Source organism: Lepisma saccharinum, chromosome 13 (genome assembly GCF_977018435.1).
Source record: "Lepisma saccharinum chromosome 13, izLepSacc3.1, whole genome shotgun sequence".
Lineage (NCBI taxonomy): Eukaryota > Metazoa > Arthropoda > Insecta > Zygentoma > Lepismatidae > Lepisma > Lepisma saccharinum.
Window position 1 is genome coordinate 71,302,843 of NC_139241.1, and position 72,089 is coordinate 71,374,931.

The following is a 72,089-nucleotide window of genomic DNA, read 5'->3' on the forward strand; positions in this document are numbered from 1 at the left end:
AAATTTTCCGCGGGTAAGAGTTTGTGTTATAACAACAAAGATAAGCAATTAGTTTGGACTTCAAACATACTTTACTAAGAATAACATCATAAATACATACAAACAATAACAAAGAATGATGTCAGCCTGTGTGTGAATGTTGCATACATCTCGTTCTCTCTCTCTCTCTCTCTCTCTCTCTCTTTAGGGCTGGTAACATCATGGGGTAAAAACGCACTTCTACAGTCATAGATAAGATTTTAAAATTATATCAAATTGGACTAGTAAGAAATGAAGCCGTAGCTGCGAAGGGTCATTGCCACCCCAGGCCCCTGGAACATAGAAATTAGACCGACCTGTCATTTCTCCTCCATTTCTCACCTCCTTTCGTCGGGAATAAAACATAGCGCTTACATGTTAATTTAATAGAAAACTAATGACTTCTTAAAATTTCTCATTTTCTGTCCCTCCACCTAGTTAACATTTGCAATCGATTTTGCAGATGTAAACAATAACACACACTGCTTCTATGAAGATGGTGTGGGATGCACAACCGACTGTCCATTTAGGTATCAGCCACATTTCTTGAATGCTAAGTTTTCATTTCATAGGATTCAACAGAAAAGAGTAGGTACATAACATTTCTACAATGTCTAAGTATGCCAGATACATCTAGGTAAGGGGGGGGGGGTTACAAATTTGGTGCAGGGGGTGCGAAAATCATTCTCGTCCTGTGTGCTGAAATCTCTAGCTACAACTCTGATAAGGAAATGTTTCCTTTCAAGAGACCATTATAAAAACATAACACAATAAAAGTATGAAAATTTAATTATCATTTTTAATAAAAAGCAATAATTAAATAATATGTAACACTTATTAAAAACATTTCACCTATCTTCTAATTTCTTGACATTTTGAACCAGTCGTTGAAGGAATTAATTTGCTAGTTTATAAATGTAGCAAATTAATTTTATATAAATATATTAAATAAATAAATAATTTAATAATTAACATACAGGTACATCATACATTTCATGACAATTATATATATATATATATATATTTATATATATATAAAAACCAAGGTTTTGGGCTTGGCCCCCCTCAAAAAAATCCTGGCCATGGGCCTGATGTTGCAATGTATTTTCTTATTTTATGTCGCTTCATGTTGCTTATTATGTGTAAAACATATCTTGTACATGATAGTTATACATGATATAGTATGTACAAAAAGAATTATCTTCGGAATGCATTTATCATGGCGTATAGGGGATGTGGGGTTAGGGCCCCACACTTTCTTGATCTCGGCCAACTTGAGGGTGATGTGATCAGCACCACCTCCCTCCTGGCCACTTTTACCCTCCAGTGTTTCCTCTGTTAAACTGGCCCACTGCAGGCAAATTATAGTGACGTGTGAAACCCAAAGCTGATGGTTTCGTAAAGGTGCATGTCTGAAGTACTTATGACATTTCCCACTATATTAAGCTAAGAATGCCTGCGGGGTAAAATTATGGAGGTTTTATTACAATAAAATAAGGATTCTATCACTGGCTGCGAAATCAGTGTACTCAAAAAAACCAACATTTTGCACTTCAAAATTGCATTGGGTTATATTATGACCCCCCCCAAATCCCATTTTTATTAAAAAAAAAAAAAAAAAGTCAAATACTGCAAAATATAGGATTGGCTATCCCTTTATACTCATATTCACCTTTCGAAAATACTGGGCAACTACAAGGGTCGTTCAAGTTTGACCAAGACTTTCGTGCATAAAATATTAATGAATCAATCTAGCGCTGCATTACTTCAGTAGAACAGACCATGATTCCTTGCGAGAAACCATTATCCCTTGCGATGCATTTGGCACATGCACAGTAGTGTAAACAAAGATGGCATCAAGTAGTGTATCTGTTGCTGTGGAACAGCGGTGTATAATGAAATTTCTCGTGAAGGAGAAGGTGAAATGTGCTGAAATTTGGCGTAGACTGCAAGCACAGTATGGTGAACAAACACTGTCTCGGGCACGAGTGTACGAATGATGTCAATAGTTCAGTGAATGGCAGCAAATGAACTGCACAGACACGTTCGCCCAACTGCAGTCACTCCAGTGAATATTGCGCGTGTTGAGCAAGTTATCCTTGAAGATCGGCGAGTAATAGTGCGTGACATAGAACATACAGTCAATATCAGTGTTGTTTGTGGGGCCGTTCAGAAGAAAATACCTGGAATTTTGTCGAAACATGTCATTCTTCTCCATGACAATGCCAGGCCACACACGGCCCATTTGACTCAAACAACACTGGCCAACTTGCACTGGGAAGTTTTACCACACACTCAGAGAGGATTATAGAGAGTGATACCGAAGCGTCGGTTCCTTTGATCTACGTGTCCCTCGCGTGGAGGGCAACGAGATTGGTGGACGGATTCCGAGCGCAGCGTGCCTATGCCGCTGCAGGTTTCCCCAATGTTTGGAGCGTGCACTGTTCACAGTGGCTGCAGTAAAAGCATGAGGTAAAAGTGTTGTTTGAAGCAGCACAATGCGGAGAAGAGGGTTGACTTGGTGTTCTGCAATAATTTGCAAGAACAATGGAGGAAGAAAAGATGAACAAGGAAAACATATAAGTTTCTTCCGATTCCCAAAAGAACCAGAAAGGTGTTTTCTTTGTATATTCATGCACAGAACTGAATGTCTTGATAGTCGCACAACGCTTAATTTTGATCGTCAATAACATGGAAACTGTTAGAAATATCCTCACCTTTCTTTTTATATTATTGAGATCCGTCCACTGGAGTGTTTTTAAAATATTTCCGTTACTTGTTTGTCACTGTCATATAATGTCGTCAAGAAATTAATGAATATCACATCCAGAAGTGTATATTGTTATTTTATATTTTACAAGTCGAGGAATCGAGATCTACCAAACAGTTGCCGTGATGTGATTTATTGCTGGATATAATTAGGCAAATATCATGTCCACCTTCCAGAAGGAACAACTTTTTAAACTTTTTGTACGAATGAGGATATATAATTCTATGAAAAGAAGGAATAAAGAAACTTTTCGAAGACAGCTCGACACAAGATGAAAGTTTCGTAAAAAATATTGAAGGTTGTACATTCATAACATATCCATTTCAGGTGATTATAAAGTTCTATTGTTACAGAATTGTAATCTTCTGTATGAATATAGTGTTTTCCATAATAGACATCATATTTGACAACCATGAGCTGATTTAACGAGGTGTACATTTGTAACTATCTCATTTTTTTAAAATCCAATGATAAATTTGTGGCCAAAATCGCTTGTGAAAACTAATGTAAGTAAAGGTCTAGTCAGTGGGGTGTCGGACTGCCACGCGGAAGATGCGGGTTCGATTTCCAGGATGGGTGATCTAAAGTTGGAATTTTTCCTGCCTTATACCCCTATAACGTAACTCCAGGGCTCACCCAGCCTCAAATCAATGGGTATCTGGGGGCAGCCATGGTGGATAAAGTCGGTAGAGAGTGGTGTTGTTCACACCACCTCCAAAATGGCCGAGAACGAGAATGTGTGGGAACTCAAGTTCCCTAAATGTGCTTCTGCGGCTTGGTGCATATGCACATACATTATTATTTGCGTTGCAATTACTATTATTATTAACATTGTTATTAGTCTTTTTATTACCATTATTAGAGAAAACTAGTTCACGAAAGCATCTGCATTGCGAGAGGAGCAAGTAAGGAAATTTTAAAATCTATTTAAATGGTAAAGATTATTTTAATAAGGAACAATATTTTCATTGTAACATGGAGAAATTCTGTTGTAGTCAAAATGAGCTACAAAACTGTTACTATATATATTTTTTGATTTTTTCAAATCTAAAACAATACCAATATAACAGGTCTTGAACACTTCCAAAATATTATTAACTTTTAACATTGTGCAAATACTAGTGGTTCATACAAATATAAAAGGCATGAGCGTAGCGAGCAAAAACAAATTACCAAATTTTAGATAAAAATTGATAATTTAGACCAACTTTTTAGCGTAAATTCTTAATTTGACGGGTGAATTTGCCCTATTTTGCCCTCACTGTGGATGCCTTTGGGAGGACGAGTGCCAGTATCTGCGGATAAAAAGCAGTAAGCATTCATACACAATTATATTTAAAGACAAAAAATTGTAATGAAAAATCACGAATTGCCTACCAGAAAATATATAAAAACTACCACACACACGTAGAAATTATATAAGAAATAGTAGATATCATATATAATTTAAAAAAGAAGAGAAAGATCAAAATGCTTGTATGAAATACGAAGCTTGTTCCTGTACGAGTTTGCCTTCATTCAGTGACTGGTGCAAATCAAGTTTCACTTAGTCCTATGAACGAGACAGTCCTATGATTTCCAAGACGACAGTCGATATTCGGCATCAGTTTTCCATAAAACTAATTCCATCTTGAATATAGTCTTTCGTGAGGCTACTCTTAGATTATTTGTTAGTCCTACTTCTTACTTACACCTTGCCTGTTCTCCAAATAATTTATTTCAATCCAAGGGTAAGGGGAAAATGCCCACTGACCACACTGTGGTTGCGCCACTCATGCAATCATACTTTGCAATAAGCTGTAGATTTTATTCCGCCGAATATCATACTTTTATTATTATTATTATTATTCTTTCACTAAAAAATAATTTGTAGGAAATAGGTAGGACAGAATTTGCAAATGCAAATAATTACATTCGAGAATATTACTCATTATCATGGTCACGATATTTGCACACATTTTGAAAAGCATATCAGGCAACTCAGTGAACGAAAAAGGTAAAAAAAGTTCTGTAAATCACAACGCAAAGTATTACGCGTATGCTTTAACATTATAGGCAACTGGGATGCACGCACCCTTCTTTGCGGGTGCTGTCGGATCTAGGGTTGCCAGACGTTACTCTTTTAACCCATTAGTGCCCAGTGCCCACATTTGTTGGCGCCTGTTGGCAGTTATTGATCATGCCCACAAACTATGTAAATAAAAATTGATCGTGAAATTGTTGGTATTATCAGTTACGAGTTGGCAACAGTGATCTGCAGTAGCGTTATCAAATTGAACGTTGCATTCGTTTTGGCGCGAGCTATTGTTGAAGTACGTTGTAGTTGATAAGTCTACGAGCATGGCGAGTTCCAGAAGGTAAGTTATTTTCTCATTGTTTTTAAACAGGTCAACCTATTATTTGTTAGGGTCATTTTAAACTACTATGATCTATGTTTATTATTATAAAGTAAAAGGTTTTTTGAACTTCATAGCATAGTAACAGTAAGGGTTTAATTTTTACTGCCCACTTTTGTTGGCACTGGGCACAAGAGGGTGGGTGAACTTCTACAGCAGTTTTCGTAGCTATTTTTTTTTAACATTGAGCCGTAGACCTATATTTCACATGAATTGTAGTTTACACAAAAAACATTGGTTGCAAAAGGAACATAGAATATTTACTACATCGCATTTATAAATTATATACCAAAACGATTGAAGTTTATGAGTTTTATTCATTGCGGAAACGGATTTCCTTTGTATATGTTTTGTTATATAGCCATCGGATTTTTTCTAAATGGAAGGGCATAAAAGGTAGGCTTGGAAATACTGTCATTTAATGCCTCCTTGCCGTTCGTTCTTTTCAAGTTGAATGAAATTTTGTTTATATCTAATGGTATCAAATAAATACAAGCATTTATTTTTCTTTCCAGGCTAAATGTTGAAGAAATCGCAGCTCTTCTTGAAGAGGATGACGTACTTCATGCAGATGTGTACGTATATTCAACCACCTGAAAATGCATTGGCCAGCGATGAGGATAGCGCTTATGAAGAAGATTTTGATATCACATATTTATCTGGTAATCAGCTTCGAGGTGGAACCATACCAGGGGGCCTCAACAGGTAATACTATTCCTGAACTTGGAGTAGGTGGTTCTCTTGTTACGGAACTGGTCAACAAAATGCCACCTGAAACTACATATTGCCTGTACATGGACAATTTCTTTACGTCCCTCAGATTGTTTGACTCCTTACTTCAAAAAGGGCATGATGCAGTTGGTACAATCGAGTAAATCGAGTTGAAAAGGCGCCTCTCATTAATTCCAAAGTGTTCAAGAAGGAAATCCATGGTTCGTATAACCAGGTCACGGGCACAAAATCTGCAATAACTTTGGTGCAATACAATGACAACAACGTTGTAACTGTAGCATCGACGAGCTGTGGTGTGCATCCATTGGCGAAAAGTAAAAGATGGCGTCGAGCAGAAAAGAAGCACATTTTTATAGATCAGCCAGCTTGCATTGCGAGGTAAAACACTTACATGGGTGGAATAGACCAAATGGATCAGAACATATCTACTTACCGCATCACAATTCGAAACCGAAAATGGTACTGGCAACTCATTGCTTATTTTTTAAATGTTACAATGAATAATGCTTGGCACCTGTACAGATTAAAAACACCCATTGGACACCAGCAGGGTCTAGATCTTCTCGCATTCAGCCGCTTTGTAGTTCAGAATTATTTGTCTAGGTACACACAAGAGCGTCCAAGGCAGTCACGAGTATCCACAACTGGGAAGATACGAGTTGACGATAATATTCGACTAGATGGTGCTCTTCACATCTTAGAAACCAACATAACACAAATACGATGTGGAGAGTGCAAGAAGAATACTTGGAAAAAGTGCAGAAAGTGCAACGTGGGATGTCGCATCAAATGTTTGGAACGGTTTCACAGTCACAAATAAACTTTTGAAAAATCGAAAAGATACTTTTCTAAATCCAGAAATTTGTATTATAAATTTATTTGAAGCTCATGTAGACGAAATATTTTGGGAGTAATTTACTAAGAAAAAAATCTACCATTATATTTACAAGGAGATATTTTGTAAATTCTAGTATACTTCAGTGCATAAAATGTTGAACAGACCAACTGTACTTTCATAAATTTAGAACCTTTGCATTATAAATTACTTTAAAGCTCTTGTAGAACAGTGACTTATTATAATTGCTCTATCATAATATATATCAGGAGATCCATTAGTGTCCAGTGCCCACATTTGTGGGCAAGTAAACACCCCACCCATTAGTGCCCAGTGCCCACATTTGTGGGCCCCCCTCCACTCTTTAACAAGTAAAGATATCATATCAAAACTGAAGTTAAGCATAATATCTGACCCTCAATAGCCTTATATTAAAGTATAAAACAGATATCTGAAAAAAATATTCTGGGCACTAATGGGTTAAATCTTTAACTTCGCTGCTTCTAATTGAAGTAATCTCCAACATTAAACCTGTTTTATTACACCTTCCGTCAAGCATTGTTGGAGCAACCATGGGAGTAGATTTTCTTGTTTCTCTTCAGACTGCAGCAAACAAAGTGTCAGATGCAGCATAAGGTCCTCCTGCCTGGGGACAGAAATTCTCCCGAGTTAGCACCCACTGGCACAGTCCTTACAGTCCAGATTTAGCCCCCAGTGATTTCCACTTGTTTGGGACTCTTAAAGAGCATTTGACTGGGACGCACTTCCAGACAGATGAGGAACTCAAGAACGCTTTCCTGCAGTGGTTACGACACCAACATACTTCTTTCTACGCCTAAGGCATCAAGGAACTTCCACAACGATGGCAACGGTGTCTGGATGTTCAGGAAGAATACTTTGAAAAACTGACATAGTTTGATGCTTCTATGTATGTATATTTCCTGTCTAGAAATAAAAGTCTTGGTCAACCTTGAACGACCCTTGTATTTGTGTGCCTACTTTTAGCAAGTATCATGCCACCAGTCAAAATTCGCCGACAAGCAACAGTGGCACATTTTTTTCATTTGCGACTCCATCTTTCTGTGGATTTCCTGTCATAATATCTGGTGAGAGATAGTATAGACATGACATGATTCTTTATTTGAAATGTAGAGTGTGTCTTCCACACTCATGGATCTTACAATGTAGAGAATTTGTAGAAAGGTTAAAGGTCGTAGTACGGAAACTTTGATCGTGGTCTGCATATACTCTTTTGTTGGAAAGTTTTCTGTTTTTCAAAAAGTCATTACAAATATGTTATTTAAAAAAAAAATCTGAAATCTGTAACACTTCCTTTTTCCACAGATATACAAGGTGGGGCAAAAGCCATCACCTGATTTTCATAGCCTATAGCTTGGGTTTTATATTAAACAAAGTACTTTTTCTTGTTTTACTTTTATTGATACTTGTAAGTTTTATGTCCTCAATTTTTGAAGACAGCATCCAATAAATGACCACCACTCGAATTGATGCAAATTTGGGCTCTTCTTATTGCATTTTAGTGTTGGAAATATGCAGGGAAATGTTTTCAATCTCATGCTGAATATTGTCCTTTAGTTGCTGTAACGTCTCTGGCTTATTCATATAAACCAATGATTTGAAATATCCCCAAAGGAAAAAATCTGGAGTGTTCAAATCGGGGAACCTGGCTGGCCATGGCAAATCACCAAAATGGGATATTACTCTGCCCGGAAAAGTGTCACGCAAAATTTTTCCAAGTTCTTGTGAGGTATACTTATTCATTCTTGCACACAATAAATTTCATGAGTATCTTCTATTTAACTGACAAAACACTACTGATATAAACAACAAGATGTTAAAATAAAGGTCAGTTCAAATAGGATGATGACTTTTGCGTCATCCTTTATATATAATGTGTTTGTTACATTTTATCTAAATTCTCTCACAATTATGATTTTTTTCTGTAGTATTTTTGTTAAGTTAAAAAAATTATAACTGCATAAAGCTACAGAAAATTAGTTTGATTACGTAATATAGAATTAATTCATGAAAATAACCTACAAACTTCCGATTAGGATCGAAATCATCGTTAACCCTTCGTGGGTCATGTGAGAAAAGTTATGTCTATGGTCACGCACGGTGCCAGAGACTGGGTTTTAAAGTGGTAGTGATTGTTGCTATTTCTATTTTAAGCATTGCCATTAACTGGTAGCTTTATGGGGGTCTCACTTATCGCACACAACTTAAACACCCATGGCGGTTAGGTTTGGCTTGTTGGGTTTGGTTCTATTAGAAGATGATGATGACAAAAAATGGTTGTAGCAGCAATAACGACCCTTTAAAATATGCGGAATTAATGGTCTAAAATGCCATTACGATTAGATCTTTTCTTTCAACAATTGAGATTCTATAAAACTATAAATATGACAGTAGCAAACTTCTAATGGAATCGAAAGCTTCGAAGAACACCTAAAGTGTTTATTATGGTGTTGTTTGTGTTATTTTTAATGTTTTTAACAAAACTATAAATATTGAAAATCTATAAAATTATAAAAAGGAACTTTTCGTTAGTTGGGCACGGAACGGCAGACCGGATTTTCAGTAAACAGTAGGTACTTCTATAGTTGCGCATGGACTCGGCCAGCAAGGGCCTTCAACGAACACCCCCCAGGGGTTGGAAGATCTTACTAACACTGAAAACAAAATCGTGGTGTAAAAGAGGAAGGTTTGAAACTTAGCTAGACAGAGGGAGGGTGTTAACATAAACATTCAATGGTAAGTAACAACATTAAAACGACACACCTGGAACTAGAGACCGTGCACAAGCAATGAAGGGTTAACTGTGAAATCTGAAGTGGAAGCATGGTAAAAAAAAATCCAAAATGAGGAAATATATTATTAAACAAAAGCGCAACTTAATTCGACACAAGTACAAGTAAAATTCAGCAACAAAGAAACATGACATCCAGAAGTTGAAATTGAAACAGGTGGTTACTATACATGTGCACCCGATTACAGCCCATCGTTCATGCACAACAAAATTCTCTAGTGAACGATGGCTATTTGTTGCTCGTCTGGAAAGGGTTGGAAGTCCAAAAATTCTACTTCTAAAGTAGGATTACCATTTTTGATACTGAGCCACCTAACCTATCATAGTAGATTGTACTGCAATCATAAATCACTGTGACCTGTTCACTGACTGTTCATCATACATTTGAAAAATAATGTGGCTTCTTGTAATTCAGATCAGACCGAATAGCATAATCACACAAGTTAAAGGGGGGAATGAAAAGAGCACAGCTATAAGTTAAATATTTATTTATATTTTCAGTTTTCAAATTAAAATAATTAAAGTCTGTTAAGTATATTCAGTCTTATCAGAAAATGTGTGTTGTTAACATTACAAAAAACAATGAAAAAAGTCACACAATCTGTACAACGAACACGTAGCAAATTCTTTGGTATAACATAGGAAATATCTTTCTGCCTTGTACAATGCTGCAGAATGATAGGGAAATATATATTATATATTACAGCCTTTTGTCAAAATGTCAACACCATTTGTACGTAGTTCATTTTTACATTCAACATAATTTTATGCACATATAAATTACTATCAGGATTGCAACAGTATCCTCTAAATGAAAATTTCATTTCATTACAGCGAAAAATTTGAGGAAAACTGTTTTGTTGAAGTTCAACTCATTTGATCTACAGTAATAAACAAATAATAACAACATATTTTTAAAAAAATCTACACTGTAAAACCATGTCCCTTCAAAGCACAGCAAAAACAACATAAATAGAATAAAAAATGTATGGCGTCAAAGATACTGTCATGTTATGTATTCTCCCTGTATTACTTGAAAGTAAGGCCGTATCTCTGTGTGACCTGAGGGGTGTGAGTGGAAGCGACTGCTAAGAGGAGGGGAACGTCATTCACTTCGAGGCTTAAGGCAGAAGTCACTTGTTCCATATCACAGAATTCGGTCGTCAGCAGAAACTCAGCGAGCGCCCTGCTGCGGAGACACACTTCCCTCAGCTTCGATTCGAGATGCAGCAAGCACTGAAATAGGAACAGATAGTCATCGTCTATTTCTATTTTAGCTATATTACGTTGCTTTTCTACATCTTGGGTTTATCACAATGATGAAGATGAATGATTGGATAAACACAACAATACATCCTTGTATCAAAGTCTGCCTCCCTGATGGGGTAGTGATAACGTTGTTGCTTTGTAATCAAAAGGTCCCGGTTTCGAGTCTTGGTGGAGGCACATACTGGTTCGGATCCTACTTTGAACTGTAAGTCCAGTACCAATTAGCCTTTCTGTGCATGAAGTAGATTAAAAAAAAACAAGTATGTACGTTGAAGTGCACGATGTTAGTATCACTAGTCTTACCCACATTATACGTTAGTGGACAGATTATACACATCGCTGGCTAAATACTATGTTGTCGTATGTCCATCTGCACTAACTTCTCAAGAGAGCTGGGACTCCTTGACGGCGTAGTGGTAGTGTCGTCGCCTTGTACTCAAGGGCTCCTGGGTTTGATACCCGGTGGAGACACATAGTGATTCGGATCTACTCTAAACTGTAGGTTTAGTCCCAATTAGGCTTGCTGTGCATAAAGTGGACATAAAACACCAACTTCATCAATCAATTCTCAAGAGAGCTGATTGAAGATTGACATACGTGGATTTTGAATGCACTGTGATTTGCGCAAACATTTTATTATCTTAGAAAATTCACACCATTTGACAGACAGATATGTCACCCCGGAACGTGACACATTAATATGTACAGAAAACATTGTCATCAACTCATTTGCGACGAAAAGTGAAAATACAACAAAACTGTATGCATCTGGCAATATTTTGGAACTTCTGATGGACTGGCTGGTCTCTTTTGTGGAGTGGTCTGTGTAAAGTGCTATGAATCCAGAGGTTACAGGCACAAACCCAGGTCAATGCATGGATGTATCATTGTGCTTGTCCCATGAACCATTCATCAGTCCATTATTCATCCTTATTATCGCGATTAATCAAAGAGGAAGAAAAGCAATGTAAAATAACAAATGTAGTAAGATATAAGTCGTCATCAAGTTGAAATAAGAAAGAATAGGGCAACAACATAAAAAATTAATGATATTTTGTGTTATTGTAAGTAAACTAACACAAAAATCAAATATTTTCAATACTATCACAAAACTTCTTCGATTATTATTATTATTTGCACTGATGCATAGAAAACAAATTCACATAACTAAAACAAGTGATTGAATGAATAAGTATATGAGGAGGAAATAAAGTTAAGATTAACTTTTCAGGTTGGCTGGGTTCACTATGTGACAGCAATTAACACATTATTTTTCGAAAACTACAGGAGATATTTCAGTTCTGTCTTTATCGCTCAATTGTATATACAGCGTGTTTATAAATGAATGGTGCGGTTATAAAAATTAATAATAAATCTATTTATTACCTTACACGGGTAAAACCTACACCGTAAGCAGTTGCAACTGTCCAAGTTTTTGATGCGCTACCTGCTGTTTGCTTGTCATGCTTGCTGCGGGGCCGCATCGTCAATTCCGAGTCAGTCAGTTTCCGCAGCGAGCGTTAGTTCCGAGATGGCGTCGCAACAGGAAAAGGCTTTCTGTGTGCTCCGTTTTGAGGTGTCCATATCTGTGGTAACAGTGCAACGTGAGTTTCGTGCACGGTTTAGGAAAGACCCACCACACAAGAATAACATAAATCGGTGGTACCGACAGTTCGTGGAAACTGGATGCTTGTGTAAAGGGAAGAGTTCTGGTCGACCTCGTGTGTCCGATGAAAACGTTGAAAGAGTGCGCCAGGCGTTTCAGCGAAGTCCTCGGAAGTCACTTAATAAAGCAAGCAGGGAATTGGACTTGCCAAAGAATACGGTGTGGAAGGTGTTGCGTAAGCGACTATGTTTTAAACCGTACAAACTGCGAATAGTGCAGGCCCTTAAACCAACAGACAAAGTTAAAAGGCGTGAATTCTGTGAAGAGATGCAGTTGAAAATGGAAGAAGAAGATGGTTTTGTAGAAAGACTCATCTTCAGTGATGAGGCCACTTTCCATGTAAGTGGCAAGGTGAACAACACAATGTCCGTATCTGGGGAAGCGAGAAACCACATACCCAGATAGAGCATCAGCGTGACTCTCCAAAAGTGAACGTTTTCTATGCAGTTTCCCGGGAGCAAGTGCACGGCCCATTTTTCTTCGAAGAAGCAACAGACACCGGTGAATCATTTCTAGACATGTTGGAAACCTGGTTGTTACCCCAGCTTAACACCAATTAGGAAGATTACATTTTGCAACTTGACGGTGCTCCGCCCCATTTTCGCAGGAATGTGAGAGAGGTTCTTAATCGTGTTCTTCACCATCGCTGGATTGGACGTGCTGCAAAAGAAGACACCAACCTTCTACCCTGGCCACCCCGTTCGCCAGATTTAACACCATGCGATTTCTTTCTTTAGGGGTTTGTTAAAGACAAAGTTTATGTACCGCCAATGCCCGTGTCCCTGGAGGACGTTTGTGAACGGATAACTAATGCACTGCAAACCATCACGGTGGACGATCTACAGCGAGTATGGAATGAATTTGATTACCGCGTCGATGTGTGTCGTGTGACCAATGGTGTGCATATTGAAGGATTGTGAATAATGGATCAGAAACTTGGACAGTTGCCACTGCTTACGGTGTAGGTTTTACCCATGTAAGGTAATAAATAGATTTATTATTAATTTTTATAACCGCACCATTCATTTATAAACATGCTGTATACTATCAAGATATGACATACTAGGAATAAGAAAACAATATATTTATTGCTACTAATATTAACAAACACATTTTAAAAATGTTAAATATTTCCAAAGGATAATTATGCAATGTTATTTAAAACATAGGAGCGGAAAATTACTGTTTCATGATGATATGTTTCGCTTTTACATGTGAGCGAAAATGAAAATAAAGTTCACAACATTCTTATTGCTTTTATGCAAATACAATTTTATATATAATTGCAGGTTTTGTTGCAGCACTTGTAATATTTTATGTGGATAGAGTCTTTTCTAGCGCCAACAATAGAACAAACTTTCTGGAAATCTATTTCATAAGATGGCTAACACTGCTTATCTTATACATTATTATTATTATTACTATTTGTTTCCCCAAGAAGCCACCCATTTTCAACATGGTTTGGCACAGTAAGATAGCACTAATTCACAGTACATTTTTCATTCTCTTTGGTCTACTGTGGTGGCCATAGGGGGTGCCGAATACAAATTTTTGTGTAAAAATGTTGATTTTCTTCTTTCATTTTTTGTAAAAACAAGAAACTTTCATTACTGGGAGGAAACATGTATAAATTTCCCTCTCCTAAAAGCCTTGTAATTCCAGAAAAAAAGGTTACCTTCACACGACATACCTTGGTAAGATTTTTATACACTGTGGATTTCATTGATGGAATTTACTTAGCTTTTCTGTGACTATTGGCTAATTGCGAAGATGAGGATGAGTGATGATATGACTAAATTGATGAAGGAACACTCACAAAGAACACACATGTTGGGACTTAAACGCAGGGTCCCTGGCATTGTAATGTGCTATGCTAACCACTCCGTCATGAAGATCAGCATTGTAGGTTGTGGCAACTTTAAAACAATGCACGTGAAATTTCCAATCCCGAGAGGTAAAAAGGCAGGAGAGGTTGTTGTCGGCCAGCTACTTATAATGATATCACGTGTACAATTTTTAAAAAAATAATTCAAACATTAGATTTATACTAGCAGAGTTATTACAATAATTCAAAATTATGGAAAGGATGATCGCCTATACTCACAAGCTAAATTAACAATTTTATTTGTTTCTTCTTGGTGGTGGTTTCATAATACTTAAAATTGAAGATAAATACTCTTATCCATGCTCTGCTCAAACCTGACACCCCAACAACACCACAAAACGTAAGACACTACCAGGGAATGCACTTACATATTCCGGAGGTGTTCGCAATTTCCAAAGATGAAGGAACGATTCAAGCATGTTGGCCACCAGCTGCGACATCCCGATTCTAACACCCAGGGTCCCTGGCTTGTCCGTTATGTACGTTTGGCTGGATATTAGCTGAACTTCCCTAGAGAAAATAAACAAATACAAAATTAGTAAATGAATAAGTATACACTTTTAGCATATAGCATATAATGGTACCTTGGTTTTTGCCTATTTTCAGGAGACCAAGGAGAAAAAATCTTAAAATGAAGCAAAACTTAAAAACTAGGAACATTTCATAATGTTTTGCTCTACTGACACCATGAGGATGGACGGTAAAATACAAGAATGTAAGATACAAGAATGCAAAATCAGGGTTGCACTGTATCAGGGTGGCCTCTCCAGGACCATATTCAAGTAAATTCCTGTTTTTCAAGACAAACATTCCAACAATTCACGGGTACAAGCAGATGCTTTCCCTATTTCAACATTACATATTACCTCTTACCACCCATACACACAAATATATTAACAATATAAAGGATCTGTGTGATTCCAATGTTTCCAGCAATTCAAATTCAATTCAATTAAACAGTATGTATCTATATATATTAGGGATGGGACCAATTAATCGGTACTCTATCGGTATCGGCCGAAATAGGCATATTGGTTTATCAGTAAAATTACAGATTATTTTACCAATCCGATATATCGATAAATATCTGATAATTTAGTGCAAAATTCTGCCATTTTGTTGTAATTTTTATAGATAATCTCCATGCCCTACTTTCTAAAAAAAGTAAATGTCTAAATATGCAATTTCTTTTACACTGCAGTCACCTTGAAACACACATATATTAAGGAGGTCAATGAACCTTTCAGGTTCTTCAAGAAAAATTTCTAATTTTATATCGGATCGGTAGAATATCAGTAATCGGTATCGGTAAATTTTATATCGGTACTTTATCAGTATCGGCCAAAATTTCATATCGGCCCATCCCTGATATATATTAAAAATATTTAATTTAAGGTGTGAGAGTTTAAATTAGCCATTTCACATACTCAAACTCGAAATACATCTACAAACACAAATCACAAATTTTATGGGATATATTATCTACGAAAAATTGTTAATTGTATAAGAAACTCCAATTTATCTAATCAATTTAAAGATATATTAACTTGCAATAATCTTAAATCTGTCAGATAGATTGTTCTGCAAAGGTCACTAACAAAGTAAATGGATTGAGAGAATTCTTTTATTTTCCATGGAGCTATCTTTACCTTCTTTCATAAAAATAATACCTACACTATTAAAACTTGCCTCAAGACATTTTATAAATATGTATAAAATCAATGGGATTTGGATTAATAAAAGTTGCAATATTTCACGTATCCGGATAAAATTGCATGCATAATTCCTGGAGCCAACAATTAACGCAGATTTTCTGGAATTCAAGGAATTCCCGGTGAGTAGTCACTCTGTGTATATTCATAAATAAATCTACAAATTTCTCATAAATCTACACAATATTAATTTCATCTAATATATAAAAATGGATGTGTGTGTGTATGTGTATAACTCTCGAACGCCTGGAGCGATTTTAACCAAACTTGGAACACGTATCACTTGCAATCTCGTAAGACACCCCTGGCACCCCTGGGGGTGGGGAGGGGGTGACATGTACAAATAATCTAAAACGATCGATATTAGTGTGGAATCCACAGTTTTCGGGGTCGCTAAAATGAATAGTGACTCTCCAAATGCCGTTCAACTCCAAGACACCCGTGGCACCCCTAGGGGTGGGGATGGGAAGGGGTGACATGTAAAACGATCGACATTACTGTGGAATCCATAGTTTCACGGTCGATAAGATGAATAGTTACACTCCCAATGCCGTTTAATTTATTAATTCTTGCTCTTGGAGGTGGAACTAAAAATGTTGTTCATAAATTGTTGTTAAATTTATATTATAGTGAATTTCTAAAAGATATTACTTTATAATTTGTATACTGTACTTAAGCTTTTAAATACCTGTAGATGAAATTAGTTACATTTTACGCTATAGTTAGAATTCATTCAACACCCGGGCAACACCAGGTAATCAGCTACTAAATCTATAAGTTCCCATCAATTTTACCCATCCAATAATTTTGCAACTTATAGCTATCTCCAGATTAAATCACATAAATTGATAATTAATAATGGTGAGTAAAATGCAATTTCTTAATTTAAAAGTTATGCAATCACAGTTGATAGGAGTAGTGAACATCTAGAAGCAGAAAATGATTGGAAACTCTGCTCAGATCAGATCAGATCTTTGAATTTTTATTCAAAATATTGTTTACTTGCCTTTTACTGAAGATGTTTCTAATCCTGCAGTTGTAATTAAAGCTTGGATTCATCTACAACATAACTAATAAAATATGCTCATAAATTGTAGCAAAATATGGTCCTATACTACGTATCAATCACAGGAATGCTAATTAATGTCATGGCAGAGCAAACTGTCGGATGGACCGCATCAGCGAAGGAAGATTTTAACGTGCTCCTGTGCTTCTTCCCTCCCCTCTCCGCTTTTTTCCCCCTCACAATGTGAGAATATTGCGTTGGCTGCATGCGGTGAGGTGACAGCTACAGACAAGAGTATGCTTGTTGTTTCGTTGAACAAAGAGGTGAACAAAGAGGTGGCAGCGATTGATATTTTTCCTTGGAGGTACAGTGTAATGCACATTTAGTTTAAAGATTGGTTTATTTTTATTTCAAAGTTGCCTCTTTCAAAGTTCCACATGGCTTAGTGCAGTATTTTCCCAAAATATTTTTAAAAAATGATGGAAAATGAAACATAGGGTGTGATACAGGATTATTATTATTATTATTATTATTTGACTTTGTAAAGCTAAAGAATTAGTTGATTGCTCTCTATTCTTCCCCCAAGTTTGAAAATAAACCTGTACATGAACTAGTACCATATATGAACACGAACAATATTCACAACATTATGAATGAAACTTACTAGTTGGCTACACTCATTTTGTCAATACCAGCTTCAACTGCATCAGTGTAACAATCTTTGTCAGCATTAAGAAGAATTAATAATTATATTAGTGCAACCCAATTGCAAGAAAAATTAAGTGCGCTTGGTATATTATCCATTGAAAAAGAGCTGCTTCTGGAAATTAAAGCATTTTACGAAGATGTTATAAGGGAATTTACCAATCAAAACAGAAGAGCAGAATTTACATTTAAATTATTTCAATTAAGTCTGGTCTTTTGTTCCTGAATCTCTGATTGTAATTTAGGACTCTACTATAATGTTATTTGCATAAGCCAAACAAACCTAAATTGTGAATCTCCGATGTAAATATAAACTGTTTATAAATATCAAGTGATTTTATAATTTTATGAAGACTTCCACATCAGACATCAAACCTGGTGAGTTTTGAACTTTATTATCCATATTTCATTACTTTATACGTTATGCAATACTTAGTAATGTTCATGTGCAAATCATCAACTATTTAATACGTATAATGCTATCCTACATTCCATAATATATATGTTTTGAAAAATTTGTGTACAGCATGCCCTTTATGAAAATCTAGGATACGCCACTGCAACAAGGGAATGACAAAACAGTTGCCTAAACTCTGGTGCAACCTATCTTGACAGTGACGTAGTACCAGCATTGCAAACTTCCATCGTTGATACTTTCACTGTCTGCACTAAGAAAAAAGACAAACAAGGGAAAGAATTTCAATAGTTTGAAATGCAAGGGAAGGAAGTTCAACATGTCGCAATGCGAGGTTTCTTTTAGAATGGAATCATGTAAAATAAAGAGCAATTAAAACGAGCACGATGTATAAATACAAGAAAATGAACGGAATCGGATAAAGAATACGAGATGGCAACGTGCCTTTGAACGGAAAGTTCGCGAGGCTTGAGCACAAAAATATAGTTCCTTAATGAAAACACGTTACAGCGTAAACAGAGCATATAAATGTGTTAAAAATATTAGATACTTAAAATCTTGTTGAAATGTAGAGTATTCGGCATGATTATTTTGTTACAAGTCAAAGTTAAAATTATATATACTGCTCAGCAAAGAAGAAAAAAAAAACCTGAAAATATGCGTCCACCCCCACTTGTTTCTGTCGCGGTAAACGGCAGCAGGCCAGAATCTGGGGGAAGTCCTTCTCTTCCTCTGCTCTCAAATGGCACGCTGTTGCCACGATGCCTCACAGCTGTTCTCTGACAGATGAAATTCTGGCGGACCTGCCGCAAAACGCGACGTTCAGTGTGGCGCGGTCAGTGATTGAAGAAGAATGGATAACGTTCGTGATGATTCCCGATTTAAATAATTAATGACAATAAAATCTATTGTCATGGTTGTGATTCTTACTCTGAGATAGTAAATATTGCCATCTAAGAAACGGATTTTATCTTCAATTTAATTAATAATTATAATTATATCCTCAGAGACAGTGGCGGCGATTGGGTATACCAGGCCAGAGGCGCTAACTTGTTTCGCCTTTACTTTTCGCAAGACCTTTTCCATTCTTCTTTGGTAAAGTTCTGAAATTCTTCTCTTGCAACTTCCAGTACTCTGCCCAAATTACGATCCACATTTTGTGATGCAATACGACCCTTTATGATACCACAAACATACTCAATAGGGTTTAGATCACAATGATAAGGTGGAAGACGAAGTACGGTGTGGCTGTTTTCTGATGCAAGAGTGTCGACCCGATATTGCGGGGGCTTTTTGTTGGTTTCGATTAGCTGATATAACTAATATATAATACTATATATTAGTATATAGTATTAGTACTATATAATCCTAAGTCATTACAAATAATGTTGCGAAGATTTTCACGACTACCCCGAAAATTTCTTTCTTTCTTTAATTTCGAAAGCACTTTTTTTACTGTTGGCACTTCATGTTCAACCGTATAAAAATTACCAATAGTTCTTCTAATCAAACACTTGTCAAAGTCATCTACAACAATTCTACGCTTTTCGGCAGACCTGTGCTTACCTGGTGTCGTAAATTTCCATCCTTTCTAATTTTCTTTACGAAAGTGTCCGACATTCGAACTGCAGCCGCCGCACGCTTTGTAGCTTGATTGACCGGAAACGTGTAACATCCTTCTCTCGCTTCGTTGTCAAAAAATTTAACAACGTTCGAAATCACCTCTCGGCTCTCACTATGTACGGTTTTGCCCTTCATTTCGGTATAAACAACATACACAACAGACGCACTCGAACTCAATTGACCTTTTGTCCATGTAAGTTTTTCAACATTGTAAGTTTGGCAACATTGAAAGGGTGTCAGAAGTCGAGCAGTCCTTGCTACCCCCCCACCTCCCACCCGACCCAACCCTCGGTCAGCTGTACACAAAAACGTTCCCTTCCTCCTGTGTGCTTTCTCTGCGGACTCTGAGACACAACTGTGACGGAGAGAATCTTTCATGCTTTGCGAGGAGTGATACAATGGTTTCGCATCAACCTGTAGTGCGGTCCCAGCTGACGTCACTGTCAAGATAGCTTGCACTTTAGTGTAGCTGCTACGAGAGATGGTCAAGTACGAACATTTTGAAGTATTAAGCTTATATGACATATTATGGTAGAAGGATGAAATTTTGATTAGAAAAACTCCAAAATGTGTAGTATTATGAAGAAAAAAAAAGCTCCAAATATGTCGAAATATATAACATAAAAAGATAACATGAATGTCCTCTTGCAGTAATTTGTCAATAGTTTTGAATTTTATGTGAGTAAACACTCTCGAATAAGACTTAGATTCATAATTATGTAAAAATAAGGGTTCTAGCTGTAACACTGCCTCTTTTTCTTCTTAGAAGAAGTATTGAATTTGATTAAAAAAATTGGGAAAGCCTAAAGAAAGGCATGCGGTGGAAACTAGTCAAAGTGTAAAAATTACGGACTTAAATTGAAACTAGGATTTCATCTTTAAAAAAAAAAAACATCTGGCATCCAACATTCCCATAGCTCATCACACATACTCTCTCTGTTACTGAATATGAAATTAATATTTTTATTCATTGCTGAACTATATGTTCCCAGTACAAAAGTAAAGAGTAACGTATTGTAAACAAAGTTGACAAGGTACCAGTGCAGAAAAAAGTACTTACTTGACTGATCATTCAAAACATAAAAAAAAAATACCAGACTATGTGAAAACTGACTCTTACTGATCATTTTCCACCCCTTAGAGGGTTGCCAAAGTTATGCCTAAGTGGTAAACTTTATATAGGTCCGTCTCTACCAGTTTGTAGTCTTGACTGGAAAACCACTTACCATGCTTCAGTGTCCGCAACTATGCAAACGGATTCAGAGACTTCCTGGTCCCACACACCATGCGAAGCAGAGAGAACCAGCTCTCGCCGCAGTTTATGCTCCCAGCCTGGTGACTGTGTACACCCCTGGATTATCAAGTCAGGGATGAAGTGGTCAGACGTACTCCCAAATAACGAGCTTGCGAAGTTAGGTATCCTCTTTTTGCACGAGTCTACGGCACATCTGTTATGGGTGAAACAACAAAAAATATTAATTACCTTTCCTTTCATACATTAGCTGTACAAATCTTATCAAAATACAGGCTTCATAAAAATGTTATGTTGATTATACATGCTTCTTTCATATCTTTATTCTTTAAAATTGAATATTTTTATTACTGTACAGGGTATCTATGAAAGAATTCAGGGGTTTTGAAGCTAAATATTTTATTAAAAACTGAAACTCGGGAAAAAGTAAATACATATTTTTGAAGGTAATGTTATCAAGTTTTGTTTACAATTTAGTAAATTCCAATGTGTGCCCCGTTTGTAGCACGGCACACATCCAAACGATAATCAACTTCTTGCCAGCATGTCTTGTGTGATGGTTGCCACAGATGCGATAATTCTTTGCCTTAGGTGGTTGACATCTTGAATCTTCTCCGCATAAACCATGTTCTTTACATGTCCCCATAAGAAAAAGTCTAAGGGAGTAAGGTCCGGACTTCTTGGAGGCCACGAAATAGGCCCTTTCCTTCCAATCCATATTTCCAGTTTCTTTAAACGCCTTAAGCCATTGACGAATGGTTTTGTCCGAAGGCTAAACACCACCATACTCGCATCGAAAGTTCCACTGTACAGTAATAACAGATCCAGTTTCTACAAGCCATATCACACACTGCGCCTTCTGTTGTGGCATCGCCATTGCACTGAACTGAACTGACTGTGTTCGACTTGGCTCGGCCACTTCTAGGTCAACGCTGTGCAGCCGTTGCCAACCTTTGTTGGAATAAACTCCAAACGGCGTGAATAAAACTTGATGAGCTACTGATTTGAAAGTAATTAACTAACCTGAGTTACCTAATACTGTTTGCGCACTATCATTGTTTAAAACCCCGTTCAGTTCGTTTAAATACATTGGCTGGCAGCTTGGGATTTCGCTGGGCCATCAAAAATTACCATGCAACACTTTTGTGCAATCTAATTATTCTGAGAGTAAATCATGTAAATAATTGAGAAGCAAAAATGGACACCTTTACACAGGAATAAACTTAATAGTCTGAAAACTACATAAACATGCTATTAGAAATATTTACTTTGTGTAATAAGTGTAGTTTTTAAATCAACCATTTTAACACTGAAATGCCATCATATATAGTGCTTTTTATCCTAAAATGTGCCTAATTTTTGTACCAAAAACTTGATCTTTTGTACATCATAAATATCTGGCTCTTAGTAACTGGTTTGACAAGTTTTGAGTTTTGGCTTTAAATCCACTCAATGCACAAAAAAGGCTAATCGGGACTGGACCTACAGTTTAAAGTGGGATCCAAACCACTATGTTTCGAACTATATATATGGAACCCGAGACTCCTTGTTTAGAAAGAAACATGAAAACTTTAGAAGTAAAGCTGAAACAGTATTTGAAAAAGCTTTTTTTTTTGTTGTTGTTATTGTTTCATTTGTATTAAATTGAGTATTCATACGTTCATGTATAACACACACACCCCTTTCCTGAATGAAAATACATTCACAAAATTAAAATGGTAAACACACAAAGAATTAAATAACCAAATGCTAATTACCTTGGCAATGGAAGAGAGATAAATTTTGGTCCCTTCAAACCATGGAAGACATTTTGTTCAGAATTCACAATACAATCATCCTTCAAGTATTTCTCCCTACAGGACAAGCAGGGTTCTTGATACTCTTCACTATAAAAGCCACTGTCTAGCTTCTCCAAGGACTTCGAATGATGAAAATGTCCCGAGGATTCGTCACTTGTCGACTTGTTCGTTTTTGCATTCGTCACACATTCACTACATATACAATTTGCAGCAGCGTCTGTACTAATATCACTCTCAGGTACGTTGGTATAATTATTATCACTACTCACACTGGAACTCCTGCAAAACTGACAATTCTTTTGATTTAATTGGTCGAAATTCCTTCTGGCGGTTGCTAACTTATTGCTATCTTCCAATTCTTTGTCGGAAGGTTGGTCTAAGTATTTGTCGAGAACATTCTCGCAATGTTCGAACTGAAAGCGCACACTATGGTAATCCTTCAAATACCTATTTCGCTCTTCAATTAATTCACTATCACTGTTAGAATTTGTTCGTTCTAATTCACACTTAGAATCACTATTTGGTATACAATCTCCGTTAGGTCTTTCATCCAAAAGAATCCCACAGTTTCCTTCTTCGCTTTCCATTTCTATCACAGATGCACGGACAGTCACAACCTTCTCGTTTGAGTAATCGACGGAAATACTGTCAAGCAATTCCTCGTTTGAAGTATCGGCATTGTTGCGGTTCTCATTGTTGGCCTCCTTGTCTGATGCACTTACATACTGTTCATGCACGCAACGATCATCTGTACTTTTAAGTGGCTTCTCATGCACCAAATTGACTAGCTGTTCATTTTCACCAAGAACGAATATCACTTTCTCACATTTATCAGACCTTGGATTGTTGGAAGGAGTTGCAATGTCATTGTTGTTGTTTGGCAGGTCCTGTAATTCGAAATCGCAATACCTGTGGTCTGAGTTCGATGTCGTAGAAGACCCTATAAGCGAATAATTACGTCGTGCATTGCTATTTTGATTAACGGTAGACGGACTGCCGCAAAACCTTTCCTTTAAAAAAGAAACAAATCTGTTTCGTGGAAAATCATTCTGAATACAGCACTTACTTCTGGAACTGTCTTCTCGAAAAGATTCACCGGATGAACGATCTTTTCCCTCTAATACTTCACTAGCCACTTTCGGAGAAGTGACAATGCCAGACGTCCGCGAGTTCTTATCGACACTATTGTCACTCATGCTTTGCAAATTACTCACGCACGAAGCAGTCCTCTTTATATTAATCACGCCGGAAGACTGTTTGAGAGTTGATTCATCCGAGTGCTTTCCGTAGAACCCGCACAGTCCATTTATTTGAATTTCCTTCTCATTTAATTTCTTCATGTATTTCGGGGCCATGTCCACATTACACAGCGTGGGCCAGTTTAGAGCACCTAATGAGGATTCTGTGTTCGATTGACACGTATCCACAATTTTAAACTCCACCTCTTCCACCTTGTTGCAACGGATGAAGTATGTCAATACACATAGCAGTTTGTCGATGAGGTCCCGCCTCTTTCCGGTAATCACTGTCTTGGCTAGTTTTAAAGGATTTCCTACGGCACCGTGAAGATCTCCCAGTTGAGCCCATAAAGGGTTGTAAGGATGAGACTGGGACAACGAGTCGAGCTGAGAAATAAAATAAAATGAAATTTATTGCATACTTCCTTAAGCATCAGCACTGTTATTTGTTTCAATCAAGTACTCAGGTGAGGGTCTTTCATTGTTTAGAGTTTGTTTCTCAAGCAGATTACAAAAAATTCAAAGGATTAACCCTTAAACGCTGGCTGTGACAGCCCAGTGTAGGTCTCAATGTTGGGGAGTGTTTTCAGCAGCAAATTAAAATTTTGCAAGATTTGAAATAAAATTTTATCTCTCAGAAACTATGAATGCTAGAGTTACAAATTATACCTCATATTCTTCAGTATAGACTAAGCTATAAACATATGCTTGAAAAAATTCAATTTTAATTAGGAAAAAAAAATTAACAATAATGAGTACAATATGTGTTTTTTAATGTTTGTGTTTTCTGTATGACATGTATCATCAAACCAGAATAATAAACACACCATTATAAATTATTGCACTGTTGTTATCCGAATTTTAACATCTGTAGTAGGGATGGGACCGATTAATCGGTACTCTATCGGTATCGGCCGATATAGGCATATCGGTGTATCAGTTTATCGGTAAAATTACCGATTATTTTACCGATCCGATATATCAATAAATATCTTATAATTTAGTGCAAAATTCTGCCATTTTGTTGTAATTTTTATGGACAATCTCCATGCCCTTGTTTCTAAAAAAGAAAATGACTAAATATTCAACTTCTTTTGCACTGCAGTCACCTTGAAACACACATTTATTAAGGAGATCAATGATCATTACAGCTTCTTTAAGGACCATTTCTAATTTTATATCGGATCGGTAGAATATTGGTTATCGGTATCAGTAAATTTTATATCGGTACTTTATCGGTATCGGCCAAAATTTCATATAAGCCCATCCCTAATCTGTAGTGATAGGGTAGAAGTATTAGAACGTATTGCATAGTTATTCATGCCCTTACCACTGAAGCTATATATAATGAGTTCTGTAGGATCTCTGGCACAAGAATTAATTATTAGGAACGTGCAAAAGTTCTACCCGTTTTGACAGGTTACCGTTTTAGCGGAGTACCGACCTTACAGATAACGCTGCTAGTGCATGAATCTGTGGTCACATAATTGGGGAAACCTTAGAGCTGCAACAGGCAGTGAATGTTGACGAGGAGCTCTTAATGGACAGAGTAGTGTGTGGGTGAAATGGAGACGGATAAGGAACACATCTGACAATGTTTACTTTTTTTGAGGACAATAAACACAGTACTGCGGCCACAGCCTGCAACATTCAGCAAGTGTATGGGGCAGATGCAGTTGATGATAGGACATAGTCGTCTCTTATTTCGAAATTTCAGGGAAGGAGACTGAAGCTGTCAAGATCAACCATGGTCTGGACGCACAGCAGTGTTTTACGAAGAGGATCTTGATCAAGTTATAAGAAACAACCTGAAGCCAACGATAGTGGAATTAGCAGACACCTTCCAGGTACACAAGACAACAGTTGAAAGACAGCTCAAAGCGCTGGGTTTCAACACAAAGTTTGGCTGTTGCACATCAGCTGAGGGAACATCAACGAGAGGGGCGAGTCATGACTTGCGTATCCTTGCTTTCCCAGTACAAAAATGACCAGTTCTTGCCACACATTTTCACGAGCGATGAGAAGTGGATTATGTACAGGAATGTAAAGCGTCACAGGACTGTGCCGCATTTCTGAACCGTCACCATCGATGTCCAAACCAGAACTTCATCCCATGACGGTGTTGCTGAGTGTGTGGCGAGATGTCAAAGGAGTAATTCACTGGGAGGTCAAGCAACCTAATCAAATTATTAATAATACCTTCTACTGTGAACAGTTGGACAGACTGCGAGCAGAGTTGCGATCGAACCGGCCAGGCCTCATCAACTGCCAAGGAGTGATCATCCACCATGATAACGTCAGGCCACATGCTGCTGTCACCACATGCAAAAAATTAATGGACTTTGGTTGGGAGGTCTTACCGCAGCTGCCCTATTCTCCTGACTTGGCTCCTACAGACTACCACCGGTTTCATGCATTGCAGAACACCTTCGCTCAGAAAATCTTTGATGATGTGGAGGCTGCTGTGAAAACTGCCTTTCAACAGTTCTTCGACTCCAAACCTTACGACTTTTATTGGCACGGGTTTTATCTCCTATCAGCAAGATGGCACGATATCATTGATGGCTAATTTGGAAAGTCCTAGGTGTGCTACAGTTCGTTATCTTCGCACTTCTAACTGCTTACCAAAAACGGTTACAACTTTTGCACGTACATAATACTTTTTGCATTAATTAACAAATTATATGTTTTAAGGTCTAATTTCAAATTGTGTACCTTTCTCTTAGTTGGATTCACGGCTTCCTTGGACCGTATTTGGAGGGGAAAAAAAAATTGTGGCTCCAGAATTATTTTAAGTTTTGTCTACCACTAGTTACAAGCATTTAAGCATGTCTTAACACACTACACACTCATTTTGCTACAAAAATTCTTTCTTTTCCAAGTTTTCCGTATATTTTTAAAAAATATATTTCTCTTCTCTCATCCCTGAAGTAGGATTGAGTTCAGTCCAAAAATTCGGAGGATAAAACAAGCTACATGTTGAGTTTTTTCTTAATTTTTAATACATTGACAACATGTGGCATCAAATATCACTTTCTTTTTACTTGCATTGATGCTTCAAAGATGAATGTTTGTTTAGTTCTAGCAAAATTATTACAAAAAAAAAAAAAATTAACTTACAGACTGGAATTGGCACTTATTCTTTTCACACGGACACAGTAAGGATGTCCCAGGTAGCACTGTCGGTACCCAGCCAAGGTGATGCGTAAGAACTGCAGTAACAAGCGTACTCACGAAACTGAAAGAAGCAGGAATTAATTAAGTGTTATTCTGCATACATGGAAAGTTACGACATTCAACTAGTAAATAGGGTCTTTGCCAGTGGTACCAAAACTTTTTTCTTCAGGCCACCATCCATTTGCTTCCATATAGTACACCCCACACAGTATTCGTGAAAATTATTCGTTGATTTTGTGAAGATCATATTTTCATGAATACTGAACAGAAATACATGACATTTCCACCCTTTGAAAGAGGAACAACTTGCAGGTTCACATGGACCTTAAATGTACTCAACGTGCACCCAGTGTGTGGCATGACAGATATTCAGGCAGTACTTCCTTTTTAGATATAAATAATTAGTAGGGGCATGCATATTTCGTTTTTGACGAAAAAACGAAATTTGAAAAAACACATTGTAGTGTTAATTTTTCATGTTTTTGAAAGGTGTGAGATGCATTTTGTTACCATGTTTTGTCACGAAATAATGCGAAATGAACTGCAAAAAGCGAAATTAACTCTTAAACACGAAATTCAGGGTTTATTCACAGACGCGACACCTTCTGAGGTCTGAATTATCCTGAGAGTTATGCAATTCCCGGAATATTGATTAATTCTGCTGTTAATGTTGGAGAAGCAAAAATGTACTCTTTTACACAGAAATAAACTTAATACTCTGATAACTACATAAATGCGCTATTAGAAGTGAAATGTTAATTCTGTGGAATAAGCGTAGTTTTTAAATCAAATTTAAGATTATATTCACAATTTTAAAACCAAAATGTCTTTTTATATATCACTTTTCATCCAATTTTTCACCGCTATAACACCGATATTTTATTTTATTTACCGCTTTTGCACCTGAAATTGACTGTTTTTGTACCGAAATTTTGCTTTTTTATTTAAGAAAAATATGTGCCTCTAATAATTAGTAATCTTACACTGAGCAAAAAAGCTAGAGAAAGAAAAAAAATACACCTCAGTAATTCATCAACCTAGGCAACATACAGTGTGTGTGAAAAGTACTTGAAAGTATTCTAAAAACCTATAACATTAAAGTAATAGGTTTATTACGTACAGCGAAATATTATTTGTTACACAGAGAAAACTTTAAAATTAATGTTTCATATGGTTTGGTTCATTGCTAGATCTCCACTTGAGCACCATTCACGTTCAAACACTCTTGCAATCTTTGTTTAAATCAGAGTACGTATTGTGTTCCGACTGTACTCATCCAGAATGTTGTAAATCACATCACTTATCTTGAACCTCAGGTTGTCGAGATCAGTCTGTTTCTCTGCATACACCTGGATCTTGACATGTCCACAGAGAGCAATCACAAAGGCGTAAGGTCTGGTGACCTTGCGGACCAAGTTATGGGTCCTGTGCTGCATCCGCCACATCGTCACTCGTTCTTGGCCTCCCACTACGTGGCAAATCTGCTTCCTGTGGCCTTAAACTTTATATACCATTTCTGGATACATGTCTCCTCTGCAGGAGTTTTTCCAGACGTTGCTTGGAACCTTCTCCGCATCAAAACAAAAGAATTTAAACACATCAAAACAAAAGAATTTAACTCGCCATAACATGCACTGAGCTTTCCTCCCGCCATCTTGGAATCAAGTGATCGCATGATCACCTGCACAGACGTCATTCAGCAGTGTGGGCACAACAAAACTTTAGTAAATTTTCCTCTGTGTAAAAAATCAATATTTTGTTGTAACAAACCTATTACTTTGAAGTTATAGCTTTCTTGAATCTTGCAGGACTTTTGAAACACTGTATTTACGCATGTTTTCCTACCAATGTGCAAGGCTATGATAAAAGGCTACAAAGAAAATAATACTTACAAGTTCGTATTCTTCGTGTCCAAACTGGAGAGTATTTGGCCCAGATCGTTCAGAAATGCCAGTGCGATGGTGGACTGGTGATTCAACTCCGATATCAATGCAAGCCAAACAGGCATTTGCAGGCGGGTACTTGAGAACAGGTCAACTAGGGACTGAAACGAGAAGAAAATAAGATTCCACGAACTTTCACACACGATTAAGGCTGTTTTGATTATTACACCAATAATGTTATAAATTCTTGGTCACAGTACTTGAATGTTAACTGTACTGACTGACACACTGTATCATTTTATATATATCTTTTAAAGGTGGGAGATGCATTTTTCTACCATGTTTTGTCACAAAATGATGCAAAATAAACTCTTAAACATGAAATTTATAGTTTATTTACCGTTGAAGTCTGAATTATCCTGCAAGTTATACAAATCACAGAAAATTGAATATTTGAAAAGCAAAAATGAACTCCTTTACACAGAAAATAAAATTAATATTCTTGACAACTACATACATGCTGTACTAACCACTCCACCATGGAGGTCGGTGAGATTCAGTGTTTCTTAAAAAAATCTCTGGTACAGTGGGATCCATGAGTATTAAAGTGCAAATTGTCCATCACCATGTTCGTGCACTTTATTTGACCCAACACGAGCTTCAAGAATTAACCTTTTGCCACCCAAGGCCTTTTTCACATGTAAGCCTCTCTGTCCAGAGCCGATTTTGAGCAAAATACAGAGTTTCAATTAAATGAGAGTAGATCGGAGGCTAATTGCCTTAGAGAGATAAGTGATATACCGTTGTACGCGGAATGAACCAGAGATTCAGACTATATGATTTTTTTGCAAATTCGGTGTATATGTGGTGGGGGGAGGGGGCTAACTCTCAAAATTCCAAAATTTCGGGAAAAAATTTTTGTTCCCCACCCTCCTTTCAAGCAAAAAGAACATGACAGTATCGACATGCACATGGAAATGATCGCTAACATGTAAGGAACACAAAAATATTTGCATTATTATCATATGACCAATGTAACTTGAGTTATACCCCCAAAAGGAATTGTCGGCATGCCACTGATTCAAGCTTCAAAATGACTTTAGCTCAGAGACTATTTGCCCTGGAGATATGAACGATATACCGTTGTACGCAGAATGAATCACAGATTCAGACGATATATAATTTATGCACATTCGGCGAACATACGGAGGGGGAAAGGTTGGAAATCCTCTGAATATTTTTTTTAAATGGGGTTTCTCCCCCCCGCCCCCCCAAAAAAAGGATATGAAAAGTTCAAAATGCACATAGAAATTATCGCTGACATGTAAGGAACACAAAAATATTTGCATTATTATCATATGACCAATGTAACTTGAGTTTTACCCCCAAAAGGAATGGTCGGCACGCCACTGATTCAAGCTTCAATATGCAGCGGTACCTTGAAATGACTTTAGCTCAGAGACTATTTGCCCTGGAGATATGAACGATATACCGTTGTACGCAGAATTAATCACAGATTCAGAAGATATATAATTTATGCACATTCGGTGTATATATGGAGGGGGAAAGGGGGGAAATCCCCTGAAAATACTTTTTTAAAAAATGGGGTTTCTCTCCCCCCCCCCCGCCCCCCAAAAAAAAGTATATGAAAAGTTCAAAATGCACATAGAAATTATCGCTGACATGTAAGGAACACAAAAATATTTGCATTATTATCATATGACCAATATAACTTGAGTTGTACCCCCAAAAGAAATGGTCGCCACGCCACTGATTCAAGCTTCAAAATGCAGAGTTACATTGAAATGACTATAGCTCAGAAACTAAATGCCCTAGAGATATGAAAGATATACCGTTGTACGCAAAATGAATCACAGATTCAGACAATATATAATTTATGCACATTCGGTGTGTATATATGGAGGGGGAAAGGGGTAAATCCCCTGAAAATACTTTTTTTAAAAATGGGGTTTCTCCCCCCCCCCTGCCCCCCAAAAAGGATATGAAAAGTTCAAAATGCACATAGAAATTATCGCTGACATGTAAGGAACACAAAAATATTTGCATTATTATCATATGACCAATGTAACTTGAGTTGTACCCCCAAAAGGAAGCCACTGATTCAAGCTTCAAAATGCAGAGTTACATTGAAATGACTATAGCTCAGAAACTAAATGCCCTAGAGATATGAAAGATATACCGTTGTACGCAGAATGAATCACAGATTCAGACGATATATAATTTATGCACATTCTGCGTACATATGGCGGGGGAAAGGGGGGAAATCCCCTCAAAAATACTTTTCTTTAAAAAAAATGGTGTTTCCCCGCCCCCCCTGAAAAAAATGTTAAAATGCAAAATTTATGCAAATTTGGCGTATATATGGAGGGGAAGGGAGAAAAACCCCAAAAATTATTTTAAAAAATTGTCACTTCACCCAAAAAATGTCCTTGCACTTGGGCACAAAACGACACCTACGCACAACATTCACAGACGAAAAGCTAGAACGTAGTGAAAAATGAGCGCCAATTCTTGCAGCTGCTTGAAATTCTATTTTTATACAATGCTGGGTAACCCCTGTTGCCACTTGTGCTAAAAAAACAAAGGTTTCCTTCAGCACGCTTCGAAATTCCATTCTCACAACGCAGATTCAACAACCAATCTTCCCCCTCCCCCACCCGCTGCTTGCGCCCTCACGGAAAACTTTCATTTTGACATCAGATAATGATAAACAAGCTTCCTTCGAATGCACTTAGCAGGAGGGAGTGAAAAGCATTGCTTTAGAACAACAAAGCCGGTCTTTCTTTGTCGGCAAATATTTGACGTTGAAAAGAGCCGCAAAAGAGAAGTACCTTTTCCTGCCTTTTCCCCTCCATTTTCATGAAGACAAAAAAGATGCAAAAAACCATTTCTGTTAAATACATGTGTTAGGAACAATATAAAAAAATAAAATCGAAATTCTAGCCAAAAATAGAAAAGTTATAACGTAAAAACTACGACCTTGACACAGCGTCTCGATCGAGATGCTTGGGACAGTGAGGGTTACATTTGGGTATCTCATTCGAGACTCTTGGGCGGCAAAAGGTTAAAAGAAAACTCAAAACAAGCTGTTGACAACTTCTGCACCAGCATACATAAAAATCCATCGCTTAAAAACACAGACGTTGTAAGAGAAAAATTATTGAAAATAGTCATGGACAATTTGCACGATATTACTCATGGATCCCACTGTACCAATTTCCTGATGTACCACATCAGAAAATTCCCCCAAGGTTATTTTCACCTTACCTGTTGCATTTCCTCACAACTCTCCATCAGCAAATGCACAAACACCTCCTTGTGGCTGTAGGCCTTCTCCACAGCAGACTTCAACCTGATTATCATGTTCTCTATGAGGCACACATGTTCAAAGAAGAATGACTGGAGTTGTCTGTAAACAAAGTTCAAGGTTCTCATAAATGATTCACACTTTTAATTTGTTATACAAAGTTAAGTATTTCAGGTAGTCCAATTAAAAGATACACTCTGAAAGATTTTTATGTATGATCTTCCATACCCTGTGAAAATGCAAAATTGGATAAGTGTGTCCAACTATCAAATACAATGGAACCCAGATTATACATTTTTCTGCATTATACATTCATTCTTGATTGTCCCAACATAGCAAAACGTTATAAAATTTTCCCCAATTTTACATTTTGTAACATTTTTAAGTTTCATCAGCTTGGTCCCCTGAAAAACGTAAAATCGAGGTTCCACAATAATAATTCAAATGCTTTAAAATTATTGGTAACAAACCTAATTTTCGGTTAAAGCAGTAATTTTCAATCACACAAGATCATAACACATTCCAAAATTCTTAATGTCTTGGTAACCCTCACTACGTAAGCACAGGGTAGTCAATAATTAATAAGCTCTGAAGAGTAGTTAACATTTTTTCTTGAGTGGGCTTGTTTTGACGCCCTGAAACATGTAGTTGCTGTGGGTGCATCCTCTGTAGCAACCGAACATATGATTGCAAAATCGTGGCTGTGCTGCTAGACAAAGGTTGTTCTTGACTTTGGCACCAGCCCAGTCATTGTATCAAGAAGGAGAAGTCCTGTATTGTTGTTGATGTTTCTCAACTCACCATTTCTTCATTTCTCCTTCATTTCCTGATGGCTTCTCTTTTCTAGGAAGTCCTCTTCTCAAAGCCGATGTTTCTCCGTCCCAGCCCCTTCTATCACTGCTTTTTTCAGTGGGATCTTACCCTCACCCACATAGCTAACCCATCATCTTTTCTTCAGAGACCCTCTTTTCAAGAGCTGGTGATTCTCCCCCCTTAAGCACCACCTTCTCATTCCATACATATCTTCTTTATATAACCAATCCTATAACCCACCCTAATAATCTGTAAATCAATCTTTGATCTGTTCAAACAAATGAATCATTGGTCAACATATAATATCTTACTATATCATATTTCTACTAACATCACTCACCCTTTTTCATATGTAAACCTCAATACTAATATTTTAACATTACTTACTCATTTATCTCTAACAATTTACAATATGTAAACCTTGATGGCTTTGGAAACTTTGGAAACCAGAGCAACCAAGGTACCTATAAATCAAAATTAGTGTAATCTTAAATACCAGTGTAAACATTTTTTAAATTATTATTTAATGTAAAATGTAAAACAAAAAAATTAAATAAATTAGTACATACTAAACGGGGGAACTGAAATTCTGAGAAAATGACGTCCTGGTAATTGTTTAAAGGCACCAGGACATAAGTCCATACCCCCTTAATGTATGCGGGCTTCTTTAGGGGGTTCCCCCTTTTATTATTGTTTCCATGTTAGTATGTTCCCTGCTGGGCAGATAGAAGAATGGAATCTTGCAAGATAAAGTTCCCTGTGCAATAAAGACATATCTAGGGGATGTAGGGCGCACAGATTCTCGATCCCAGCCATTGTGGAGGGGATGTGATCAGCACCACACTCCAGCTGCCTTTAACCCCCTTCCCCCCAGGAACCCATTAATTATTAATTTGAGGCTGGTTGAGCCCCAGAGCCACTTTATGCAGGGAAAAGGCTGGAAAAATTCTGACCTTAGATCACACACACTGGGTCTCCTGTGTAGTCCTACCGACTAGATCAGCATGGCACGCACTTGGAAAAAGTGGTGTAAAAAATTGTGCTGCTGAATAAGAGTGCAAATGAAGTGTTTATTCCTGAACTGGATGATGACATATCTTGTAATGAATCAGATGAAATGACTAAGAAGATGTGAACTTGCCCCCAGTGCCTAATGATCCCATTACTTGGATAAATAGTGGCATTTATCCCTTTTATGGGAGACTGTGGAATGTAAATTGACTTGACAAACATAAATAATCCAATTCAATATTTGCATCTGTATTTTGACATAAATCTCATTAAGTCACGTTACTACCTACACAAATCTGTGTGCACATCATTATTTCAGTACACAATCATTACTTGCAAATCACAGAGATCACAATTACAAAGGTGTCACAACTAATGAAATGTGGACATATTTAGGAATCTTATTCATGACAGGAATTGACACGCACCCAGAAATAGAAGATTTTTGGTTAGCTAAGCCCTTTTCCAAAACTCTGAGTATAGTAAAAAAAATGTGTTAGTCACATGAAGAAAAACTACAAAAATTACTAAAAGGGAAAACAGTGTGTCCAGATATTATTAGAATAATTAAATCAAGAAGACTTGGGTGGGCATGACATGTGGCACGAATGGAAAAGGAAAAAAAGAGTTTACAGGATTCTTGTTGAGAAACGTAATGGTGAGAGACTTGCAGGAAGGCGAAGACGAAGATGGAGGGATAACGTTGAGATGAACCTAAAGGAAATAGAAGGCTTGTGTTGCTGCAGCCATAAACCTTTGGGTTTAAGAAGACCACAGAGTGAGTGAGTTAGTGTGTACGATACAAATCAATCAAAATTTTCGAGTTCGTTGCTCTCAAGAAAGAAAATATATTTGCATGCATTTTAGGTTAATTTAATTTAAAATATCTGCCAGCGTATTGGTGGCATTTAAAGGCTCTGTAAACAGTTAAGTGTATCCCAGTCTTCCATTACATTATAAAGCGTAGGAAAGTTTTAATATCTTTATACCTGAGTACTTGAATTCACATAGTCGTAGACACATTTCCACTTCACAATCTTAGTCATGGGATAATTTCCCTAATTTTTCCAGGTCAGTAATCTGACAATTGCGCAAGCTAAGGACATGTAATATGAGAAGATTAACTTTACAAACGTACTTCTCCTCCTCGCAATCTTCAGACAAGGTGATTATCACAGCCAAGCCCAATTTCGTCCTCTTGTTTGTGGAAGCTTCCTCGCAGCCTAGGTAGTCCTGCGCAAAGCACTCCATGCTGCCAAACTCCATCGAGGTGTTCACGTTCCGCAGCCACCTTCGCTGGAGACTGCTCAGGCTGCTGGACTGGGTCAAGTGGGACAGAGAGCCTGTGAAATAAAAAGGGCTTAGAAACTCTGCAGCAGAGCATTGGTACTAGGACTAAGCCGATGTATTGGTATTGACCAACCAGTAGTATCAATATCGGTTGGAATTTATTTATCGATACAGACTGATACCTTTCCGGCATTTTGGTCTTTCACAGGCCCTGCAAAATGCCTCTCCCCACTATCGTGAAGTCTAATTATTCGGAAATTATGCAAAATTCAAAAAACTTAATTTTGTTACAACATGTAATTCATGTTAAAGGGAATAAAAAATGCAGTTCATAATGAGAATACGTACACGAGTACTAAAATGATTTCTGTGAAATACAAGTAAGTACGAGGGGGTATGCAAAAAAAAATGGAAAAACCCTGCGCTGGGCGGAGCATCCATAGTACAAATTTTTCCTGCTAGGCAAGCATCGAGCAACTCATTGTGAGTTCAGTACACTCAGTGGCTTCGCTGGGGAAGGTTGTCTCTGATCACGTTGATTTTTTTCATAAAAGCAGTTTCGCTCGCACCTCGTTTTTTTGTGATGGCCGATGTAAGAGAACAGCGTGCGGCTGTGAAATTTTGTTTCCTGCTCGGGCAAAAAGGTGGCAGAAACTGTTGTGATGTTGAATACAGCTTACAAGGACAGCGCTATGGGGAAAAATCAAGTGTACGAGTTATTTTCTCGCTTCAAAAAAGGTGACATGTCGATTGATGACAAACCTCGTTCTGAACGTCCGTCTACTTCCAGAACGGACGAAAATGTCAACAAAATTTGTGTCAACTTATGCTCGAAGACCGACGACGGACCAATGAAAAGCTGGGGACGTTATCTGGACTATCTTGAAGCTCGGTTCAGCAAATTTTGAAGGAAGATTTGGGAATGAGAAGGGTCGCTGCGAAATTTGAGCCACCACGACAATGCACCTGCGCACACAGCCATCTCAGTGCACAAGTTTCTGGCAAAAAACAGCATGACTCTCCTGCCCCACTCCCCTCACCTTGCTCCATGCGACTTGTTTTTGTTTCCCCGAATGAAGAGGGACATGAAGGGACAGCAATTTGACAACATAGAAGAGGTGAAGAAAAAAACGAGGAAGGAGCTGTCAGCCATCACAACAGATGAGTTTGAAAAATGTTTCCAAGACTGGAATCACAGATTGTACAAATGTATTGTGTCATGGAGAGTACTTTGAAGGTGATAAGGTTGTTTTGTAATAAAAAAAAAAAAAAAATCCGGTTTCTTTTGGGTACACCCTCCTAAGTTTCGTGGAAATAATTTTAATAGTCACGTACGTCGTACATATTCTAAAGCAAAAATCTTGGTCAATTGATGCATATAATTAAGGGTGGAATATTTACACACTACTGTTAATAAATATTTTGAATAACCTTTAATTATTACAATTTTCAAATATTGGTATCTGCATGAGTTCAAACTGGTATCAGCTCAGCCCTAAAATTCAAGTTTTCTTGTAATAACAAGTGCTCAGATAAGTCAACTCTGCGAATGGAAACGATGAAATTTCCAATTTACTTGAGCAGAAGAACTTGACCATTTCTTTAAATGTATACTTTTCCTACTGTACCGTACAATATTCATAATCATAGTGCATACAGTGGAACCTGATTTACATTTTCCCATATTTTAAGTTTCATAAGCTTGGTCCCCTGAAAAACCTAAAATCAAGGTTCTATGGTATTTCATTTTTCATGTACTGTAGTTTTTTGTTTTCATACATATGTATTAGGGCAGAGACAATAACATTTTCAACCGATACTCATACTCCTACTAAATCCTACCGATGCTTCAAAATTGTAACAATTAAAAGTTGTTGAAAATTTTAATTAATAATGAGTGAGCATTACACTCCAATTATAAGCACCAATTTACCAGACATTTGTTTACAAATATTAAACAAATTACATTAGAATATAAACATACTTTTATGTACTCATAAAATACAATTATTTTCACATGATATTGGTACAAAATGAATGGAAACTATGAATTTTGCACAACTTCCTGGACAATTACACTCTGCGAAAGTGCTGTGTGGCATTTTTGTGAACCCTGCGAATCATCCAATTGACAGAAAATTATTGGCCGGTATCCATAAATAAAATACAACATATACCAATACCACTTGTATCGGCTGATACCAATATACTGGCAACAAGTTACAGTGGAAACATTCCTCGGTTTTACATTTTCATGCATTATACATTCAACATTCATGGTTTCAATAGAGAAAAATGCTATGAAATTTTCCCTGATTTGGGCATATTCCCATATTTTAAGTTCTTCCGCTTGGTCTTCTCAAAAATGTAAAATCGAGGTTCCACTGCATTTAAGTTTTTCTTTATACTATCACATGTAATTCAACCTCCGCGTCACAACCAACCCAAAACAAAAAAACAATACAATACTCACTGCCATGTGAACGGGGAGTTCCTATAGGCGATGCTTCGTAACTCGGTAAATTAATGAAACTGTTGAGGCTGCTGTTGGACTGGATGGATGCATCCCCACATATCCCGCTGTCCACTTCATACCTATATTGCTTTAACGAGTCCACCGATGGCACATCTTGAGGATGACTTCCTGCAAAGAGATCAAATAGCGTTTGTAACAACAAAATATTACAACTTTAATGTTGGACTAATGTAGTTCCTTTTTCTGCACTAAATATATCCATTAACGGGATTTAATTACTAAACACACAGCCCTGAAATTAGGTACGTGGCAGAGTTCAGGCTGTTGCCACATCGGAGCACAACCACAACTGATGCTCAAATTAGGCAACGCAGCCCAGTTAACATTGCCACGCAGTGCACGGGAATCTCCAACTTTTGTCCATGATCACTTTGTGGCACCAGCGCAATTTGGCCAAGCTACCTAATTTCATGGCTGCACATTTAGATCAGGGTGGATAAAAACCATGATTTCTTTTAAAACACGTTTAAAATGGCTTGTAAGGGTTTTTGCACCATACATATAGATATATGTTCTTTTCATAGAAAGGCTATTTCTGGTAAACGGTCCTGTAAAATATTTGGAACAGTTTGATTAAAGCAAATAAAAATGTATTTGGAAATATACATTTTTCTGTTTCTGATACTTTATGTATGGATCTACTATGGAAATGTTTGTTAGGGTGTGTTAATGAAACTATATTAATTTCACTAACTTTTTTCCCAGTGAAAATAAAACATTCTGGATGTACTACATAATTGTAAATTAAAATATTTTTATAGTCTTTGTAGGTGCTGACTTGAGGGGGGGGGAGGCAAGGCACTTTCTGCACCCTCAAAATTCATGTAGAGGGACACATTTTATTATGTATATTTACTAATACAAAATATTGTTTATGCCAACCTTGACACCCTCAAAATTTATCTTAAGTTTTATCTCTGAGCTGCCATGTTTATTTACAGTTTAATGATAATTACACTATTTATGGTTTAACATGATTAGCAATTTGTTTATTATTCTACACAAAATGTTTACTATTTGTTCCTATAACAATTATTGAATTTTAAATCAAGAGAAATTTACGTGCTTACAGTTCACATGTTACATTTCCTTTCGTTGAGCCTAATATACACCATTAAATGATTACGAGATTAAAGCACATTCACCAAAAGTGATCCTGATATCTACAAATTACTTACATACATTATTCTATAAATTATTTATTTAAAGTGATTTAAATCAAGTGATTTTCCTTAAACAATTCACCTGATCTAAATCTTGATTTAAATGCACTGATTTTTCACAATTCTCAAACAAAAGTCATGCTGAATTCAAACATAATTTCATGATTTTCTGGTGAGCAGATGCCTTGTATTTACTTCTTAACTTTCAAATTGAAAGTAAATAATCCTAAACTAAATGTACAAACTTCAGAAATGCTTTACCACGATTCACAAGCAACAAGGATACACATTAAATATTAAAAATATACAGGGTGCCTCAAAAGTAATAGCGCAAACTGACACAGGTGAAAGTACACGATAATAGAAGCAAAAAAGTCTCAGTAAACATTGGTCCGCAAACGAGCCGTTTTCAAGATAATTCCGAATGTGTCATTAGAAGCTGCCACGGACTTCATTGTCTGTAAACATCGTCCTAGTTGGTAAAATGCTAATAATACAGTAAGAAAAGTCATTGGAGATCTTATTGCTAGACTGTGTACTGATTGTATCCATCCTGTTTGATTCCAACGCCACCTCTCGGAAATCTTCTGTTTTGTAAAGAAAGAGCAAACCTCGGAACGCTATAATCCTCTACATCTCTTGTTTCCCCTTTAATACTAAAGAAGTGAGCCGAGGATTGTCTTATCGGCGCAGTGGAACGTAATGATCATATATTAGGTACTTAAATTATACAATTTAAACTTAATATTCTTTAACACATATTCTTTATTACAAATAATATTATTACTTATACTTTCCAAATTTAGTTAACTCAACAGTAATTTCTATGGATTAACGCCCAGTTAAAATAGTACAGTTCGTCCCATTTGATTGTCACCAGTCAGTAAGTAACGGCTACACGAGTCTGAGCCAACCGCAGCCCTGCCCAAAACCCCCCCAGCCAACATGACCCGGAGCAATCCACCTAAAAAAAATTAAAACAAAAACAAATTCCTTTTCTTGGTCTTTTAAGAACTCAAAATAACTATTAACTTTAGGTAAATTACACCCGGCCATGCAGGCCCCAAAAAGGGTGATAGACGGTAATGCAGTATACTCAGCCTGTCCAGCCTGTGTCCAGTTCGTCCAAAGTCTCCCCCAGTCAGCAAGGATCTGCCAAGCTAAACTTCTCGCTCGCCCAGCGCAGAAGCCTAGCCAATGGCATAACCTTCCTGAGTCACCTGTCTATTGAGTCTCAATACGTCATTCATGAGTAATATTACACTATGGGCTTACAACGTGCAAGGAGAAAGCACTTGGTGTTTACAAAATGCTATCAGTGACTGCTTCTAACCACACACTCGCACACATTATTAGCATTTTACCAACTAGAACGATGTTTACAAACAATGAAGTCAGTGGCGGCTTGTAATCACACATTCGCGATTGTGTATCTCTAAAACTGCTCGTTTGCAGACCCATGTTTACTGACACTTTTTTTGCTTCTATTATCGTGTACTTTCACCTGTGTCAGTTTGCGCTATTACTTTTGAGACACCCTGTATAACAGTAAAATAAAATAAAAACTTCCCACACTTACTTTGAGCACTTTCCCCATGGCACAAGAGACTTTCACTCATTGAATTAGTAGAGCTTGCACAGGATTCTTCGAAACTACTACTTTCACTGGAATTAAAAACAAAATTATATGTGTGTGAGAATACTAATTATTTATTACTTTTCTAAAGCACTCATTTTAAGTTTTCTAATGTTAAGTGCGGTCCAACTGGAGCGCAGCTCTTATTGTTAAAGATATGAAAAACAGCAGTGTATTGCTTAAAGATTATTAATGTTGTTCCTAAAAGTTTTGCATAAGCACAGTTGGATATTACAAAATGATACAATGAATGTTAATGTGGTCTTTATTCTTGTGGCAGTAAAAAATGACAGTGATAACCATGGGCACTTGACCCCTGAAATTTCTGGAAAGAGTTAATGTAATTCGAATGGTGAAATTGTAGACACATTTTAAAACAAAAAGTATTGTGTTCTGTGCCTTTCAGGCTGTAAGTTACAGCAACTATTATTATTATTAGTGCTCGGAAGTTGAAGACCTATAAATTGCCAAAAAAAAAGGAAAAAAGGACGTATAAATGTGATTCAAATTAATTAATAACTTCAGTTTTAATTACATATTTAATGACTAAAAAGTAAAAAATTCTGGTCATACGGAACATAGTGCAAAACAACTGAAAGCTTCAAAACAAGAGAAAGTTGCCACTTATACAGCATGACCTTCCAGACACAGTTAAAGGACCTTGTACCGTACCTGCTTCAGTCGTCCAAAAATGTTTTTCTCTCGTTTCAGGGATGGTTCAAATATATTTCTTTCTTTCTTTTTATTTCTTTACTACAGAAAGGATGTTTAAGAGGTGATGAACTGACAGTAAAAACATAGTCGAATGAAGGTGAAGTTGCAAAAAAAAAAAAGCTGTGAAGACCTTTAAAAAGGCCAAAAAAGGACAAATAAAACCCACCTTTTTTCTGGCCTACAATGACCCAAAATTAACATATATTATCTCGGGCCTTGTCTTCGGACATTAGGAAAAAAAAAGAATTTTTCCTCAACTTCCGAGCCCTAATTATTATTATTTGAAATAGGGTTACATTTATGCTTACAGTCTGTTTTACATTGATTATCTGACTATAAAAAAACGAAGCTTTTTGTCTTCCATGAATTAATATTAAGTATACAGTTATGCAAATTGTATATAGATATACAGAATATGGAAATTACAAATGTATGAAATTTTAAGAAAAACATTAGTAGTAGTAGTAATGTAATAATAATAACAAAAACAACAATAATAGCAGTAATAATATTAATAGTAGTAGTAATTATAATAAAAGTTTCCGTGATTCTGTACCCCCCCCCAAAAAAAAAATTCTGCAGGTTCCCTTGGTGGCAACCACGAACCTCTGCCACATCACTGCACACAGAGGTTTCATAGCATTGGGGACTCAATGACGATAATGTTATTAAGAAAATTTGTTTCCCTTGTTGTTTGGTGTTTCACCAGGGTTGCCACTCTATGTTATATGATAAAATTCAAGTATAATTCTTAGTTTTCATGGCAAACTTTCCAAAAAATTTAAAGGGTATAAGCAGATGTTTTCTCAATTTCAACCTTATGTTTTAGCGCCTCTCACCACCTACAAACACATACAAAAATATATTAACGATATAAAGGGGTGTGTGATTCCAATGTATCCAAAAAATTCTAATTCAATTAAACTGTACGTATATTTAAAATATTTAACAGAGACTTGAAGTACAGCATGTTCTGTTCAAACCTCCCACCTTTCAATTCATCATTGCTAAAAGTTTATGAAGCATAATGGAATGCGAGAGGTTCTAGACGAAAGAAACTCTAAGAATTTTATTGCATGACCTTGAAGTTCAGCATTCTATCACTGTGCAGCGCCACAATCACATAAAGCACAATGGCAACTTTGCAGCAGCACGCACAATCTGTATTCTGGTATGCAGAGACGAAATCAATCATTACAGTGCAAAGAAATTACCGGAGAGAATATGGAATATGCTTCATGCAATAAAATTCTTTGAGTTTCTCTTTCGTCTAGTACCACTCGCATTCCATTATGTTTCATAACCTTTTAGCAATGAAGAATTGAAATGTGGGAGGTTTGAACGGAACACCCTGTATATTTACAAACACAAGTCACAAATGTTACGAGATACACTAATGTACGAAAAATTGTTAATTGTACATAATTTCAAACTCAAATTTAACTAATCAACTTCAAAATATCTTATCTTGCAATAATCTTCCATCTGTCAGATAGATTGTACTAAGGTATTTTAACAAAACGCAGAGGTAGCATCGTCACCTTGTAATCAAGTGGTCCCAGGTTTGATACCTGGTGGAGGCACATAGTGGTTCGGATCCCACTTTAAACTTTAAGCCCAGTCCTGATTAGCCTTACTGCGCATGAAGTGGACTTAAACATCAACTGAAACAAAAACTAACGAAGTTAACAGATTGAGAGAATTCAATTTCATTTTCCAGGTAGTTTTCCTTTCCTTCCTGTATAAAAAGAAAACCTAATCCGTTAAAAACTTGCCTCAGGGCATTTATAGGTATGTATAAATTCAATGAGATATGAATTAATGAAAGTTGCAATTTTTCACATCTATAGAGAAAAATCACATAGAATTCCATTACCCAATAATTCACGCATAATTCCCGGAATTCCCAGTGAGAAGCCACTCTGTTCACTGTATGGTGACAGCCTGCGTATATTCAATGTTGACGGTGCATGGCATCAAATATAATATTCATGAAGAACTATGAAAACTTCTTACCTAGCACGAGTGTTGCGTCCTGATCTTGGAGAAAGGAAGACTTTGGTGCACAACAACCTTGACGGAGACTTAATCGTGTGAATCTTCAAGGTGGGAGCTTTGAACATCACAGCCACAGACCCAAACACCATTTCACTAAGGGCATTCACATCGGAGCTCGGTCGGATGTACTGCGAAATAAAGTATAAATTGTAAAAGCCTTAATCTTTACATAGTGTAATAAATATATCTTTTTGATGTTTGTGATGAATTTTAGCAATTTCATATCATTAGCGCTGAGATAAAACTGGTGTATTGTGCCAAACTTGAATGTATGCAGATTTATGTGCATTAATGTTCAGTGACAACCTTTAAAATAACATTTTGACACATTTTACATGCGTCTTTTTCAAGAGTTATCACTAGACCTGAGCCGATACCACCATTTGCAGATACCGATGCTTGTATAATTCCAGTACAAAATAACAAAGGCTAGTTACAGAGTCATACTAATTCGTCACATCACTAGGCACGTATTTAGAAATATTTAATTTTGGGAGCCAGTCCGAGCCAAGTGGCTCCGAAATATAATAATAAAATTGTTATTTAATACATTAATATAATTATTTGTGATATGAAAATTAATTAATTACTACTTAATTTCTCCGATTCGTATGGAGTATTGTATGTAACCACAGACTAAGAAACGGAGGAAAGACAAAGTTAGTATTATTTCGTTCTTTCTATCTTGACTTAAAAATATTGTTATCACATAAATAGTAAGAAAAGACTATAAAATCAGAGATAAAACAGCAAATATTCATCATCTAGCTTATGTGTAGTTAAGACTGCTAAAATTTGCGTAAAAACAACAGTCATGGCAAGGAAATTTGTCAAAGAAGTAAAGAATTCAATATTTATTGAATAACAAAAAAAATTATGGTACCTCTATTTGATGAAAAGTAAAGTTCCTTATAAATATTCTATGTACATTATTGTACGTAGTGGTGTACATAAATCTTTAGAGGGGCCTCCCCGATGGTGTTGCTGTTGCCTTGTAATCAGTAGATTGCGGATTCGATACTCAGTGGAGGCACATAGTGGTTCGGGCCCCACTTGAAAATGTAGGTCCACTCCCGATTAGCTTATCTTTCTACGTACTGTCATTCAAAGTCGTATGTTCCCAATGCAATCTCGGCTCAAATTATTGACCGATTTGCTTTATTTTTCTTTGCTTTTTGTGCCACTTTTGGCTAATTTGCGAAGATGGGGATGAGTGATGAAATTGATGAATGGACACTCCCAAACATCCACGCTCAGGCTGGGATTTGAACCCTGGCGTCGTAGGATGATGTGCTAATCACTCCACCACGGGGGCAGACTTTCGGCGAAAACAAATAGCCAACATTGGCCGATACCCGCAGTCAGACAAATGACAGAAGTGAAGAGGATAAGTATAAATTGCTGATTCCCCTTCGCACTGAATGCAGATAAACCAAGCTAATTTCACAGTGACCTTCATCCCTCTTTTCTAAAAACTCCGCAACTACCTGACCCAGCATTAGTGTGGCAGGTGGTTAAAAACGTTGTTATCTTACCAGCACGAGTTTCAAGCCAGAATTGGCAATGAATGGTTTATTTCCCACAGCGTTAACTAAGCAGTTACATGCCTTCACAGGCACATTTGGGTTCAGCTTTCACTTACTCATGCCTTTGATCTTGCCATCTGCTTCCCAGGAGGGTGGGGTTTTATCCAGAGTTTCTAGGAAAATCTATGGAACCTCCCATGCTGGTCTCCCAATCTATCACAAGGAAGGGTGAACGAACTTTTAAAAAGGACAAATGTTGATACGAGTTGTTGACTTTGGCTGCTCTTCTAGTCACTGAAAATCGATGGTATCGGTAAAAGAAAATCAACCGATACTCACCAATGTCGATACCACCGGTATCGTCTCAGCCCTAGTTATCACCAAATCGATGTACAGTAGGAATTAGTAACAATTAATTATAAACAATCTAGTGTCAAGTTACTAATTACTGAAAACCTAAACTCCTCATGACATTGTAGCCAACTCTGTACAATACAAGTGCTCAAGGTTTGGCCTATTTTAACAATGTTCAGAAGTGGTACAAGAGGATGAACACACTTAGAATATCAGAAATAATTGTACAAGTTAGGAGAAACTAATGTGCACACTTTGTGGTTGTACAGAGCATTAATTTGTAAAGAATTGTCATGAAAAATATTGTGTACAAATGCAAGATATGAAGAAAAATTGGTACCCTTGACACTCCGTACCACATCAAGAAAGTGAAATATTTTACAGGGTTTATGAAGATTTTTACTTACGTGGGCCATACTTTGCGATCAAATATCTGTTGGAACCAATTTTATAGCATAAAGCATCGAAATCTATCAATTAAAGAAAAATTCAACATAATTCTCCTGAGGTTACAGTGGATAAAAAAAAACCAAAAAGGTGGAAATATTGTGACAATCAAACTTAACAATTGTAATTTACTGAAAATGCATCAATAGTAACACCACAAGCAGGTACGAGATACTAAGAGCACTAAAATTTAACTACCTAACATATTCATGTAAGTTTGGAGGTAGGAAAAAATTTTTCAGTACAAAATTCCTGTTCAGTGTGTGCTGTAGGCATGCGCAGAATTCCATTCATGTAGAAAATGGAAGTGTATCATGATCATATTGGAATTACACAGTCAGAAGTTAGGCCATGTGAGATGTGTGTGTGGAATTCTGTGCATGGTGTTACTTTGAGTGTTGTTTATGAATTTTGCACTTTATGCTAAACACAAACACTAAAAAATATATAAACATGACCATCTAATACTAAAATAATAAATACCTGATAGCCATATCCATTGGATACCTCCACAAAAGCTTTACCCTTCTTTGCACTGCTTCTTTGTTGACTTCCAAACCGAAGCTTGCATGACGATAAATTGTCCAGCGGCACTTTCACCACTGCTTTAGAATCAAATAGAAGCTTCCTTCCCCTCCAATCACATTCTCGAAACAATAAAATCCTCACCTGGTCCTTATTGAATGAAAAGGGCTTTTGTCTACAAAAATAAGTTTGGTTACAATAATATAATGCTCATTAGTAATATTATACATGCATACGTACAGAATAATGTGCAACACACAGAGGTAGGAATACATTTTTTTTTTAAATCTGAGACACTGTATCAGTTATTCATATATGTTTGGTACTCACCATAGATAACAGTGTAACCTTATGTATGTATAGGTTACAAATAGAATAGACCTTGGCCCTAATCCTAGCTCAGTTAATCACCTATTCTTGTCCACTACACAGATTTATCATAGAGTAGTAGTTGCACGTACGAATATTCTAGGCAATATTTTACAAGAACTACAGGTATTACACTACTGTCTTTAATATATAGGTACAATTATTCTATCTTCGAAATATAATTGTTGACATAGCTGAGGAATTAATGGCTTGACATTTTACTATGGTCGTCACATGACAAATCCAGGTAGCATATTCCAAAATACTACTATTATTCGAATTGTCAAAAATTAGTCATATGTTTACGAGTAATTGATGACATGTATATTGGTAGGATTTTATTTGCTGACATCCCATTGGTTACTTCAAAACAATTTTATATCAGGTTCCTAAGCGCTTTGGTAAATTTACAACTTAATTGTGCTACGCCCTTATTCATGTGTTTGGGGGTCCTCACATGCTATTCATAAACGTGTGCTACTTTTAAATCAGTCACGAGACACCTCATGACGTCTTACGTAAACGAAGTTTACTACCCACGGTAGGATGATTCGAATTCAAACTTATTTCTCCATCTAAAAAATGTATGAAACATAGACACTATAGACTAAATAATAATTTCTCTAGCTATCTACATACTAATCAATATTTTCACATTACCCAACAACGTCATGTCTTCCAAATCCACAACTATTTAGCTTCTGATTCCCTTTCTTCGGTGAGAACAACTTGTTTAGCAACGCCATTTGCCAGGAAGCTAAACATTTGAATGTCGAATTTCGACCATAGAGTAGTAAAGTTACAGTTTCTTGAGATGGACTCGTAAGCGCTGCTGTCGCAGTAAATATGGGCATATGCGCATGATTTGAGTTGCTCAAAATTTATAATTCAACTAATGCATACATCAGAATTTTGAGGAGATAAGAAAGAGAGAACTGTCCTTTAAATGTTATGATAATATGGTGTAAATGATCTCCCAATTAGTAACTAACGATTTAAGTGTCTCTTTTTAACGAAAAATGTTGAAACATCACATCGCGGTTTCCATGTGCGATGTGACAAGTTATGCAGTAGGAGCTGCACACCAATCACGCAGTGTTGGACATTATGACCTAACACGTGGCTTGCGCTCGTTCTCCTAGAGCGCCGTCGGTCACGAGTATAACAATGACCGACAAGGCGTGGGGAATCTAGTGTATTTATAAAAGTGTTTTATTTTTTTACAGGAAAGAAGGCAAAATTTGAGAAAAAAAAGTCCGATAACCACTTTGGTGCAGGAGAAAGGAATTGGTGAGACCACCCTGGCAGGGAACATGAAATTTTCGAGCCCAAACCTAAATAGCCTTAATGTGAGATTATCAGAAAATGAAGACATTTCCACTTTGACATGAAAAACGTTTTAAATCTATTCATTTTACTGCCATTTCATTTGCCACATGACCAGTTTTCCCGAAAAAACAGGCGACCATTTGTTTCGATGTGCTTCGAGCGCGAACAACTTTTGTTGGATTGGGTTCATCTTGAAACACCCATACAGTCGACTGCTGTTTACGTTCCGGCTCATATGCATATATCCATGATTCGTCACCTGTTACAATCTTATATACGTCTTTTGAAGCACCACGATTGTATTTATTGAGCATTTGTTTGCACCAATTGACGCGAGCGTCTTTTTGAGTTTTTGTCAAATTGTGTGGGATCCAACGAGAACATACCTTTCTCACAGCTAAATGATCATGTAAAATTTTATATATGCTGGTGGAACTAATGCCTATGGTTGCCTCAATCTCACAGTATGTCACATGACGATCTTGCAGTATTAGGTTTTGCACAGCATCAATGTTTTCTTGAACAACAACTGATTTTGGACGACCTTCGCGAATCTCGTCGGTGAGCGAATGGCGGCCACGATTAAATTCGTTATACCAGCGTTTCACAGTGGCAAAGGATGGGGCTTCATCGCCAAATGTGGAAGTAAGTTGATCGATGCACTCTTGTCTTGATAATCCACGTCGAAAATCGTAAAAAATCATCGCACGAAAATGTTCACGAGTTAATTCCATTTTATTGTTGTCGCGCAATCTCCAAGGCAACATAAACAACACAAATGAAGCTATTGACAAAACATTTGAAGTACGTTATGGTCAATAATGCCAGACGATTCCGTGCAAACGTCAAATCGCGCCTAACTTCAATCAGTGTTGCCAAGGCTCAAAATATAAATAGTGACCCTCGTATTCCAGTCAAATATATTCGAATCCTAAATTAATTGATGGGGGGAAATTTTGATAAAGAAAAGGTACGCAGAGTTTTTAAATTCCCTGCAGTAAACTACAGTTTTCTTCAGTTATGACAAATTTATGTATTTATCCTACTTTTACGTCGCTTTTCCGTCGTATTGTTTAATGGTTAGTATGTTATCTTCTCTAATGTCACATTTCTTCCCACTTTTGGGTAATCGCGACAATGTCTACGAGCAGTATTCGAAGTCGGGGTGCAGGAGAAACTCCCCCACCCCCACTGCCACCAACACCAACCAGCACAATCTAAGTATCACCCAACCTGCCCACAAGACGAGACGAAACTTTGGCCTGTCCCGTCTCATTAAAAAAAACATTCACTTTTTCCGTCTCCTTTAATGAAATGAGACGGGAAATGTCTCGTCTCGTGAGCAACACTGTATCCCCTAAGGCCTACTGTCCCCAAAGGCTCGAGCAAATCCTCCCTCCTCCACTAAACAACTTCCACTTCAATGAAAGGACATTCACAAAGGAACAGTCATGCCCAGCTCGAGAGTCAAAGCTGGAACATGTGAGATCGTCAGTTAAATCTTGAATTTTGTGTATAATGATTACAACGCCAGTTCATTCGTGGTAATTCTGAATCGGCAGTTTGGTTTGCATATACACTTATAAGTAGGATCATGGACGTCCGGAAGGGGGGGGGGAAGGGGGGCCACGCTCCCCATGGAAAATGAAAGTAAACCAAAAATTATGTAGTTCACACATATAATTTCATTTCAGCCACAAGAATATGTGTTAATTTTTGCATGAACATGATAAATTCAAACTGAAGAAATGTTTTTTGAGGGGACAACACTATTATGGATGAAAATGTGCCTTCTTTGCCCCCCCCGGAAAAAATACCTTGCTTGCCCCTTCCTGGAAAAAATCCTGCGGTCGCTCATGAGCAGGATAATATCCAGTTTTAGAAGGCTCGTAGCGTTGAAAAGAGGAGTCAAACAAACAAACAAAAAATATTTAAGAAAAGTTGTTTTGTCTTTATGATCTCTATGCACTGTGAACGTTTGTACGATAAGCCTTTGCATAAGTTGTCAATTCTATATTTTTAGAGACTTCAGACAAGAACGAGAATTGCCCTCCGAAACCGAGACGAGACTGTCAGTGAGGTATTTACAAATAAACACGAGACAGTGTATTTACAACTCTCAACGAGAACGAGACCAAGACTGCCATGTCTCGTCTCGATAGGATCCCTAGTGATGAGGTTGTGAACCAATTAATTAATGCGTTCGGGGAAAGAGATGAGGTAGCTTTTTTCGCAGTACAAAATTCAAAATATATTTCAGAATGTGATATAATGTTATATACATTATATCCTTGTAATAATTACACATAAACTTAGCTTTGAAATGTATTGTGCTACTGATGTAATCTTCTCAGTGTATTTTCTCTTATCTGCACAAAAATATTTTATCATAATTTGCGTAACAGAAATGAAACACAGACTGAAATTGCTTTATAAAAAAGAAAGTAAAAATAGGCATTATAAGTAAAGTTAAGAATGTGGAAATTCTTATTTTGCACTACATGGTTTATGGTAAACTTCGATAAATATAATTTTAAAATATATTTTTGAAAATATGGTCAGTAACCAATTTTGACTTGATGTAAACACGCACGCAGCAGAACTCTTTCGTTTATCTTTCACGTGAGCAGCTGGGATATTTAATAGAATAATAACCATTATAAAGCATAGCTTTCCCTTCCATTATCGTTCCATCTTCCATTATTTAACTCTACACAGATTTGCAAAACTGCTGTACACGTTGGCTCTCCGTGGGCTATACCCAGTAAACTGGACGCTCGAAGCAGACGACAAACGAGTTCTCTCTGAGTAGTGACGTATTAACATGGCGGGGCGTGTTTTTCAGGGCAACGCTTGCCTCGCAACTTTGGAAGTCTGGTTTTCCCCTTAAACTGGACGCAGAGAAACGCGAAAAATTGCAGGGGTCATTTTCCCAGGGTGTAGTTTTTAAAACTGCTTTAAAAAAATTTAGTGGAAATGTCCACTCTTGTCTCTTTGTTCTAATGCAATAAATGGACACCTTGATTGTTATTAGCGCAGTTCGGAAGTGACAATAGAGTATACCTTTCTAGAAGAAACACGGAAATTTTCATGAAGTTGTTACTTTTGCAACGAATTCGCCTTCGTTATTTTCGAGACTTTGTAGGGGCACCAATGTAGACGTGTTTAACAGAAAACTCTCGGTCAGCGATCAGTTAAGCAAACATGCGTGTAGACAATACCCTAGTAGCCGGCCCCTGTGGCGGAGTGGTTAGCACATCGCACTACGACGCCAGGGGTCCCGGGTTCGAATCCTGTCCTGGGCATGGATATTTATGAGTGTCCCTTCATCAATTTCATCATATTATCACTCATCCCCATCTTCGCAAATTAGCCAAAAGTGGCACAAGAATCGTGTTAAAATAAAGCAAATCACAATACCATACTTTATTATTATTTATTAGAACAGGATACATCTCCTAATTACGTTGAGCATAATATATTATACATACCAAAAAAGACCTAATGAACATCTATATACACAATATTTACACTAGATTATGCACTTATTGATGGATTTTTTCTTCAGTGTACTGTATGTGTCCGTGAATAAAACAAAGTTCTTATACCCCGACCACGCTATGTCCCGCCGCTTCGGGTTACCCAAGCAGGGGGACAGCGGTAGCCCTAATTGGCTGTTTGGCCGCAAGTTCCTTCGTAGGTAAAGGCGGCAACAGCGGGTCACTGCCATAAAAGCGGTCCACCTTTTTTGTGTGCTTGTTTACACTGTTGCAAATTTGTAAGAGCTCGGCGTTCTGATAATCGTGTTTTTTTCAATTTCTGTAGGAAAATGCCGACAACTCGTCTGTTAAATAAAGTATCAAAACACAAATAATATGAATAATTCTGTCAGTGCTATTCGTTTTAAATGTAAACGAGAACCTAATTTCCTGAAATGACAGACGTGTGATAGATCTTGTGTCCATTATATTTAATTTCGATGCGATAATAATAATAATAATGATAATGAGTGCATTTTTCTGGCGGTACGCAACGGCATCTTTTTATAGGTGAGAATTAAACTAAAAACATTATATTTTAACATAGGGAATGTGTGTGTCTACGTTGATGCAAGATCATTTATGAAGATAGCACAATATTTAGAGTAGTTCTTATGATGAACACAATAACAATAAACCAACTTGAAAAGTACCAAAATCTTTCTTCCCAAGAACAAACACTGATAATAATAATGAATACCAGTGTTATTGTAATATGCATTTCTTCTTATTATTATTATTTTACTACTAATAGTGTCTATTAATTTGCGATTGGCGTTCCGGCTATTGACTGAAAACACTTTAAGCACTGCCTGTCAATAGGCTGGGTCGTCAGTTGTTACTGAATATTTTGGTCAACATAGTGAGTGTGAAAAGGAAAATAAATTGCAAATAATGTACTTAATACATTGCTTCTTCAACTAATCATTGAATGGTCTGAGTGAAAATTTAAGTAAACTTTATGCACGACTGAACCTACAGTTTAAAGTGGGATCCGAACCACCGTGTGCCTTCACCGCAGTTAAACAAATAACAGTTTTTTGTTTCAAGTAATGGTAACTATACGTAGTTACTTTTTAAAGTGAGAAACTGCGATTCAGTTGATTTCTTTATCAGAGTTAACAGGTACTTTATACAGCAGCAATCGGCAAAATTATGTTTTGCTAGAGGGAAATATACTTAAAATTTTCAAATATATACATAATTATATATTACGAACAAGTTTTTTACGTATTTTCCAAGTATAAGGGTTTATTTCAATTTTCTCACCGCTCTATGTTCATATTTGAACATATTATCATAATTGTATTAAAATTAAAGTTCATTTTAGATTAAACACTTAAGTTATATCATATATAGAATTGAAATATTGTAAAAATAACCTAGCTAATTTTTAAAGCATGGGTAACTGTGTAACTTTGCAAATGGGAATCATACATTTCCGGAACAAGGTCAAATGATTGATAAGTTGAACACGTTCCGCTTATGATTCACGCGACATTTTGCCCTGAATGCTTATGGACAGAGATAACCTCTTTTGCATAGTTCGTGTAGGTCCATGTTTCGTATCACAATATGACCGTAGGACGTAGAATTTAAGCATTTCACTGAAACGTTGAATGCAACATATACTACATTGTTTCCCAAGATGACGTGAAAATAGAGGTATAGCAGCCACATTCATTATCTAGAGTCGTTTTCACGTTCAGAAGACACAATGGACTCTTATGGGCAATGCTTTTCATATGGGAAATACGAGCGCGCTGTTGTGAAATTTCTGGATTTACAAATTTAGCTTAAGTAAAATCGGTACCTGCAGTTTTTCAGGAAATTTTGTAGAGAATACGATGGTGAACACAAAAAACTGGTAACTTGCTTACATAATTTTAGATAAATTAAAGACGCAAATTTTCTGTGAAAACACAATTTTTACATTGTTTTCATTCCTAACGTTGAAACATGCCGTAAAATTGAAGCATTCATTATTTAAAAAATTGACACTGTTTTTTAATTGTCATAGGTGATGGTGGTACTCAAAATTTATCAATACTTTAAAGCATATTTGCATTAAAAAATATTCAAATAAAGTATGTGGAGATTTTTTATATTCGCGCAGAAGAAAATGTAGTCGCTGGCCATTTTTTGTTCTGTAATTCCAAGTAAAAACTTCCAGCGACAAAGTTGTGGAGAAAATAATGAAATTATTTTTTATAACCACTCAAAGGTTCCCAGAAATATTACTTCCATGCATTTGGAGTTTCTTTTTAATACGAACCGCGCGCGAAGTAAAGAGACGTTGTCTGGCCATTTTGAGCTGGCTCACCGCAGCATTCCGGCTAATCACCACCACGTTTTCGAGTTGTTATTTTATTTCCATTCAGTAAAAATATGAACGTCATGCAGTTTGTTATAATAGAATTGAAATTACTTAAATTTAATAATTGACAATTATTTCCAATGCTGCTGTTGTGAGCAACATTAGTTCTGTCGCAAATACACGTTCTTTTTGTTTACATTACTGTCGACATTAATACTGAAATGAAGATCACCTTTCAGTTTCCAACTTACACATAAATTCATAGACATCATATTAACCTTTGAAAGGCTTTCCAACACGTGACAAAATATGGGGCTTCAAGATAGAAATATGACATGCCTTGCTTGAGTCATTCACGTCTTATCAGTTCACGTGGGCCATAACTCATTTGTTTGTTTGGGTTGCAACTTGAATCTAACCCATGTGCCAGGTTCCCCTTACTTGAGTGAGTGAGTGCTTTGGTCTGTTTAGACTTTCTCCCTCTCTCGAAAAAGTGTATTCAGTTGTGTGAGCCCTCAGTGATTTTTACTTTTTTAAGTGATTTCTGAAGTGTCATATTCGTGCATTACACTCGCGTGTGTAGTCATCGCAATGGATCATTGTAAAAAGGGTAACTGTAACGTTCACAGTATAATATTAATATTAATAATTACATATAATTATCATTATATATACAAAATATGTAACACCTTCATTGTGAAGGAAGGTTATCATTTCCCGGCGACATGAGCTAGCGCTGTATTGGCAACACTGTGCGGTTTCTCCATAAGCGCCGTTGTGTCTTCTGAACGTGAAAACGACAATAGTTAAAACCACTAAAATTTGTGTTTCTAGTGCAAAGTAAAACAATGTCGACAGGCTATATACTTAAATAGAAAAACGCAACATTGTAACAAAACAAAAAGGTTATTACTCCCAGATGACGAAAAATGAGGCTTCTATTATGTTTAATACAAATTATTATTATTTTGCCTTATCATCCTAATTGAATCCTACCTTTATGAACGTTCAGAGAAAATAATCAGGGGCGCCGAAACGGGGGTGCCCCCTTCCAAACTTCACTTGGGCCCCCCTTGTAAGGGTCCCAATGTATACATTTTAACATTTTGGAACAACATATTATTTATGTGATGAAAATCCCATAAATTAAGTGAGGATTCTGCGTGAAAACCTTTTACGAGGTCCTTATCTCCTCAATTTTCTAATTCGAATTATTTCTTCTATTTATGATTATAAAACTTTTGCATGCAAAGAAGCAGAAAATTACGCAGGGTTCTCTTCTGAAATGGGCATATCAAAAATGTGGAGTTTATCACCCAGCCGAATCTTTATATAGCGTTTACCCCACTTCAGTATTTCTTATTTCGAGCACACAGTGAATTTAGAAAGAAACGTATGATATAATGTAATCAAAATATAGTTCATTTCTTATCCAGATAATAAAGCTTGATGTACCCTAGTATATATGTTTGTTTCCAGAGCTAGTTAATTGCGAGTACAATTTTTGAAAGTTTTTTCTCAAGCGTGTACCTACTACTGAATTCACCCCCGCAAACGGGAAAAGTCGGTGATCATGCTTAGCTTTGCCCCCCCCCCCCCTCCCCAAATATCGGAAGAAATCGGCGCCTATGAAAATAATATGTTGCTTAATTTTAGTGCTGAAACATCCATATTATTTTTTTTTCAGTAGTTAGTAACTTTACAGGAGTGTCCGGCAATACTGATATTTCAATAAATAAGCTGAGTTAAGTATAAGGGTATTTCAGTGCAAAGCTGAAGAAAAATAAAGAGAACAATTTTTTACAGAACTTATACAAGAGTGGAATTGAATGGCGTATTCTCCACATTACCACCTTTAGCTACTCCCCGGCAAACCAACTTATCTCATATATTTTTATAGAATACATTTAACTTTAATATATGGGTAATTGCTCATTATTATATATTATGCAAACTATTAAAACAAGCTTCTAAACCAGAATTTAAGTAAATTGTTTCAAGAACTTAAAAACTGGTTTATGTACGCCACTGATCATTTTCCATCGCACGCTTGTAGCATGGCTACTTAAAAGCACGTGGTCAGTTCCAGCGCTGCAAACAACGTTGGCAGGAGACCACTGCTTGTTCCTTTTTGTTTCTGTGCCACGCTTGGCAGAGGCAGTGTTGGCACATGAAGGGAAATTTCTCTTGGTGCTGGGAAATCTATGTCAAATTTTAGGTGAAAAGGGAGATTTTAGGAAAAATTTAGAAATTGCCGTAAAATCTGAAGTCCCCACTGGCGTTTTATTTCTATTGCATCTAATTAATCTAAATATATACGATAAATAAGGATTGTAGCGGTAAACCAGGTCAAATTTTCATAATATGTTACTGGAGTGGTTATCAAGCACCACTGATATTTCTTTGCCTACTGACTTCTTCGTAATCATTTCGTGACAAATCAACAAGGTCCTCAACCTTAAATGTTTTGAATTCACTTGAAATTTGGAATACTAAAAGGACCACCTGAGATAGAAACCTATGCAAAGTTGCAGATCCATATTTTGTGTAATTCCGAAATTACAGGAATGCAAAATATGCTATTTGGATAGAGTGACCATAATATTTTGACCCAAAAACGGGACATCACAAGGAGATCTGTTTACCCCCCCCCCAACACCTTTCCTGGAAAATGATACATCATCATAATAAATTAAATGTGATCTCCTGTTTTCAAAAGGTATTAATTATTATAATCTCCGTAAGACATACATAGCGTTTCTCGTTCTTTCTGATCAACCTTTATGCTGAAGATGAGTAATGGCAGAACTATTTAGAACAAGAACCAATCTTCTTGAGAGCATCTTTATTCTTCATCAATCTCTACGAAAACCTCACACTACATATCAGACACACAAATCTAGATTTTTATTTTGAGTTTGTGTGAAGATGCAGGAACTTATAACTCTTTTTGCAACTCCGTAAAGATACTGCATGCTTATTCACTGCTCTACAAATAACGGAACACATACAAAACATATCTTTTAGCAAGAAATTTCTCTCTTTAGGTAACTCCTTGACTTTTATTAAACGATACAAATAGTGACTTTTTAATAATATGGACGGGACGACCGGAACACGCCTCTGAAACAGGACTGTCCCAGTCAAAATGTATGGTCACCAACTTTTTCACACCTTGTATATTTTAAATTGCTCCGAAATCAGAGCATCTACATGTAGCAGTGATTAAGACGCTCATGATACTTGAATTTTATTTGCTTTTTGTTATTTGGCGTCGCTTTTGTGCCACTTTTGGGTAATCGCGAAGAGAGGATCAGGATTATATGATGAAATTGATGAAGTGAAAATCACAAAGAAGGTCAATGCCGGACTCGAGACTCCTGGCGTTGTAGCGCACTGTTCTAACCACTCCGCCACGGAGGTTTGGCTCCATATTTACAATTGCTTATGTAACTTTAATAACGATGTTACTGAAGCAAGAACCGGGCCTCCCCGATTGCATGGCGGTAACGTCGTCAATTTGTAATCAAGGGATCACGGGTTCGATACCCGGTGGAGGCACAAGTGGTTCGGCTCCCACTTTAAACTGTAGATACAGTCCTGATTAGCCTTTCTATGTATAATATGAACTTAAAACCAAAACTCAAACTAAGGTAGCCGAAAAAAAAGTAATGATTTATTTTACGTTAATCTGAAATTCTGTCCCGTGAGTGAAGTACTTACGATTTAGGTGAAATATGTCTTATAGGTTTAATTTTATTTACTAATTCGCGAGCGATACGAGACTTTAATTCTCAGTCTCGTCTCTTTCTCGTGCCAATGAAAAAAAATTGTGACTCGTGTTGAAGTCTTAGCACCACCATAATTTCATTTATTATACATTATGTAAAAGCTAACTTACTTGTAATGTTGTGGCTTTTTCAGGGACGGGATCTGTTGAAAACTTCCAGGGCTAGTTTCAGTTGTAGATCCTATGGAATAGACACCACTGTCTAGGCTAGAAAACCTCCCACCAGCTTGCTTCATGGCCACACCGTGTCTAAGCACGAGAGCCTTATGATCAAATAAACTTTGGACATCCGAAGGCAAGCGGTCATGTGCTTCATATCGTGTTATAGTCACGCTCTACGATTCTTGTGACTCTCTTAAGATATGTAGGTTGGACGAGAGCCAACCTAACCATGTGATTTTCTCTTTTCGAGGCGCTACCTGGTGCCAAACCCGCGCGGAAAGTCATTTCCTATCTGCAAACATAATGAATTTGCTTGCCATTCAGTATTGGTCTTATCTTTTTGTGTTGGCTCGCACCACATTATTTTCGCAGTTTCTAGCCAGTGTTGCCGTTTCGCTAGTTCAATTTCTATCTTCTCAAACGTATCCTGTAGCACTATTTTGCGTCGCGTAATCAATCTTACGTAGCACTTTGAGAGTTGATTCGACTTCTGATTTATTGTAGAAATCAGTGGCGGATGTATTCCAGGGATACTGGGTGCCTATCAGGGTTGTAGATGGATTTTTTTGTACGGTGTTCGTTTGAAATTGTAGTAATAATAACAACATTTTATGTAATAATACAGTCAGTAGCGTGCTCAGGATTTTCGTAAAGGCGTGTGTGTGTTGCGAAGGAGGGAGAGGGCGTTGCCTTCTTGTGAGTGCCTCTTCATCAATTTCATGTAATCAATCATCATCATCGTCGAAATTGGACAAAAGTGACAGAAAAGCTACGTAAAATAACAAAAATACACAGAATTCCAATATTGCAAAGACGGGGTAAGCCTTCAAAAACTTTGCCATATTTTTCTGCATTTGACTTTTATATTTTAGAAATTATGGTTCAATCGGAGAGTTATGATTGAACTCCACCAACCACCCTTGGGTGCGACACTGAATATAATGAATACTAAAAACTCTATTATAAATTAGTAACTATTATTATTATTATATTTGTCTGGAAACTTTTCTAATGGGTGAACCTTCTGGTGATCAAATATCTGACACAAGTAAATATTTTGTTTTTACGTTTTTATATATCGAGATACATAATAATCTCATTCTTTCTATTTAAATTAACATACGTCGCCTTCTACCTCCTGGTTTAATCGCAACGATGAGGATGAGTGATGAATAGTTGCAATAGTTGATGGGAGAATCACAATGATACACTCTGCTTTATCCTAAGCATGAATTTGGCTATTGTTGTTGTTGTTGATCAGCTTTGGTAACTTTAGAGGTTTGTTTGTAAGTGTACTTTATGCACAGAAAGGCTAATCGGGACTGGACCTACAGTTTAAAGTGCGTTCCGAACCACTATGCGCCTCCACAGGATATCGAACCCGGGACCCTTTGATTACAAGACAACGCTACGGGTCTCGGACTTGTACGAGTTGCAGGGGTGCCCATCTCCCCCAAGGCCCATGACGTATTCCACCTAAAAAGGTAGAACATTTCCCCCCGTTTATGCAGAATTAATTACTCAAATTATTTTTGTCAGACAAAATTTGCGGGAAAATATATTACCAGAGGTGCAACCACGATTTTTTTTTTTTTTGGCGGGGGAGCAAGTACCAGGATTAACGTACCAATAATAACATTAATAATAGCTTTTTATTATTATTATTATTTCTAGTGCTACTACTACCAGTAGTACAATAGTAGTATCAAAGACGTTATTATCCTCATAAATTACGCAAAAAGGGGGTAGAAGTCTGTGTTAAAGCATTTGTTTGGAACAAACGATTTGAAATATTTTTTGAACATCGTCAATTTCACATTAGTTAATAATGGAAATTAAGCACACAAACTGTATTTTTGAATGATAAATGCATTCTGAAGATGCATGTGTTACTTTCATGTACAACATATGTTTTACACATATGCAACATGGAGCGACATAAAATAGAAAATACATATGCAACAAGCTAACACTAAATTTTGTACGTATTCAAAGCTTATTCAATACAAATATACAACACATAGGCTATTATTTAAATACATTATCACCGAAAACAAGCAGAACGCGAGCGAAGCGAGCAAGAATATTTTTAGATCCAATATTTGTAATTGAAAACAATATTGATTTAATAGGGCGCAAATAATTTCACTGCACGCCATGGCATTCTCTCTTTTACAGCTTTTTTGGATCATTTGGCGCCCATGGCCGACTCCCACCGCCCCTAGCTACAGCTCTGAACTTGACGAAACCGAGAAAAGCAGATAATGCTAGCGAGGCAAGCAGGAAAATTTTACAAAATGAATTTTCATTTGCATAAAATTTGAAATCGAAGGGGTAGTTGCTCCTCTGTGCCCTCCCTGCAGGTGCCCTTGGCCGTCAATGTTTGTCCCCCCTTGCTACCCTAGAATTGACTTCCATCAAAGGTTGGGAAAGCAATTACCCCCTGTCCCCCCTATGGTTGCGTCACTGTATAATACAGACATATTTAAACAAAATATGTTTACTTTAGATACTGTAGGCTCACTGCCATTGTTAGTCAACCTTATTCTGCACAGTTTGTCTGCTCGACTAACCTTGTATTAATGCGAATACCACACCCTCACCCCCATCCATTCTAAAGGCATAAGGGGTGGTGTTTCATTTCAACCTTATCGCCGCGATCACCCACAAGTACGTACTATATATAATAACCAAAACTAAAAATCAATAACACGTCAATCAAAAGATCCGATCCCCCCATTGTGTGTGAAGATATATAGAATTGGTGTAAAATGTTGTCCTCCCAAAAAATTCCCATGACGCAGACGCGTCATGCAACCCCCCTGTTGTGCTCACCACTGCACCATATAGGTCGGCATCGTTCGTAAACTGTTCATCACTCAGGCACTATACCAGACGTTCACATTCTCAATGAACCTTTTGTTATGTACTGGGTCAATCTTAAACGAGATAAATAGTTTGTTCGGAACAGTTCAAACGGATCAATTCGTTGAAATGAACAGCTCATCAGGAACGGTTTACTCTAAAGAACTACTGAAGATGAACTATTTCACAAACCATTTCCTATTAAAAAAAGAGTCAAGTGACAGTCTTTTGTTTACAGTAAGAATCACATGATGAGCTTCATATGCATCACGAGTGCATGCAAAATATGGAATTTCTTTCCATAGATATATTGATAAATAGATGATACAGCTTTATCCGTATGAAAAGGAGGAATGAACTATAATCGCAATTAAAAAAACTTAACCTTCGACTGCAAGGATATATGCAACAGAACTACGCTGAGATAACGATTTCAAAACCGAGTACGTCAGTGCAAGGCCGCGTGTGAAATGTCCTTATGTAACATGCAAGGAGAAAAGCTATAAATAGGATTTCTGCTTCTGTCTATTCGGAAATATGCTACGTAAGCAAATAATAATAATAATACGAGAACCAATGAAGACACCGATATAAAGAACTGCGGGTAGTAATTGAATCGATCGCACGAACAACTAGGAATGATACCAAGACAAGTCATAAGTAATTTTTTTGTAGTAATTTTTCAGTCCATCCGTTAGTGGCAATAAATTTGAACATGTGCTGCGTGGTTGCATACGTATTCAAGATAAAGACCGTTTATCGAGAAACATTAAAATAATAGTGTTTATTAATGGTTAGGGGGGATGAAAAGTAGGTATAGGTAAAGTTCCCCGTGCATACTGCACCGTGCCATGGAGGCACATTTTTATTTGATGTGGGTTGTAGAGCCCCACACATTCTCGAACTCTGCCATTTTGGAGGTGATTTGGCCGCCTTTACCCCGCAGACGAGACCGAGACACTGCTAACTTTAGTCTAGATACAGTCTCTTCAACAAAAAGAAACTTTACAGAAACAGTTCGATATTCAGCCATGTTGCTTTCTGTTACACGTTGTTTTTTCCAAACAGAAGTTACATGGTAAAGGAAAAAGAAAAAGGTTAAGCATGTACCAAAAACCTTCATAAACACATTATGAACTTGTTCTTCCGGTCGACGTTGGCCGAAGAGGGAAAATTTTATTTTCAGGGGAGAGTATTTTACCTTTACAATTGCTCAAACAAATGCGTTCTTTAAAAGAGAGAGAGAACCCTGTATAGGAATTAATAAAAAATGAATTTCTGACGTCTTCATTGTTGCAAAACTTCGACCAGCACACAATTACATGTTACATAAGGCGAGCAATTTTCCCAAGTTGTCCAAAATGATCACGTCAAACGAATAATGTACGTGAAGCAACCACAGAACTATTCAACTTTCGTCCTCTTCTTTTCTTATTAGTTGCTCATGTTCAAAGCAGCCAACGTCTTTGAAGAAATAGATTTCTCACCGACCTAAATAGCCACTCGAAATCGGCTTGTCGGTTTGGTTATCAGGTTTCGCCGATTTTATTATCCTCATTTTTTTTGCAGCCGATGTGAAGAATAGAAGGAACCCACAGAAGCTCTGGACAATCTCGCTTTAAAGCTGAAAAAAACTAACGTGAAAACGAGCGCCGGCTATTTCGTACAGCACTTGAGCACAAAGAAACTTTTATGCTCAGTTAAATCTTACACAATGCGATGATACGCCAAGGGCCTGGTGTTTCGATAAAACTCGTAACAATTTCCTTCCTGCACATGGCTCCCCAACGTAGTGGAAATGCAACCTTTGTTTTCTTTCAAATTGCAGGAATACATGTTGAAGGATCAAGTGCTAGGCCTGTTTTCAAGGCACGTATAATTTCCAGCTGACTCAACACCCGAGTGTTTGCCTCGAAGGCCAGCCAGTTCAGCGAGGTATAGATTGTCTGCAGAATAGTCTTTGTGCAGATGTAGATGAGTGTGTACTAAATTCATTCTTCTCGGAATCGGGGATACTTAACGTTGAATAGCCTATGCCCGCAAGTGAGGATTTTCGTGGAAAACGGGGACCGTGTTGACATCGTGGAGTTAAGTTTTGTGTATCGAAACCAGCCAGCTCTGATTTGCAAATATTGAATGCGGTATTTGTTACCGAAATGGCCTGTGGATGAAAGGGGTCGAAGCTTTGCTAGGGGGCGTATTAAGCGATGCAAGACACCATTGAATGTTATGGATTTCAATATGTGTCCAAAATGCTAGTAACCATTAGTTCACTACCCACGATTCACATATCCCTGTTAGTCTGTTAGTGGGAGGTACGAGGTACAGATTTACAGTTCGTGCCCCACACAAAACTGTAGGTCCAATTCTGCAAATGAAATGGAATTATTTGAATGAAGAGTATTTCCTATCCATACCACACATTTATGTAAATTAGTAGCTGCGTTCTAGTCAATGAGCCGGGGTGTGAATCCCAGGGTGGTGACTTTAGGTAGAAATTTTAAATTAAATCATTCATTCCGTTGATGTATCTGCTTTTGCAACAGAAAAATGAAAGAAATGATGAGTGTGATAGAGAAACAGGTGGAAAATGAAATAACAAGTGAGAGAAACAGAGGAGTAAAGAAAGAATGTGATATAGAAACAATAAATGGAAGAGGGATATAGGGAAGTAGGGAAATAAAGGAAGAGACAGACAGAGAGAGAGAGGGGGAAGGAGAGTTAGAAAAGAAAGATAGAAAAATAAAGGTGGAAAAATGGTAGAAGAAGTGAGAAAGATAACGAGATAGACCAAGAGAGATGAGGGAGGAATATAGAGAGAGACAGAATGAGACAGGGGGAAACAAAGAAAGAGATAGAAAGGGAAACGGGCAAAAAATGAGATTAACAGAGGAAGTGAGAGGGAAGGAGAGATAGATAGAAAGATAAAGTAAGTAAGAGTTTGAAAAACAAACGAAAACTAAGAAAGATTAGGAAGAGAGAGAGAGTGAGAAAAGAAAGAAAAAGATAAATATGAGAAAGGTGAGAGAACAAGACAAATGATGGATGGGAGACTAAAGAAAGGGATAGAGTGAGACCGGGAAACAGAATAAGAAAGAGGTAGATAGGGAACGGACAAGAAAAAAGAGAAACAGAAGTAAAGAAAGAAAGTGATAAGAAACAAAATAAAAGGAAAGAGGTATAAAGGGAGAAAGACAACAAGTAAGAGTTTGGGAGGAAAGATAGAGATGGAAAAAGGAGACAACGTGAAGAAGAGACAAGTTAAAAAGAGAAAGGAAAAGAATGAAGTGAGATATAGAATGTGAGGAAGAAAGTGATAAATATGAAACGGTGAAGAAAGAAAAAGAGAAACAGAGGAATACGGAGAGAAGGGAAAAGAAGGCGAGAAAAAAAGATAAAGCTGGAAGAAAGAGAGAATTTTAGCAGCCATGATTACCAAAGCAGAACCCACCCCTGAGCCCACCCCGGAAGAAAATCTCCCACGACGCCACCCGTCGGAGGTGTTCACGTGTAAAATAACGTGCGGCAATTGTTTGCATTCGACATGCTCGCGGATACGAAAAGCCAGCTTAGATACGGCGATTGGGGCTCATTGTTCTAAACCTAACCTACCGCGAGCCGTAGCTAATGGCCGAATGATGACTTTTTGGCGGGCGTGTGGCATTCGGACAAAACCCACCGGACGCATGCCGGCACGCGTCTCGACGAACAAGGCTAATGGATTGAGAGATCAGACTCGACGCGTGTCGTGCGTGCGTCCGGGGTTTGTCGAATCCGGAGCGTTACGAATCGTGCGTAAGGCCAGAACGACATTCGAATGGGGAGGAAATAGAGGGCGCTGCTTTATCTCGTTAACGGTGAAATGCGGAAACTTAGGGATCGAATTGGGCACGAGTCGTTTTCATGCATCGGAGGTTGAGGAAGGTCGAAACGTAACGCGAGGTAAGGGGGAGGGTTGTGTAACGATTTGTCAGCTGCTCTGTAACGAATTTCTAAATTCTACTCAACAAATATCGCACATAAAAGCATGGGCTTCTTTGTATGGATAGTCAGACCATTTATAAAACGTAAATAGTGGAAATATTAATTATTATTATCACTGTTACGTTTATTATTATAATATAATAACCAATATAAACTAAAAATAAAACCAAGTTATTATTATCATCCTCATATCCTTGGGTAAACTCTCATACGGTTAGTGTATTGAAATGTATAGTTATGCCATTTTGTTATTAACGTTTACACATCTCGCCCAAGAAAAAGCTTTAAAAGATAGGGGAATTTTAGTCATAAAGTTTGGCCTCCGCCACAATTAATTTTTTAAACTGTGAGTTCATTTATACTTTGTATTAAATTATAGGATATGATAGAACATAACTTCGTTAATGCCGTTTACACTATTTTCTCGATCTAATGCATGTTTACTTTGGTTATTTCGTTCGCATGCTAACTAACTGAACTTTATTATGTTATTATCATAAAAGTAAAAAAAAGTAAAGTTTTCCCCTGTGCGTTGCACCACGCCATGAAAGCGCATAGTGGATGTGGAGTTAGGGCCCCACAGTTTCTTCATCACGACCGAAGGTACGGATCAGCACCGCGCCCATGGCCGCCTTTACCCTCAAGAGTTTCCTCCAGGTACCCACTTTATACTACGCTTTGTGGGCGCCGGAGCCGCTTGAATAGGTGGGAAAAAAATCCCGGCTCTCCCCCGCCGGGATCGAACCCGGGTCTCTCGCATGGTAGTCAGACGCCCTAAAGACTGAGCTACCGCAGCCTTTTGATATTTTCTGGTAACTTGAGATCAACGATGCCAATTTCTATGGGGGGCACGGGACGGTTAGACCCCTTCCCGACGCCCATGCATTCACTAAAGCTGCGCAACAACAAATTAACATTACTGTGAAGCTTTGCTAAAGTGTCCAGATATGTTTTTGTTTTGGTTATTTTACGGCATCTCTACCTGTCTAGGTTAATCATGATAATGGATAATGGCCTGATGCAGTGAGACAAACTCAATCGCTTAACCCTTGCGTCGTAGCTCAATGGTCCAAATCTCCGTGGCGGAGTGGTTAGCCAGCGCACCACAACGGCAGGGTCCTGAGTTCGAATCCCGGTCTGGGCGTGGGTGTTCTTTGTGAGTCTCCCTTCATCCATTTCATTATACCATCACTCATCCGCATATTCGCGATTAGCCAAAAGTAGTAGAGAAGTGAAGTAAAATAAACCAAATCAATCAACCAATAAATCTTAGCCTAGACCATTTCACCGCAGATACGGACTGTGGTTCAAGACTGGAGCGAGACCATGTTCTTGAGTCTTTTCACATGAGAGAGATTGAGTGGCAGCTCTGTAAAATCGAGACGGGAAGATATCTTGATTCTCTCTGTCTCGTTTCAGACTTTGGGAAACTATAATGTACAGTATATTTGAAAATTTACCTAATCCAAAATTGGCAGAAAAGCGAAGTAAAATATATATACCAAATTAATCAATCAATTTACCTAATCAAAAATAACTTTTCTATTCGACTTATTCAGACGTACCAAACTGGTATCTTCCTGATTATTTAGGGATTCCATATTTATTTATTTATTTTCACCTATAACAGAGCTTTGGCCCCAATTACAATAGGGTTACATACATTATAAACAATTCAAAAATTACTATTTTAACAATATAAAACAAAAGAATAAGAAAGAGAGCAAAACTACACTAATCATTGCGTAACGATATATCTACGAGTATATGCAGATTATAATTTTCCACTAGAGAATCTAATGTATTATTTTGCTTCTCTTGTAAAGTTTACTCTGAATTGTGTCACATGAACTTAACTTTAAATACACATTTGAAATGTTCTAGACCATCAACTTTGGGGGACTGAGACTGCTAAACCATCAACTTTGGGGGGGCTATGACCAGAGACAGCAAAACACATGACTTATTACTATATACTAAGTATATAATTATGAGTATTGTTAACATTTTTACTAAAAAGAGTTTCAAAAGATGTGCATGAACTAGGAGAGTGGATGGGACATTTGGGCTACAAATGGCTCTCACATGACATTCAGAACGAGATCATTGATATATTAGGTTGATCTGTTTTGCGCTCCGTGGTAGCAGATATTAAAAGTCGGGAATATTTTGCTATTATGGTTGACGAAGCTTGTGACATATCCATCCGTGAACAATTGACATTTTGCATTCGAACTGTAAATGAACATTTTAATATTTTTGAGGAATTCATGAGCTTTTACGAGATTCCGAACACTGAGGCCAAAACTTATAAAAAGGGAGGGAGTGAGTCATTCATTAATTTATTTCAGTGATCAGAGCTCCCCAATAATTTTGACAAGTCGGCGTCCCTGATGCAGACATTCATAACTATACACATGTATATACTCATATATAAACAAATATACATGCCCATGTACACAGTGTTACGCGCTGAAAAACATTAACTAAACAGAACCAACAGAACTCAGCAACGCAACAACGCAGAATCGATCCCCGTGACACCTGTCACGCGGATTAAACATTACATGAATTATAATACGGTCAGGATAAGTGCCTACAGTCGGAGTTACCGAGAATAAACCTAGGAGGATTTGATTTTAAGTACCTGAAATGACGTACATAATACTACGGTGGTTCTGAATATAGACATATATTAAAGCACAGATAAATAAACAGTACATCTTGCCCTCATTCTCTCTCTCTCTCTCTTTCATTCATACACACATTCCATGGCATATTGCGACAATATGACAATTACAAAGGTTAGATTATTTACTACTTTGACCATACTCTTGCTATTTCTTGGCTACATTGCCTTTTACAATTTACCGTTTAGGATTTTAAGTATAAAGTGAATAATTGTTCCTTGTGTGAACCCCTTTTATCTTTTCTGAAGGTATAAATATATTTCAATGAACTTTTGTTTGCTGTTAACATAAACTCTGATCTACAACATTGATTGTCCGCCGGAATACCGATGCCTAGTTATGCCCCAGCACTGATTTAAGTTATGCAATGATTTGATTTACGCAGATTCGCGGTAGTTTGGCGTCATCTCTCTCACACACGCACATGGTTGGATCTTACCTTCGCGGCATTCCCTCTGACCTGGGTAGGGTGAAAGTGGCCCTACAGTTTTGGAAGACGTCTGCACTCCATTGTTGCACTTTGCGGTCATCCTGGTTGGCGAAAATGGGTCTCCCGGCAGTTCCGTATGGCATCATCGGATCCTGGCTTCACTCGTTCACTTCTCGCGGTTTCCCATGGACACACATGGATATTAAATGTTATTAACTTCTGCTACTTAGGACGTTGTTTCGGACGATTGACACAGGTGGACGTGTCTGGCGTTATTCTCACATAACCACACGTATGTGCACGGATGCGTTGACGGCGAGGGGGAAACGACCTCCCTGGGTCTACTCTGCTCTACTGCATGGCTCTAAAACACTCACTCGAAGAAAAAAACAAATCCAGACCTCGAGTCCACGCGACTCTGAGCTAGGTCGCACGCAGCTCACACTCCGGTGGCGATTGTAGGCAAACTGTGTTTACGCTATTCCGAATCATCCCTTTTATTCCAGATTTGAACGAAGTGACGCTCTACCCTCTGTGTTCAGGTGTCAATTTATTGTTTCTGGTGCTTTGATCGTTGTCCTCCTATCCTGGTCAACGCTCACTCAGGTCCTTAACCTCTGGTAGCAGCCCCTCGTGCAGAGATTAGGCTAAATCCTCGGCTATTGTATTCGACACGTTCAGAGAGGCCAACTCAGTAGGGTTCCGTCTCCCATTGAATCCAGCGATGAATCTTTAATAATTCATAACTCCCGTATTTCTGTTCTGATTAGGCTCAAATCTTGGAATCAGTACTTTCATGATGTGGTCTTCCGCTGGTTAAAATCTCATCCAATTCGGTCCATTGGTTAAGAAGTTGTTCTTTTCCTGCTATTCCCCATAAGAATGCATGTAAATCCGAATTCGGGCGAAAAACGGTGGTTGAGCAAGCTAGTGCTGGCTAAGACAGTCGCTAGACACCTGTATTCGCGACGGATTTTAATATCACCAATTGTAATTAATTCTTAATAACGGGCAATTAGGTTAATTACTTGTTACTCAATATTTGACCGTTATAACAGAAAAGTATAATTGTTTAGGAGTGTAATATGTTCTGAAGGACAGACAGGAACTGCCTGAATGGCATGGCGAAATCCAAGTCTCCACCGTTCCTGACTATTTCATTGTGTTTAATACATAGCCTTAAAATGGGCGAATTCTGGTGTACTGTTGAGTGGGTTTTGCCCAACAGTACACCAGAATTCACCCATTCTAACACTATGTACTAAACACAATGAAATAGTCAGAAACGGTAGAGAGTTATTTGATTACCAAAATTGCATAATTAAAAATAGTTCATTCATTTGTGACAACTGGAAATCTGAGCAACATGGTTGCATATATTCAGGATAAAGTTCGATTTTTCTCGAGGACTCGCAGCGTCGAAACGAGACGTCTAGCATAAAATATGTTATTAAGAAAAGTTATTTTGCCTTAATTAACTCTATACGCTTTGTATTAGAAGACATTCATTGATATTTTGCCGATAAATATATCTTCTTCAGAAATTCAAATAACATTTTGTAAACGTTTACGCACGTGTGATTAAAGTTCCTTAACAATCAACATAGCTTTAAAAGTTTGTACTGAAACAGCGTTCTTGTCACTTGTCCACAAACCATTCTTGTAGAGAAACACTCGTTCAGTGGGGGCATTAGCTCCAGGTAAACAGAGAAGAGACTTCAATATTTTAAGAAAATTGGAATGTGGTACATTGTTGATATTGAAATGTGAAATAATTTCAACCCAACAATGTTATAATTCATAGTAATGGTAGAGAAGGTCCACTGTCTGGCTAATACGACCACCTTGTACAGTTAATTGCAAACATAATGGTAGGCAAATTGTCCATTACTATTTGCATTGCTTTTATTCCGCATCCATGTGTTGTTTTAAGGAATGGAATTCTGTTGAATTTCAAGCATATTGACGTACAGTAAAACCTCGTTAATTCGGACTAATGTGTGGATAAGTTGACCGGTTTAACGAAAGTCCGGATTAACTGAAATAACCTAAAAGAACAGTAGAAAGTGCATTAAAACTCCGTTTATAGCAACAAAACACGTTTATTATGGGGTATTTAAAGGGCATAGGCCTAAATACACTATACAGTACAGTACAGCCAACAGCAAAGATAATGGTAGGCAAATTGTTCATAGCTATTTTCATTCTTTTCTATTCTACATTCTGTGTTGTTTTAAAGAATGCAATTCTGTTGATGGGAGGCAAATGTTGTTCTCTGCGGATTGACCTTATTATTTCAATTCAATTTCAATTCATAATCATCACATTGTGGGAAAGAGAATGGAGGAAATTGGTGATGGACAACATTCCTACCATTTCTTTTGCCGTTGGGTGTACGAAGTCTGCGAAAAACAGATTTTGATCAGTGGTTGACTACCTTTTGTTGGGAAGTTCTCTTGTTGACTTCTAGCCACATTTAAAACCTTGTATTCTGCTTTTTTTTTTGGCCTGTCCGGATTAAGCGAAGTCCGGCTAATCGGGGTCCGGATTAACGAGGATTTACAGTATTTATTTCAATTCATGATCATCATATTATGGGAAACAGATTGAATGAAAATGGTGCTAGACAATTCGCCTAGTATTTCTTTTGCAGTTAGGTGTACGTACCAAATGCATATTTCAAACCTTTTGTCGCATATTGTAAACAGATGTAAATCAGGAGAATAACATTTGCCCCAACAGGCGGGAGGGGCGCTGAATTCAGTGCAAGGAATACAAAATCTAGAAAGGTCTGTGTTCTGTGTTCATTTGTTCATCAAATATTCTCGTACTCTTTATTTATTAACTTACATGAGTGTGAAAGAGGCGCAAGACAAGTTAGAAAACAATGAACTGGCGTCGAAATTACGAGAGACATTACATTACAATGTTTTCAAAATGTGTGCACTGAACTTACCAACTTACTAACTACCCAACGCCAGTGACTTTGAAGCAAAATCAACAGAAACTCAGCAACACAACAATCTACCACAATCGTCCATCTCGTTCTAATTAACTAAATTCGACCCGGCCAGAAAATGGAAGCCATCGACCGAGTGCAATCGCCAACATCCCCAAGTTTGTTTTATGCAGGTTGGGTCCATTGTCATCCTGCTCCGCATCTGCCCGTGGTGACGTCACTTACCCCTCCTCGATATGAATTCGCTCCGAGCTTTCCGAATTGTCAACACAAAACAGAGAGTCTGCGCGTAAGCTTTAATATCAATGGTTGGCCATTGACAGGTCCGACCAGCGCCCCTACGACCGCCATTCAGGGTTCAGTCCAATATATCATGGCTCACAGCTGCTCAGTAGCCAAGCAATATGAACTCTGGATGAAGCCTCGCTTGCCATTGTACACCTTGTACGCTTAAACAATCGGGGTTAAATGGAAGAAAAATGGCTCTTGAATCTACAAGACGAGGGGAGCTAAACAAAATGTTGAAACATGGTTTTAAACAGTGGAGTGATGGATGGTTTATTCCGACGCCCACCCATATCTATAAAGTCAAACTTGTTTGTTGTGGGTTTATAAACTGGACGTAACTTTTTGCAGTTGTTGAGAGTCTGTGAAAGTTAGATTTGTGAAACGTGACGGTCACTCTTTGCCTAACATTGTGTTTCTCTACCCTCTCTCTTCTCATGTTTTTTTACCTTTCCAAATTCAAGTGACTCTCTCTCTCTGTTTCCCTCTTGTTCTCTCTGACTTTTCGTATCTTCTCTCCCCCTTATCCTTCACTCCTTCTCTCTTTGCTCACTTCTTTTTGTTTTGTCCATCTTCCCCTCCTCTTTTCCCCATTCTTCTTTTTTCTGCTCTCTTCTATTTTCTTCCTTCTCTGTGACTTTTACTCGTTCTTTTCGTACTTCTGTCCAGTAGCGTACGCAGTATTTTATCAAGGGGGAGTTTATTTCTAAAACTTTCTCCAAATTTATATTACCATTGTTTTATTATACTTTAATTAA

General features: G+C 37.3%; 1 protein-coding gene across 1 annotated transcript; it reads right to left on the reverse strand.

Moving 5' to 3' along the window:
- Positions 1-10,061: 10,061 nt before the first annotated feature.
- On the reverse strand, positions 10,062-58,276 carry LOC145997408 (folliculin-interacting protein 2). Its single transcript, XM_083134427.1, has 13 exons — positions 58,068-58,276; positions 46,571-46,787; positions 43,719-43,888; positions 40,932-41,017; positions 38,127-38,297; positions 35,502-35,706; positions 32,500-32,641; positions 29,221-29,372; positions 27,272-27,389; positions 22,872-24,538; positions 21,089-21,310; positions 14,770-14,911; positions 10,062-10,817 (listed from the first exon to the last, which is right to left on the reverse strand). Exons 1-13 carry the CDS (start codon positions 58,190-58,192, stop codon positions 10,611-10,613), a joined length of 3,624 nt encoding a protein of 1,207 aa, XP_082990553.1. The 5' UTR covers positions 58,193-58,276; the 3' UTR covers positions 10,062-10,610.
- Between the last annotated feature and the right edge of the window lie 13,813 nt (positions 58,277-72,089).

Coding starts and splice junctions, on each gene's coding strand:
- LOC145997408 (XM_083134427.1), bottom strand. CDS start 58,192: ATGAAGCAAGCTGGTGGGAGGTTTTCTAGCCTAGACAGTGGTGTCTAT. Junction 43,889..46,570: donor CCAATGGATATGGCTATCAG/GTATTTATTATT, acceptor TTTATTTCGCAG/TACATCCGACCGAGCTCCGA. Junction 27,390..29,220: donor GACACGAAGAATACGAACTT/GTAAGTATTATT, acceptor TGCTTCTTTCAG/TTTCGTGAGTACGCTTGTTA.